We start from the raw sequence: 64,391 nt of genomic DNA on the forward strand, positions 1-64,391 counted from the left end.
AAAAAACAGTTATATTTTGCTCTTGTTCATTCTCACCTGGTGTATTGCAACCTAGTTTGGGGTACATGCAACAAAACTGATTCATACAAATTGCTTTCTCTCCAGAAAAGAGCTCTACGTTTATTAAGTTCAAGTTCATCTGTTGAAGCAATTTTTTTCGAAACATTTCATGTTTGCAATTTCTTTCATTCATACAATTTTAGTTCGGCTCTTCACATTTTTTATAAAGTCAAGCATGACTTTAGCTCTTTTTCTAATACTTATAATTCAAGAAACGTTGCGTATGGTCTGCGTTCCGTTGCCCTATCTACTGCAAGACCCAGAACAAATTATGGTAAACAAACAACCGATTATCAAATTATAACATTGTGTAATGCCTACCAGTCTCTTATTCAGATTGCTTTAGAAAGTTATAGTGTGTCTGTATTCAAGAAAAAACTGACGATTCTTTTCCCCCCGGTTAAATTTAGCTAATTCTGTATACTTAGTTTTTTTTGAGTGTGTGTTTGTGTTGTGCTTTTTTTTTAATGTGCATATTATGAAATGTTTTGTTTATTGTTAATTGATATTTATTATTGTCTATCATTAACTATTTTCTATTGTGATCATGTTTGCTCATTGTTTTTTACCTTTTGTCCATTCGACCCCCCTTTCCATGATGTGTGATCGGGGTGTAGGCCTTGTCAGGAGGCATGCTTGGTCTACCTCCTTTAGCCCCACCTCGAGGGCATATTGTATATAATATGGCCAAATAAACATACTACTACTACATAGTTACTTTATTGAAATTTCTTCCAAGAATTGAAGTTCACGCTGCGACATAGAAGGAATTTCATGTTTACTGCATTAAGTTCCAAAAAGATCTCTGTGTGCACAATAGGGCTTATTTTTCTCTTTGATTTCCATGCAGGCACAGTATATGATCCTCCTGGCATTGGTTGGCCACCACTGCCGCTTCTGTTACATAAACATCGGAAGCCCAGGCAGGTGCCACGACGCCCATGTGTACGGCCATTCCCGATTCCGTAAGGTGGTTGGATGGAAGCAGTTTCTTTCTGCTGTGGTGATGACAGACAGCACACCTGTGAAATAAATTGTGGGATCAGGCCATTCCGCTGACAGCGAACTTGTTTAAGCCTGATGCGAATGCGAAAAAAGGCGCACCTTAACCCATTATCGCCAAGCGTACATTTAAAAGTACAGTTAATTTTTTACGATTTGAACACCAAAGATCAAATTTTCTCTTCAAATAGGTCGTGTTTTTATCACCAGGGGATCGGCCGACGCCCCTTAATAAGAAGGCGCGTTTCAATTCCTCAGTAGGTCTTCTGTCTCTGGCGAAACTTCACGATGTTTGTTCCCACGAACTGCACCGGCAGTCGCCGGGTTCTGATTTTCTCGCGGCCGCTTTTATGTACATATTATGCTAGTTTCAAGTATAGAGCACCACGAAAGACGAAGGTAAACAATGGATTCTTTGAATGTCCACCAGCTTTGGCTTTTTTGCGCTATGAGGAATTATACGCTGCTGTACTTTCTATAGTACGCTGGGTCTTCCTGTGGGCACAACGGCGCCTATCTATTCCAAGTCGTAGATCTTGTGGTTCACTGCAATTTTTCGGAAAAAAAACTTCGTATGCTCAGCGAGGCCCCAGAGAATGCTGTACTTCTCGCTAGTTGTCCCGAAATGACGATGCTGTGACTTTAATTAGTTATAATGAAGGTTTGGTTACAAGAACAGGAGGTTCCGCAGAGCAGACGGTTACTGTTATGCATTTCGCACCTACTGCGGAAAGTACTTGGGTTAAGAAAAGAAACTTTCGGCAGCGCATGTTGTCCTGTCGTTGCTGAGGTGATTTGAGCGCTTAGAGACCTTTTATTTTTTGGCATTTTTTTTACTAGTCAAGACTCTCTGTAACACTCCGCCGGGAGGATTTTCGGGCTACAGTCACCGTTCACCAAAACGCGCTTAGGAAGTGTCTACTCGGCCCTAATAAAGCAATGGAATAGAAGCAGCTAGGAAAATTTGGTTCTTGATTCAATAGTGTAGATTACGTGCTTTTATTGTAGACTAACCACAACAGTGTAGTCAATATGACCTGCAACTACAATATTATTTATCATGCATGTTTTGTAAAGCGGTGGTTGCCTAGAGCGATTGAAAAATAGAACTTTTGTAAGCCAAAACTCCTTTTATTTTACCACAGTGGTATGGCAGGTGTCGACTTTTCGGACCATATCATCAACTGCTCTACATCGGCATCAGGGACAAAAAAAAGAGGGGGGGGGGGGAGGCGGTGGGCTGTCGACATGACAGCTCAACTTTTCAATTATGAACGCCTGAACAATCAACCAAATTGCTAGAAACGAGCCTGCTGACTATTTGTGCTTTGGTAAGAACGTTACTCTTCATTACTCACGCCTTGGCATGCAGCAACTAGCAGTTCGTGCACACACTGGCTCAATCCTGTCTGATGCTTCTTTGAAAACGAGAATGGTTGCCGCGCAAATTAGAATAACTGCGGGGCAGTGCAGTAAGAAAAGATCAATGAGGCCCTGCACGAAGTGTTACAACACCCTGCGTGAAAATCACGGGCATATTAACAAAATTTGCGCTACCAACTAGGAGCGGAGCGATGTATCCCCATGTGCTATAGGAAAGACCGAGCGTACTGTAAAATGTACACCTGCTTAACTTCGAAATGAATAAATAAATCAAGACCAAATTTCATTCATCTATTTTTCTTTATAAGGGAGCCTTATGTGGTCAAAATAAAGAAAAGCTCTCCGTTACATTTTTATTGGTCGTTATTGGTTCAAGTAGCGCTCAACTACAACTTCTCAAAATCTGGGAGAATTGCAGAAAATACTTCTGGACGAGTGAAAGGCCGTTCGCGTTTTGTTTTGAAAAGAATTGACAGTAGACTGCGAAATGCGAAACAAACAGTCCGGGCTGCCTGCTTGCTTCAAAACATTTGTGAAACGTTCAAGTACGGTGTTGCGCAGCAGAGGGGACGGCAAGTGACTGCACTTGATGGTGCCTATGGGCAACAATCTCAGATCCCCACAGTGAGTGATGGGCAAGTTGAAGTAGTGCGAGATACACTGGCGAGCTTTTTTTGAAAGCAAGTGTAGCCCTCATCTTGAAGTGCCACTAGTCAATGGTACCCATGTGCCTGCCGTGCTACTCGCATGCACATCTTTGTCTAAAGGCACTTTCTCATGTTCTTCACTTCTTCGCAGTCTTTTGTCCCTTTTCTGCATTGCGTTAATATATATCCTGGAATTCATCTCTTCGCTCGTTGTTGTACTAATGTGCAGCATTGTTTTCTATCTAGAAATGTTCAGTTGGATACAACACAAGCACAAGGAAGCTTTTTCCTCGTGAAAGAAACCCCCTTTCATCCAATGGAGTCGGCACATTCCCATGACACAGGTAGCATCACAATGGAGGGTGTGGCAGATGAAAGCGTATAGTCCTTCCCCTCCATGGTCGGAGATGTTAAACTTCTGTGCTTTGCCATGGTAGTAGGTTCATCAGATCCGGCCGATGCGATTGTCTGGAAGCGAGTCCTTAGATGGGGAAAAGCCGCTTCGTTCTTCAGCTGTATCCTGCCATAGTGGTGGGAAGCTGCGAGTTAGGTAGTGGAATAAACAGCTCGAAAGCTGTACCCTCTCGAGCTGGCTGGATTCATCTTTTCACAGGTTTTTATAAAACATCCACGAACCCGTCTTCCCGACTGGCAGCACGTTTCTGGAGAGCCAACTGGCATTCTCTGAGCGCACTGTCCTTTGCTCACTCTCGTTCTGTTGCGCAGCGTAGCTGCCGCTGCTCCTCAAGTAGCTGCTCAACAATCGCTGTTGAGGCTGCCAGCCCATTTGTTACAGCTGGACGCTGCCCCTTGGGTGGACTGGGTGAGCTCGCCGCCTCGGGCACTCCACTGCTAAAGGCAACGAAGCCATCGTGTCAGAAAAGGGCTCAGGTGCATCATCTGCTATCACTGCTGTAATAACAGCATCTTCACTTCAGGATGCGCCACGTCTGGTTCCTCGGACCCCTTTCTTTTCCATTCAGCATGCTGAGGAGGATCACAAAAGATACGTATGTTCTGCATTAAAGTTTAGCAGGGGTGACTCTACATGCAGTTTCAGGGTACTGTAGTTTGAAAAAATTCAAGAAAATGTAAAGTGCGGCATAAAGGGATTATTTAAGTACAGCCTACTGTTCCCTGCGGCTTCAAGTATGGGCTGCATTCACTGAAATCAATCTTGTTAGCCATTTTTTTAGCAGTTACCACAAACAAAAACATTCGCGTTGACTACACACCTGCCCAGCAGATTCATTTTCATTGAAGTTTGATTCCTCCATGAAGCTGCATTGATTAACATGCAGGGAGCCCAGGAACCGGTGCAGATCCCCAAAATATCCCCAGGTGATGCACCCAGATCCAATTGTTTTCCCACGGCTGAGAAACCTGCAAGAACAAGAGCATAAACTGATTTACACGGCTTGACCTTATGGCCTCTACTGTTAATTAAGTGTCCCAAAAATACGGGCATGTCGCAAGGTAATGGATGACCTGTCCTTAATTGGCTATTAGATTCTGAAATGAGAAACCGGGCTTAGTGCAACGTAATGGGTAAACAAGGGAAGGAACCTTTGCATGAGACAAAGATGAGCAATGAGTTTCCAGCCGTTCGATGTAGCAAGCAATTTACACATGCGTATACACGTGTATGACTTGACACATGTACAAATCAGATGAGTCGTACATAAATACCAGGCGTGAACCACTTTTAATTTCAGTGTTAGCTCGACACCACATCAATTCAAAGCCGTATTCGATGTTGACTATGCCCGAGGGTGACTATGAGCATAGCAGAATACAGAAAATTAGCTGCGGTTCGACTACTATTTAACCTGGCTGGAGGGCGAAAGCTATGGCGTATCGGGCAACTATAAGTGTCTGTAACGTTGTGTGCGTTCCGTACACTGGATAGGCAGTGCACCAACCTTGCCACCCTTGCAGGTGGCAGTTAATGGTTGATCGCGAGAGTTTGCTCACCCAATGAACTCTGCGGCCTATTGTAGCAATGCCGCGAGTCTCCCACAATGTTGGCAAGCGCTAAAGCATGCAGTCCACACCACCCCACGTACCTACAAGCGCGATTCAGGTGTCCACTGAGCCAGGGAGCCAGTTATACGCACTTCCTTTCCTTAAAATCATTGTATTGGAAAACGTCGTTAACGCCAAAGACAATGACTAGAATGAACGCCGACCGTCTAAGCTTCAGTGTCGCTTGAATGCCACAACGTTATCAATGCCAACGCATGTAGCGCACATCTGTCACTACCGCGCATAGGTTAAAGCACGGCTGTTCCAAGAGGGCAGTTATGCGCCTTTTCTTTATTTTCCAAGCTCGCGCTCAATTGGTTTCGTAGCTTAAAGCGCAACTAAGGAGTCCACTGTCCCAGGGGCTCAGTTATGCGCCTTTCCTTTGCTTTCGAAGCTCAAGGTCATTTGAAGGTGAAAATAGCTGGCAGGGCGAAGGCTGATCTTGGTACCGTAGTGAAGCTTTCGCTTCAAAATAGGCTAGCTGACAGCAGTCTCTTATTTGCATTCGCAACGTGCGAGGTGGCATCATTGAGGACGGGGTAAAACTTGTACAAAATCACGCAAAACTGTACGCGGAAGAGATGCATATCATGCCAGTCTGCGAGAGCATCCGAAACACAGAACACACCTATATTTCTTGCGCATGTCTCTGATTTTTTTTTCGCTCCTTGGGTGCGATTATTGATGCCGGCTACCTGCAACTTTACAGCAATGGCCGTGTACACTTCTACGTTACGCTTCGTGCGCAGAAGGTCGCCCAGACTGTCTCCCCATAGCCTTATGAAGGCATATGTTTCTGACTATGACCAAGACGCCCGTTCTCTTTTTACGGCCGCTGTGCAGGATTCCATATGGTACACCTACATTGCGCTGGCAAACACACCGCCTGGACTAGAGCCACTGCAACGCTTCCGCAACATAGCAGCAACACGGTTTCTAGATGGTTGCTACGGTCGTCATGCTACAGCGACGATAGCCGTGCCGCTGCGGCTGCCTCAACGAATACTGCAGCTGAATGCAAGAATATTTCTTGTAATTTGTGCAATATGCATATTTCATGAATAGCTTAAATTTAGTTTACATAGAAAAAGGAGTAAAAAAATAGCTACGTTCAATAAAACGCTGTTATTTTCGCCCACATTGCATTCCATTTTTGAAACGCTGCTCCCTATTTTATACACTTCGCCCCTCGGGAAAAGCGTGGTGAGTTCGCCAATCTCACTGCGCGCCGAGTGCGTTGAGCAGCAAGTGTCATTAGTGTTCGTCGCGTGACACGATGCAAATTCCACTAAAAGCGAGTTGCCATCGTTGAAAATGACACTACTCTGGTTCGTCTGACAGGGGTAGTGAATATACTGAACTCCACGCCTGCGACTGAAATTGGTTGCAATGGATCTCCTTACGCCCATGAAACAAATCGTGTCGTTTGTTTGTGCTGCAAATTTGTGTGTGTATCCCTATGAAGGACGGGTTACCTTGCTTGGTTGGTTTGATTGGTGGGTTTTTGTGTTATATAAAAAACAGGTCTGCCCGTCCATATTCTACCATGCATAGCGCATTGGCGATTTCGACGACTCTGAAGGGGCACCAGAGTCGATTGAATATTGCGGCTCTACGGAGGATTGCCTTCGGAATCAGCCTTCGGAAAATCGCACCTTTTACAAACTTTCTCGATAAAGTGGTGCTTGCTTGTTCGTCGATGGTGTCGACTTCATGCGAATCAAGCAGCCCTTTCTCCCCGATGTCAAGAAGTAAACGAGCTGAAATGAAGAAATCGCACACCTCTACGCGGACAAATACAATACCATAAAGAATTGAGCCCCTTTGATCTGTTATTACGCCTTGCCACCTCTTCGAGTGAATGTGTCAGCACGAAACGCGCATGCGGACGAGAATCAGCGGCTTATCAGAGTGCTTGCAGAGTGCTACCCAAGAAGTGGGCTGTGCAATGGCGGACGCCGCACATGACGAGACTGTTGTCCTGAAACTGAATTGGGCGGAGGCGAGAGGACGCATCCAGGCACCCTAGGTGACACCCTCGTGTGGCCGGAACTGTCTTTTCTCGACGGTGGAAATAATAAGCAACCTGCAAGGAAGAAAGCGGTGTCTAGCGTCTGAAATCGGCCGGCATGAAAGCAGAGAAGATGGTCGACGCGTGGTTTGAAGAGATCCTAAATGAATGACATCGATGATGAACTCGCATGTAAACCTCTGATTGATAAAACCAGAGGATCAGGTAAGCAGCATCCGTCGATTATCAGTTTTTCAGGGTGCTTCGTAGCAAACGACCTAGAAAAATTTGTCAACCAATGTAGCTTCAATTTTAACCGATAAAGCTGGGCCATTCTGAGCTTTATCCTGCTCATAATTTTTTAAAACCTGTGCTAAATTAAATGTGAGTATATATTTCTAGTGTTGCGTACAGGTCCAAAGTAAGATCAGTGAGATTGCCTTTCATGAGCTATGTTTCCTCGCAGTAATTAACAGGCCTTGTGCTCAGGGCTTGTAGGCTGTGGACGTGAGGCATATAATGAATATAAGATCACTGTGATACAATACTTATCGTTTGATTGTATTGGACTGTAATCATTCGCCGGTGTACCTGACTGATCACTCGAACACCGTGGGAATGGCTAATAACCAAGTGCAAAAATATTCAGAGTGAAATGTAATTCCAATTAAATCCTGATATCCCCATGCCCCTCCTTGCGTTCATAAAAAAGGACCATGTCACCATAGATGCATGCCTCATAGACCTGCCACTAGTGCCACTAGAGAGACAGTCACGCACCGAACTTCTGGTCTCGGCTCACCAACTGTTTCGAAATATATGCCGTGTGCCTAATAAGAAGATCGCTTTTATGGACCTGATGCTGGTCCTCTACAACGGGAAAAGACCCTGTTTCCGTGCTCTGTCAGTGCTACCGCAAGCTGAAAATCATGCAGCGATAATTGGCGGCTTATCCATCTATTTACTACACTCCTAGGTTGAATGTGCCGGTTTAGCAGCCACAAGGAAGCACGCAACGTGGTTTCGCGCGTGCTGATCCTTATTGGACTAGCTCTAGGTGCCCCCGCAGCGTGGCGTCTATTTCGTGAAAATCACAGATAAAGCGACGCCGATGCTCGGTCTGACTGTGAAGACTATTGGCTGGATATTGCCGTTGCCGACACTTCTAACCTTCTTCTTGTACTTCTTCGCATTCTTCTTTCTCCTTTTCCTCTACTCCCTTTTCTTCGTTGACGTCCCGAATCAGTTGATAACACTCACGGGTGTTCGAAATATTATCCCTTAAGCAGCTGCTCGGTGTAAAAAATAAAAGAAGTGTGCTAACAGCTCAGCGATTGCGTGCCCACTAAGAGCACATCAGCCGGCCTCTGCACACCATTCCAGGCTCTCACAACAAAGAGAAAGAAGAAGGGAGCGCCTTTCACCCTCGCGGGTCACGCGGCGTCGAGTCGCGTTCGGCGTTAGTCACACGACGATCGTTTCGTGCAGGCCGCCGACAGTTTTCGAGCCCCAACAGCACGTCATTGCCGCTGCATGGCTCGAAGACACCTCTGAAGTCGTCCCTCGGGGTCCCCAACTCGGGCAACGGGACGTCTTCGAGCGCTCTGCTGAACCTGCACTGGCGGCACCGGCATCGTCCACAGACGGCGACGTTGACCATTGGCAAAGCTGCGGAGCCGTTCTTCAAGCCTGGTGCGGCGCAGTGGCCGGCGGTGACACCCGAAAGCGAGCCGCACCCTTTTGCCTGGGAGCTGCTGTTGTGTGCCCTGCTGGGATGAAGGCGCACCATCCATGCAGGTTCCAGTTCGAAGATCCACAGCCACAGTGGAGCCCCTACTTCGTGATGCAAGCCTGGCTGCCGGGAACTCAGCGCCCTCTTGCGAAGGGAGTAACTACGTGCAGGCTTCGGGCGGTTGTCGCCTGCGTTCATCTAACCGACTCAAGGGAGAACATAGCGCTCTTCGCCAAGTCTTCGAAACGCCGTCGTGATTTTGCTCAGACCTACCCTGTTGCCATTCTCCATCAATGCAAGGTGCCTACAACTGACGACAAATATGATCGCTCCGGTCAACGTGGAAGGCGAGTCGGTCGTAACCGCAGTCTACGCCGCGCACACCACGCTCGGCGTCTCAGTGCGCACGTTCCGCACCGCCAGCACGACGAAGATTACCACCACGTTCGTGTCGTTCACCGCCACGCCGCTTCTCACGACCAACCACTTGCGAGAGACCGCGGCCTCCAGAAGCAGAACACCTCGTCCACGGAGGCCTGCTTCTGTTCCATGCTGGCGCTCGACCACGCCACAACGACACAGACCTTGCTGCCGGTGGGTCTGCTGCGCTGGTGGTAGCTAGCCCCAGTGTCGTCCTACCACACGCTGTGCAGTATGCGGCGGCGCAGTCGAAATGCAGCATGTCGTCGGTCCTGCCTGCGGGGTGGCTGCAGGCCGCCTACCATCACTGGTGCGAGATTATGTACTTGAAGCTGAAGATAGCTCTTCCCAGCAGCAGCTCAAGCACAATCAGTTTCGGACGTGACAGGACGCCTAACATTGCGAACCCCGTCTACATGGCGCCATTCAATATTTCTGAACTTTAATTGTGGATTAGGTTCATCGACTATTTTATTTTTACTATCTGAACATGTAAATATTATCTTCATTTCCTAGATTTCTTGCGCAAATTTCTACACCCTCTCTTATTACCTGGACGTTTTTCTTCATTGTGTTGCCGATATTCTCTGTCATACTGATTGCTAATTAAATGCAGGATTTGTCCAGAGACAAATCTCACTGAATTACAATTAATTCAGGAAGTAAGCCATTCTTGGCAAGGGTGCCATGGCGCACAACTAGTGTTGCATGACGTGAATAGAGTGCAAGAAGGCATCCAGCACAATCCTGCTGTGTGTCCGACGGCTTTCTTGGCTTATTTGACTGCACTACCACCCGCCATGTTGGTTAAACTGCTAAACTCTAGTCTTCTAAAGCACTGATCGCTGTTAGCGTCATTATGTTGATAATTTTGCCCTCAAAACACTCAGAAAAAGAAGAACGCGAAGTAAAAAAACGCCGTATCCACTTCCAACATTTTACCTATCTACTCCCATCTGTAGGCACTAACACTGCTACTGTGCTAGAAATGCCTTCGGGAAATATATTCACACTGAAATTCGTATATAGCTGTAACGGTGAATTGTAATTCAAGTGCGCAGTAATCAATTTTATCACAAAGCAACTGGTAGTAGAATTGCTTTTGAGAGCTAATTTTGCTGTCACGAAATGTAAACAATTTCATAGCGAATTTAACGGTGCATTATTCCTGTACATTCGCGGTGAAATATTGAAGTGAAAGCTGCACTACGATAGGAAAAGCCAAGGTCACCGTGTCTGGAGATGTCGCCTTCACTTGGTCTTCAGATGAAGCAAAGGTAAGAGCAGACGCTTCGAAAGCTAAGGAAAGGCGCATAACTGCTCCCCCCCTCCTCCCCCACTTGGAACAATGGACGCCTTAGACGCATTTTAAGCAATGAAATCGATGAAGAGCGCGAGCTTCGAAATTAAACGAAAAAGCATAACTGGCCTAATTGAACAATGGACACATTAGCCGCGCTTTAAGCAATGAAAGCGATGAAGAGCAGGAGCTTTGAAAGCAGACGAAAAAGCATAACTGGCCCAATTGAATAATCGACACCTTAGCCGCGCTTTAAGCAATGAAAGCGATGAAGAGCAGGAGCTTTGAAAGCAAACGAAAAAGCATAACTGGCCCAATTGAATAATGGACACCTTAGCCGCGCTTTAAGCAATGAAAGCGATGAAGAGCGGGAGCTTCAAAAGCAAAGGAAGAAGCATAACTGGCCCCCTGGAACAGTGGACCCCTCAGTCGTGCTTTAAGCTACGTGGTGGTAGTGACAGATGTGCGCCGCATGCGTTGGCATAGACAACGTTTTGGCATAAACTCGGCACTGAAGCCACAGGCCGTCGGCGTTAATTGTGTTCATTGGCGTTGGTGTTAACCACTTAACAACGTGTTAACAACGTTTTGGACTGCGATGATTTTCAGGAAAGGAAATGCGCTTAACTGGATTCCGGGTTAGTGGACGCGTGAATCGCGCTTTGAGGCACGTTGGGGGGAAGGGGGGATGAGAGAGAGATGTGGGCCGCATGCTTCAGCGCTGACAACGTTGTCGCAGACTCCTGGCACTGCAGCAATCGGCCGCAGCGTTCACTGAGTGAGCAAACTCTCGCTATCAACCATTAAATGTCACCTGCCAGGGTGGCAGGGTGGACGCGCTGCCTATCTACAGTGTAGGGAACGTACACAACTTTACAGACGCGAAGCCGCGCATAGTGGCCCGATACACCAGAGCTTTCACTCTCTCACCAGGTGCAAGAGTAGTTGACCCACAGGCTTTTTTTTTGTTTGAGCAAGACCATCAGAAGAGAACCTCCGGTTGGTAGGGTAAATCTCGAATATTAAAATGAACGCTGGCGTTGCACTTAGTAATTAACCACTCACAATCGCTCCGTCCCTGGAGCATAAACATAAATTTTCCATCCAGCAATCCAACCCCCGGGCAAATATTTTGGAAATTTTGGGGGTCCAGTCTTCCGCTCCGCACTTCCACTCCGCAGCTACGACGTCTTCGCTAGCTAACCGCGGAGGAATTCGTGCTTTATCGTAACAACTGGAGGGATGACAAAGCGTGGTAACTCTTATGCTAGTTAATACGCTTGCAAAATAATACACAGAAAAGACCACGTAGCTGCAAACACCAACGAGGCATTCCTCGGAATTAAAAGGCTATGTAAGAAATGCATTCGACTTTCCGGCTGGGGCAGGGGCGACACTTCGGATGTATTGGCGGCGAACGTTTGTACATACGGGCCGAGAACGGCAGCTGGGTGCTCCCGTGTGTACCGCACCCTTGGGGAAAGCTTTTCCCATGCTATCCGGCCCCCATGACACACGCTGCCAGCTCAAAGCCCAAGCACTGAATGACACATACCTTGCCAATGATCGCGAAATATACGTGGAGGCCTGCGCGCCAAAATACGACCGCATACGTCGCTCGTGCAACCTGGTCACAATCCAAGAATACTGCGCTAGACTCAGCGTGTCAGTAGCACGCAACTGAGCTCGGCGAAGCATCATTGCCGTCAAACCAGCATGCGCAGTGAAGGCTCCAAAATTATCCACATCAAACGCCTTTCTGCGTGCCAGTGGACCTTGCACAGTTTCTTGCCGCTTTTTTGGGGCGGCTATTAGGGACATCGCAACTTTTGGTTCTTTGAGGGGGAAGCAAGACTTGGACTTCGTCTCGTCATTTATACATCCATCCATTGCTGCAGCAGTGGCGCAGCGGTGGCCTAGTGGTTTGAGTATCTGCCTTGCATGCGGAAGAGTCGGGGTGCTTTGCCCAGTGCGGCTGGGTACCCACCGGTGATACAATGCGATCAAGGTTTCATTCGGCCTGGTGCTCGCTCGGCATCTGTAATGTGAAGGGCTTGGGAGTGCTTCTTTGACCCCATCTTGAGAAGACGAAAACATCTTGTGCAATGACGCTGTTTGGCTCCAGGTGACGTTCCGAAATAAAAGTCACGGTCAGCATCATGATTCATTCATTTTAAATTTTCTTTAAATAATAAATTTCATTTCTCTCGTTTATATTTTTCTTATTCTGGGCTCGTCAAATGTGTATTTGTTAATACATATAAAACTTGAATTGAAATGGGCAGGTTTTAAAGATGTGCTAACGAGGAGCGACCGGCTGCATCGGAAAAAATATGCGCATAGTCTATTTAAATTCTGCTAATCATGCTCATCAACAGGAATCAGAGAATTAATGAATTCTGCTGGGACATGTTTGGTTTATATTATTGAATCGAAATGTTTTACGACTGCCTAAGAAGCCAACTCACTCAGCCGCACTATACTTTCAATTGACAACGTCCTATAGCATTGAAGCGTTTCTCAGAAAATTCATCTGAGTGTAAGCAGCTGGCAACTGGTGGAGGGGGTTTGGGGGGGGGGAGGGGGGCGTCACTGCCTCCTCTGGAGAAAGGGCCTGGCGCCTATTCACCGGCTCGGGTGCGGCAGTGGTAAGACACAGCCAATGGTGCGGCTGGGGCAGCACAAGCAAGAAAGCAGTTTATTCACGCGACGCCTCAGAGCATGCGCTAGACGCCCGGCTAGGTAGTTGTAGTTGAAACACTTCCGGTCAGTCGATTCAAAATTCTTACCACCCTACTGTAAAGGACGGGTGTCCATCGTTTTGAAGGAATGGAAGAGTAGCGTAGCCTCTGGGATCCGCGCCAGAAATTCGTCGCGACACACACATTTTGCTTGCGAAACTGACCGAGGTTGGCGACACCTCTGTTTCGTTTTACGTCTTTTAATATTTCAGTTGTTCTTTACAATTGGTGGCGAGGTGCTGGAAGCAAGTTGCGTGTACTCAGGCCAGATAGTGACGCAGATCTGGATAACGTGAGGGAAATAAATAGAAGAATAAGAATGGGGTGGAGTTATATAGCAGGTTCTCTCAGATCATGAATGGCAGTTTACCAGCATCCCACAAGCGAAGATTAGAAAACAGCTATGACACGTGTAATGTTAGCTGATTGGAAGAGGGCGTAGTGGGCCAGGACACAAACGGCAGGTAATAACATCCTAGTTGAAGTTAAGAGGAAGAAATTGGCTTGGGCAGAACATGTAATGCGAAGGCAAGGCAGGCGATGGTACGTAAGGGTAACGGAGTGGATTCCAAGAGTGGAGCGGGGGGCGGCAGAGAGTTATACCCCTGCTACACGGGCGTTTCGAATGTCTTCCAACCGAATGTCATTCGACTCAACTGCCGACCTAACGCTGCTACACGAACTTTTTGAACGGCATTCGGTTCAGATGACATTCGAGTCGACGGAGCTCTGCGGAGACATTCCAGATTTTGGAATGCCTTCGAAACGCGAACAGCCGCCGCGGTGGCTCAGTAGCTATGGTGCTCGGCTGCTGACCCAAAAGACGCGGGTTCGATCCCGGCCGCGGCGGCTAGAATTTCTTTGGAGGAGAAATTCTAGAGGCCCGTGTACTGTGCGATGTCAGTGCACGTTAAAGAACCCCAGGTGGTCGAAATTTCCGGAGCCCTCCACTACGGCGTCTCTCATAGCCTTAGTCGCTTTGGGACGTTAAACCCCACAAAAAAAAAAAACGCGAACACAGCCCGAACCAACCAATAGCCGTCGCCGCCGCCGTCGCTTCGCCCCGCCCACCGCCGCGCGACTGTTTTCGGCTCTGTGGCTGTTCATTTCAATACCCGCTACTCGCTTTCTTCTGCTGTTTGTTTAGCAAATAGTTCGTGTTCCGTCTAAGTGAGTGCTTGCAGATAATAGTACACCAATGAACATTTACCGCGTGTGCGTGAAATTTCCCCAGGAGTGCGCCGATGAGGACGACTGCAGTCATACTGCTGTTTACGAGGTCTGTTAGAAAAGTATCCGACTTTCTTTTTTTTTTTTTGCGAACACCTGATGGATATGAAACAAGTCCGCTTACAGCAGTCAACCTTGAACCCTCGGGCGCATGCACGAATTTTTTCCCGCCTGCCGATAGCGTCAGTCCCTGGCAAGCAGCGTTTGAGTGAGGCAGTGCGCAGTGCTCTCGTCGGTTTTTTGTTGCAAGGAAAATGGCGGAGCGAGAGGAGCAGCGCTACTGCCTCAAATTTTGCCAGAAACTTGGCGATAACCAAGTGGAAACCATTCGAAATGTTCAGACGGCTTTCGGTGATGATGCTATGAGCAGCACACAGATTAAGCAGTGGAGCAACTGGTTTAAAGACGGCCGCACATCCGTGGAGAGAGAGCCACGCTCCGGTCGGCCATCAACATGCCGAAATGACCAGGTAATTGCCGAAGTGAACGCTGTGGTGATGCGGGACTGTTGTGTGACTATCCGAGAAATTGCGGGAGAGGTGGACATCAGCAATTTTTCTGCACATTCCATTATCACCGAAGATTTGGCCATGGAGAGAGTGGCAGCGAAATTCGTGCCGAAGCTGCTGACAGTGGAGAAAAAGCAGCTTCGTGTTGAAGTCTCAAAGGAGATGCTGGATTCCACAAACAGTTAACCTGACTTCACCGACGCCGTAATCACTAGTGACGAGTCTTGGATGTACGGGTACGACCCGGAATTCACATCACAGTCGTCACAGAGGACGCATTCCACGTCATCAAGACCAAAGAAGGCCCGCCAAGTGCGCAGCAATGTCAAAGTGATGCTGACTGCTTTTTTGACTCCCTCTGTGTGGCACACCACGAGTACGCACCCCACAGGGTGAAAGAATGACTAAAGAGTAACAGAGATGTCCTCCATCGCCTACGTGGCGCTGTGCGGCGCAAGAGACTGGAATTGAGGTCAACAAGAAATTGGCGCATCCCTCGCGGCATTGCTCCTGCACATTCCTCGCATTTGATTCAGACTTTTCTGGCGAAAAACCAGACTCCTGTAGTTCAACAGGCTCCTTACTCTCCTGATATGCCCCCTACGACTTCTGGCAGTTTCCTAAAATCAAGAGGCCATTGAATGGAGCGCGATTTCAGAAAAGAAAGGACATTATGGCTGCAAACGACAGCAGAGCTAAATTCCATTCCGAAAAGGGCCTTTTCGGAATACTTCCAACAATGGCAGCACCGCTGGGAGATGTATATGGAGCCCCAAGGAGACTAATTTCAAGGTTATTAGGTTTCGAACGCTCCAGTTATGCCAGTTTTTTTTCTTCGGCCAAAGGTCGGATACTTTTCTAACAGACCTCGTACATTGGTTTCATCGCTTCTTATGAACAGCTTGTGCTCGTTCGCAAGACACAAAACGAAATATGCGCTTTAGTTTAATTAAATAATCTCTTCTCTTCTGTACCGGCTGTACGCGTGCTTGTTTACGCAGTGCGACAATCTGTGGGAAGCGCCGACGCGATCGCTCGCCTGAGAAACACTTGACAGCCGGGTTGTTGGCATCGGACGATCGGCGCTTCTCGCTAATTTTCCCGGCTTCCTCCGACATGCCCAGTACTTTATTTTAAACTACTTTATCCAGAAGTATGTTTGGTGACCGTTCGCGTTAACTGAAATGGCCAAACTTGTTAGTCACAAGCTAGCGACGGCGACGACTGCTGCTGGCCGTAAAGCACTGCTCGGCAGCTCGAGTCACACCGCCGCTTCCCGTTCATCGTATGCGTGTCCTGCGATGTAAGCAATAGTTGACTTAATGTAACTGTTGTCAAAACTACACTCGTTGACCATTTGCATTCGCTAAAACTTGTGAATTCGTTCTTCACAACCACCGCAATCACCGATCCAACCCTGCGGACTCGCTAGGCCTAGTCGTCGCTGAAGGGAACGGAGTCGTCGTCGACTGAAATTAATTTGGCAAGTGGTTATCGCTATTGAGTGTCCAAGTGTGGTCATGTGAAATACAGCCGTTTGTTTCGCTTATTTCCAATACGGATAATGTATAAGCGCGCATGTATTCGCACTGTCCCCTCATCAGCGTGTTTTCGCTCAGCCGCCGAACTCCCGAGGGCATGAAGGCTGACCGTCCGCCGATCGGATTTGTCGGTGTCGTTTAGCCAAAAAACTTGTCCCACTGCAATATTAAAGTGAACTGGATAGTTCACTATAATCACATGACGCTGTTCACCGTGATAGTGCCGTTGTCGGACTAGTGTGACCGTCGTCGTCGTTGTACACTGAAAACGAGCTGAAAATTTCGAATCCGTTTGTAAAGTGCCGTGTAGCACCGCGGGTGTCCGTCGAGTTCGAATGCCATTCCAAGTATCGACTGCCATTCGACTCAGATGTCATTCGAAGTACCCGTGTAGCGCAGGTATTAGGCGGGCGCATGGGAAGTTTGCGAGCGTAGGTTGTCCGCAGCTGACACTGTACAGGATTAATTGGAGAGGTATTTAAGCGGCGTTTTTCCTGTAGTGGGCGTATTCAGCCAAATGATGATGATCGTGATGATCTTTAAAAATTCGCCGTTGCCGCTGAGAGCGGTCTCTTCACGATTAGAACCAGGTACCATATTGATACCGGCTAACTTCTGTTCATCCTGCGTGTTTCTTTAAATAGGTACATACAAACAAATTCACCCTGATTGTTTTTTTTTGCTTTGCAAGATGCACCCAGGGCCTAACAATCATGAAAATTTAGGGGGGCACCTTGTTGACCTAAAGTGCGCTGAGGCGGAAGCCTTACGCGCGATGTTGCTGGTTGTGTCACTGCTGTGTGGCTAAGATTTTAAGCTTCGCCTCTAAGAGTGCAACGCGACAGCGTCTTGCAACGCTGCCACGGAGGTACAGAACGCCATCGCCCGTTTGGCTCTGGGCTTTGCTCGTCGGTAAATTGGTTTTTAACGAAAGAAAATCTGTCTCGCACATCTCGGTGGACACCTGAACCTCGCCATAAGAGAAGGGAGGAAGATGAGAGTGAACGAAACGAATACACCGTATTCACTAGAAGCGCGTTTGTTTATTCCGAACTATCGAGCTGGCATGGCGGAGTGGTAAGCGTGCTCGTCTCGCACTCTGGAGACCCTCTTTCGATTCCCCAACTCGACCATTTTCCTACCCGGTTTTATCTATTTATCTGGTCTGACTGGAAAGGTTACTTAGGCTAATTGGTTAATTAACTAATTAACTAAAATCAGTCCCACTTGGAGCATCACTATACAATCCCTTTAATTGGTTCCATGGTTACTAGCCAAAGTACAATTGGCCCCGTTTGAAATTCGCGCACTACGACGTCGCGCCCATTTCGTCCAATAGAAAAGCGTGACATTTCTTTCGACAACTCCTGCTTACAACGATGAGGCATTAAAGGCTTCCGCCTTAAGAATGAACTCAAAACGGCAGTGCGCGGTGTGAATAATTAATTATCAACGATATTGCACCGGCAGTTTCGTTCTCGGTCGGCGCGAGCTCTGGAGAGCACCTTCAATTCAATTCAATTCGTTTATTTCACCTTATACATGGTAGGAACTCTTGGGCAAAAAGCTGCTCGTGGCAGCTTGACTGGGCCCAAGAGACCACAACAAGGCAGGTCAGCGTGGCGATACAAACACCAAGGGAGAAAAACAAATATAAAATCGAAGCTGACATTTTCATACATGAGGGCACGCAATACAAATCAAGTAGGTAGACAAGCAGTTAGTATTGCAATAGTGCAGTCAGTCATCAATGAGCGTATTACATTAGATGTTCAGTGTACATTCTAGATGCAGGAGAGACAACATTTGAAAGTTCAATATTATACCAATTTCAATACGAAGTCAGACATTTTCTAAGGTGGCACATAAAGGAAAACATACTGCATGTATAAGTGGAAATAATAATGAAAAGAAAAACCAGCTTACACATCTTTAATTTCAAAAGCAACAACTACATTAGACATAACAAAGCCAACATTTTTAAGTGAGAAACATTCAAGACAGTGTTTAAAACTTTGTCATAATGTGTTAAGAAATTGCTACCTCAACTGGTTTATCGTAGGCTTAGTAGGAAATATGTACGTGTTTAGAACCGAAGGGAGATTATGTTTTAGTGACTGATGTTTATAATTAGTTCGAAAGCGCGGAATGTACCAGTTATCAATGCTTCTGGTAGAAAGAATATGTTCGTGGCGCTGTAGTGATGCGGTTGCAATTACGAAGTCATGAAATGGGCCCTTTGAAGAATAAAACGTGCGCAAAATTCTGAAGTCGTACAAAGACGTCACTGGGATTATTTTATAGGTTGCGAACAAGTGACCAGTGTGAGAGAGGTATGGATGATTTCCGATGTATCGCATGATCCTTTTTTGTAGTGTAAGAATTTTATACTTATTGGTACCTGTAGGGGTGCCCCAGACAAAATTGCAACAGCGGATGTGGGATGCAAATAATGCGTGATACAGCTGGATCTTTATCAGCGTAGGCAGGAATGTTCGACACCGTGAGATCGCCCCGGCTACTGTGGAAATTTTTTTGCTTATGTTCTGAATATGCAAGTCCCAGTTGAAGTTACTACTAAACGTGACTCCACGTATTTTGTGGGATTGTACAATTTCATTTTTTTGGGCTTCATAATTTATTGGTTGATTAACCTGAAATCTTTTATTTTCTGCTCTGAAAACAATAATTTCGGTTTTGGATGGACTCAGTTTCACTCTATTGGATTGTGTCCATAAGGATAATTTTAAAAGAAAGTCTTCGCATTGCTTTACCAACATACCTACACCTGGTCCCGGTATAAGTATTGAACAGTCATCGCCGTATATGATAAACTTCACTGACCGCCGCGGTGGCTCAGCGGTTATGGTGCTCGGCTGCTGACCCGAAAGACGCGGGTTCGATCCCGGCCGCGGCGGCTAGAATTTCTTTGGAGGAGAAATTCTAGAGGCCCGTGTACTGTGCGATGTCAGTGCACGTTAAAGAACCCCAGGTGGTCGAAATTTCCGGAGCCCTCCACTACGGCGTCTCTCATAGCCTTAGTCGCTTTGGGACGTTAAACCCCATAAACCAACCATAAACCAACCAAACTTCACTGATCTGTCAGTGAGGACAATGTCGTTAATAAAAACATTAAACAGGAGAGGCCCTAAGAGGCTTCCTTGTGGGACGCCTTTATTAATGGATAGAAAACTTGATCGATGATTTCCCATGCATACCATATGTGTTCTGCTACTTAAGTACGATTTAATCAATTCGAGAAGAATACCACGAACTCCACACCGGGCAGTTTATCTATGAGGATTTTATGACTCAAACAATCGAAAACCTTCGTGAAATACACAAGACCTAAAGTAAAGTAGTTCTGATCGATGTTATGTAGTACATACTCTTTCAGTGTTACGAGAGCAGTTTTGGTTGATCTCCTGGCTCTGAAGCCATGCAAGTCTTCACTGAAGACATTTTTTAGCAAAAAAAAAATTCATAAGACGAAAAAACATGAATTTTTCCAGTCCTTTGGAGAAGATTGGAATAATGCTTATTGGTCTATAATTTGCCACCGTGTTTTTATCACCACCTTTGTAGATGATGGAAACTCTGGAACGCTTCATTTCACTTGGAAATACGCCAGTTTCAAAGATCAGGTTGTACACGTGCACTAGCACGGGAAGAAGAAAATCTAACGCATGTTTTATCGGCTTAATCTGTAAGTTATCGCAGTCCACTGTAGCACTATTCTTTAGGTTATTGAAAGTTCTGTGCACTCTGTTTCCTCTGTTGGTTCCATAAAAAAACTATTTGTGGGGCTAAACTCTACATCTTGTCCTGGTTCTTGGTCTGGGGCACCGTCTGTATCGTTGCAGTAATGGTGACGAAATGCGTGTTGAAATATTCAGCAAGGGACTTGGCGGTGAATTCGTGGCCGTCCACAGTGATCTTATCAAGGTGAAAAGGTGAAAGTCTGAGCGGTTGCGGCCCAAGACCTTGTTTAATATATTCCAGGCTACGTTTGGCTGTTTGCCTGAAGCATTAGCCAATAACTGGTGATAATATGCAAGCTTAGCTCGTTTTAGTTTGGCATTCAGTTTATTCCGGGTCTTTTTAAATTCTTCAAGTGATGCTGGTGTACGCGTACGCAGAAATGAATGGTGTAGATGTTTTTTATGCCTTATCATTTTAGTATGCCACTGCGTTATCCACGGCTTTCTGATTTTCTTCGATGGCTTAGCTGTTTTGAAGGAAAAGTACTTTGTGTAGACACATGCAAAAGTTTTGATAAACGCGCTATACGCTTCATCCGCACTTGTCTTTTGAAATACAGACGACCAGTTTACTGCACTTAGTTCATTTCTGAATGATTCTAAGGCATCTGTTACGCAGTGAAAGGAAAACAGATCGCGGGATATACTCATTGTCTTTTCTGGGTCTCTTGCATAAAACGTAAATACTGGGCAATGATCACTTACATCGGACGTGATTGTACCAGCGGGTCAACAGTCGTTTCAATGTTTGTATTAATTAGATCCAATGTTGATTAAATCGATAACGTGACACGAGTGGGTGTAGAAACTGTGGTTCTGAAACCAGTTCAGGACAATATATATGTAAAGTAACGGTGTAAGGTAACGGCGCGATCGACCTGCCAACCTGGGCAACCCTACTATGGAGACGTAGGCGTCGCCGGCAAGCATTGGTTATTCCTTCGAACAATCGCTGGGTTCGGTGACGTCTCAATAATCGCTGCAGGTGAACCTTGACGTCACTCGATTCGGGTGGGAACGCCAAGCTGCAACCAGGACGAGGTTCAATATCATATTAAAATATTTTCCACTCAACGCCGGCGACTGAATATGCTACAAGGCATTTCTTTACGACCATGAATCAAATGGTATCGTTTGTTTATGTCGAAATTTTGTTGGTTGGTTGGTTTATGGGGTTTAACGTCCCAAAGCGACTAAGGCTATGAGAGACGCCGTAGTGGAGGGCTCCGGAAATTTCGAGCACCTGGGGTTCTTTAACGTGCACTGACATCGCACACTACACGGGCCTCTAGAATTTCTCCTCCAAAGAAATTCCAGCCGCCGCGGCCGGGATCGAACCCGCGTCTTTTGAGTCAGCAGCCGAGCACCATAGCCACTGAGCCACCGCGGCGGCCGAAATTTTGTGTCTTAACCCTTTGAAGGTATAGATTACCTAGCTTGGTTAGTTTGAATGTTGTTTTTTTCGTTATATAAAAGACAGATCGGCAGGTCCATATGCTACCCTCTAGCGCATTGACGATTTTCTCGACTTAGATGGGCGCGACGGGTTGTTCGATATGTCAACTCTACGGAGGACTGCTTCCGGTGTCAGCCTAAGCAGAATCCCGCTTTTTGATAACGTCGCGATAAACTGGCGCTCATTAGTCGATGGTGACACCCTCCTGTGACTCAAGAAGACCTTTCTCTAGGACGCAGGGGAAACGGCTAATTGAGGGAACTTTCATATCTCTATGCGGACAAATACTTCACCATGAAAAATTGAGCCTCATGCAATAGAGGTGGCCGTAGCATACACCGCGGTTGTCCTGAACCTGAATTGAGCGGAGGCGAGATTACACATCCAGGCATCCTAGGTGACCCCCTCGTGTGGCCCAAACAGCCATTTCTCGACGGTGTCAGTAATAAACGAGCTGCAAGGAAGAAAGCGCTGCCTGGTGTTTCAAATCGGTCGCCGTGAATGCGGAGAGGAAGATGGTCGACGCGTGCTGTGAAGGCATCTTAAATCAATGACACCGTTGGTTATGGCGTGCGTCTGTAGACGGGTGAATGATAAAAACCAGAGGTTAGCAAGACCCAGCGATTATCAATTAGTATACTGTTTCGTAGAAAACGCGGTAGAAAATTTTACAAATGAGTGGTGCTTCAGTTCCAAATGATAAAGCTGGGCTTGTCTTCCTTTCTTCTTGCTCATAGATTTTACTAAGCGTGCGCTAGTTCACAATTAGAGGAATATATGTGAATTAAATAAAATATCTGCCTTGCAGATACCTTTCAAAATTCCTTTTTTACAAGAACCGTCCATCAGAGGAACGCTTTGCCTTCTGACATTGTAGAATGCCCGACTGCCGAATTTTTCTTATCAAAATCTAAGTGCACACGTTAACTCAACCTAAGCGTTTTGGTTCGCGCTAGGCTTCAGGTGATATACAGAGTTGCTCTGGGACGCTAAACCCCAATAAACCAAACCAAACGCTTCAGGTTATATTACTTTGTTCATCAAGCGAGCTGTTGATGCCTGCGTTCTTTCTTTATGTGTCAGTCTTGCTTCTATATATGCCTGAACAGCGCAAGCTTGTGCAAAGCATTTTTGTTTCTTCTTTTTTCTTCTTTTTCTTTCTCAGCGTTAATCTGCTCATACAGGCGGATGACACCACTGTTGTCGTTATCATATCTTGTTGCGCTTTTTTGTACCTTCTTGAGAATGTATGCTCACTCCTACCAAAGGCCTTCTGCGAAGGTTGGCAGTGCCCCTGAACAAAATAAATAAATAAATAAATCTGAACACATATCTCTACTGCTGCGTACAGGTGAAAAGTGAGAACTGTAACGAAGCATATCGAGCGCACTGTTTCTTCGCAGACATCAACAACGGCCTTTGCTCTGAACTTGCAGGCAAAGGATAGAATGCATATAAATAATATAGGGTCACTGTGACACAATACTTATCTTTTGATTCTATTCGATTCTAATCATTCACCCGTGTGGCTGACCGATCACAGCAACAGCGAGGGAATGGGGCTATAACGAAGTGCGCAAATATTCAGAGCGAAATGTAATTCGAATTAAATCATCATATTGTCACGTTGTAGTGACGGCAGTCCAGCGCGGTCAGGAAGACACCAACCAGTCTTGGAAACGAAGCTCTATATATGGGCTGACTTGCGCCCGCAAAAGAACTGAATCCCTCGGCGGCGGCGTAAGCAACAAACGTGCTCGTCGGTCTTCGAACTACGAATTCCCGCTGCTCGCGGCATCGTTCAATTTAAAGCCGGTAAGGAAACTTCGAGATAACAGGTCGTGATCATCTAGAGTAATCTGGAAACACGTAGATGCAGCTCGGCATGGCTGTGATCAATCGAGATAAGTCCGGTCGCTTCTCGCGTCACGAACACAAATGATAACAACCCTTTCCTGCGGCCTTGCGCGAACGAACGGACACTACAATGATACGTGGCATTACCCCCCTCCCAAAGAAGCATCGTCTCGATGCTTTAAAATGAAAATAAACACGGAGAATGCAAACTTTGAGTCCTTTAGCGTTCATAATATGGCTTCAGGCGTACGACATGTACGACTTCCGGGCGTGTGCGGCGTCGCTGAGATGCTGTCGTACCGTCGGGAATGACGCCATAGTCGAGGTAACCGATGCGACGGAGAACCCTGTACGGGCCAAAGTAGCATCGTAGCAACTTTTCACTCAATCCACGGCGGCGAACTGGCGTCCATATCCAAACACGATCACCTGGCTTGTAATGCGGGTCTCGTCGGCGCAGATTGTAGTGTCGGGCGTCGGTGTGCTGCTGGTCTTGAATGCGAAGCCGCACAAGTCTTCGGGCTTCCTCGGCGCGATGAAGGTAGGCGGCGACGTCGAGGTTGTCTTCGTCAGAAACGTGCGGGAGCATTGTGTCGAGTGTTGTCGTGGGCTTCCTGCCGTATACCAGCTGGAATGGGGTAAACCTGGTTGTCTCCAGGACGGCAGTATTATAAGCGAAGATCACGTAGGGCAGAATGGAGTCCCACGTCTTGTGTTCGGCGTCGATGTACATGGAGAGCATGTCTGCGATGGTCTCGTTCAGACGCTCTGTGAGTCCATTGGTTTGTGGATGATAGGCAGTTGTCCTCCGATGGCTTGTCTGGCTGTAGTTTAAAATGGCTTGCGTCAGCTCCGCTGTAAACGCCGTTCCTCTGTCTGCGATGAGAACTTCGGGGGCGCCATGTCGCAGGAGAATTTGTTCGACAAAATATTTTGCAACTTCTGTTGTGGTACCACTAGGCAACGCTTTTGCTTCGGTGTAGCGGTTCATGTAGTCGGTGGCCGCGATGATCCACTTGTTATCTGATGATGAAGTCGGAAAGGGGCCGAGGAGGTCCATCCCTATTTGCTGAAAGGGCGTTGTTGGCGGTGAAATGGGGTTCAGGAGTCCGGCTGGTCTAGTCGGAGGCGTTTTGCGTCGCTGACACTCACGGCACGTTTTCACGTAATGGAAAACGTCGGCAGCTAGCCGCGGCCAATAGTACTTCTCCTGGATGCGGTGCAACGTGCGAGCAATCCCGAGATGCCCTGCAGTCGGCTCATCATGACATGCCTGCATAATTTCTTGCCTGAGAATTTTGGGTACGACAAGAAGATGGACAGTCCTGTTGGGCGCGAAGTTCTCCTTCAGGAGGACATTATTGTGAAGGACGAAGGACGACAGTTGGCGCTTGAACCCCCGGGGAGGTGATGCGGTCTTGCCTTTCAAATAAGCAACTGGGCTTTACAACTCAGGATCCGAGCGCTGCTGCTGCGCGAAACTGCTGGCGCTTACCGGTCCTAGGAAAGCGTCTTCGTCTTCCTCTTCCGGTGCTGCGTCTACGGGGGCTCGCGATAAGCAGTCTGCATCGGAATGCTTGCGGCCAGATTTGTAGACTATAGTTATTTCGAATTCTTGAAGACGCAGACTGCGCTTTCTGTGTGTGTATTCGTGCCTTTCTTTTGTCCCGTCGCCTTCGCGCAGTTTTGTTTCGCTCTAACGCAGGCTCCAACGAGCAAGGCGGCCGGAGGGGTCTTTCAAATTCGCCAGCCAGCACAGAGCATGGTAATCGCTCACAACCTTGAATGGTCGTCCGTATAGGTAGGGGCGAAATTTGGACGTGGCCCAAATAATGGCGAGGCATTCTTTCTCTGTCGTTGAATAGTTGGCTTCGGCTCTCAACAGTGAACGGCTAGCGTACGCGATAACTTTCTCCTGTCTGCCATTTTTCTGAACGAGGACCGCTCCTAAGCCCACGCTGCTTGCATCGGTATGAACTTCGGTTTCGGCGTTTTCGTCAAAGTGCCCGAGCACAGGAGGGGACTGTAAGCGGCGCTTCAGCTCGTCGAAAGCTTCCTCTTGCGGCCTCTCCCATTTAAAAGGCACGTCAGCCTTGGTAAGTTGTGTCAAAGGTTCAGCGATGCGCGAAAAGTTCTTGACGAATCGCCGGTAATAAGCGCACAATCCAAGGAATCTGCGTATAGCTTTCTTGTCATTAGGCTGTGGAAACTCTGTGGTCTGGGCGAGCTCCATCCTTGCTTACGACGTGACCAAGGAACAGCAGCTCCTCGTAGGCCAAGTGGCACTTCTCTTGTTTCAGTGTCAGGCCTGAAGACTTGATCGTTTCCAGCACTATCCGAAGCCTTCTGAGGTGGTCTTCAAAGCTAGAGGAGAAGACAACAACGTCATCTAAGTAGACTAGGCAAATCTGCCACTTCAAGCCTGCGAGCACCGTATCCATTACTCGCTGGAACGTCGCTGGGGCAGAGCAGAGGCCGAATGGCATCACCTTGAACTCGAAGAGTCCGTCTGGCGTGATGAACGCAGTCTTCTCGCGATCTCTTTCGTCGACTTCAATTTGCCAGTAGCCGCTCTTCAGGTCCATCGATGAGAAGTAATTAGCGTTGCATAGCCGATCCAGTGCGTCATCGATGCAGGGGAGGGGGTAGATATCCTTGTTCGTAATGCTGTTCAGGCGGCGGTAATCGACGCAGACGCGAAGGTTGCCGTCTTTCGTTTTCAATAGGAAAACTGGTGCTGCCCAGGGGCTCCTCGATGGCTGGATGACGTCGTCACAAAGCATTTCCTCAACTTGCTTGCGAATAGCTTGGCGTTCTAGCGGCGATACGCGGTAGGAGCTCTGTCGCAGTGGTCGGGCGTGTTCGTCTGTGACAATGCGGTGCTTGGCAAGCCGGGTTCGTCGCACATTCGATGCTGATGAGAAGCAATCGCTGTACTTTCGAAGAAGACTGCGTATTTGGTCTTGTCTGCTCCGTGGTAATGCTGGGTTGACATCAAACGTTGGTTGATGGCCTTGGTCACATGGTTCTACGGGTTGGTCGGGTAGGGCAAATATGTCTCTGATGTCTGCCAGCTCGTCGAGGTAAGCGGTCGTCGTACCTTTGTTTAGATGCCGGTATTTTTCGGTGAAGTTGGTTAGCAACAGCTGGGCTTGGCCATTTCGGATTTGGGCGACTCCCCTTGCGACGCCCAGTCCTCGATCCAGGAGTAGCTGGGTGTTCCCCTCGATAACGCCTTCGGCAGTGTCGATGTGTCCAGTACTTAAGCAGGCGAGGACACTCGATCGGCACGGCACGCTCAATGCTTTGTCGAGGACGTTTAAGGCAACGTGATGAGTTGCGCTCGTCGCAGCAGATATGGCTTTGTTCGTAGAAAGCTTGATCGACTTAGATCGAAGGTCGATGATCACCTGATGTTCAATCAGGAAGTCCATTCCCAAAATCACGTCTCGCGAGCATTGCTGTAGGACCAGGAAGGTTGTAGCATAGGTTCTCCCGTTTACAGTGACTCTCGCGGTGCAACGTCCTGACGGCGTAATCAGGTTGCCACCTGCGGTGCGGATCAGCGGGCCATCCCAAGTTGTTGTTACTTTCCTGAGTCGGACAGCGAGTGGCCCACTCATGACGGAGTAGTCAGCTCCGGTGTCCACCAAGGCAGTAACCGCGTGACCGTCGACCATAACTTCAAGGTCACTTGTTCGCGTTTTCTTATTGCACGTTGTCTTCGATGTACAATCTCGGCTTCGTCGAGTAGTGAGGCTGCGGTGGGCGTACTCCGATGTTACTTCACTGGGCAGCGGTAAAAGTTTCAAGCCTGGCCGCGTCGTCGTCGTCGTCATCGTCGTCGGTTTTGTCGTCGTCGGTGTTGTCGTTGTAGTTGAGGCATGGTCTTGAGTACTCGTCGATGGAGGATCTTTATCATTGCGCTTAGAAGCAACCTCACCTCCAGAGGCTGCTTTATTCAGTTTAACCTGCGGGGGCTGGGGGAGCGTCCACACACGGCGTAACCTCGATTAGGAGACACAAAACGTGGTGACAATGGCGACGAGGAACGTGATAGGCGGCTCGGCGATGAGCATTCTTCCCGACGCAAACACTCTTCAAATTCGGCTGGTCGCTGGTCGGGTCGGGGTCGTGGGGCGTCGTAAGAGAACCCTCGGATGCCCGTTCTTCGGTATGGGCAATACCGGAAAATGTGGCTGGCTTCGCCACAGCGGAAGCATAGTGGGGGGCGCTGGTCGGGAGTTCTCCACTCGTCGCATTTCCTCGGCTGTGTGCGACGCTCGTAGGACGGGCGTGTTGGGGCGAGAGGGCGGCGGTCCAACGCAGGTGGCTGAGGGCGATAGGGGCTTGGGTCCCGTCGTCCAGGGGCAGGACGGCGCACAGCTGCGGCGTAAGTCACGGCTGGGGGCTGCAGAGGCTGCGTGGGTGTCGGCGTCACACCCAAGGCCTGTTGAACCTCGTCTCGGATGACGTCAGTGAGCGATGAAAGTTGCGGATGCGTTCCCATTGGCAGCAATCGTCGGAGCTCCTCTCGCACAACTTGACGTATAACCCCGCGCAGGTCATTGTTGTTAGCGGTGTCCAGGCAGCTTGTTGAGAAAACGCGCTGCTGGCGGTCGTACTGGCGGGCTCGGGCATCAAGAGTTTTTTCCATGGTGGCTGCCTCTTCGACGAATTCCGCTACGGTTTTCGGTGGATTCCGTACGAGGCCGGCAAAGAGTTGCTCTTTAACTCCTCGCATAAGCAGCTTTACTTTTTCTTCTTCCTTCATGTTTGCGTCGGCACGCCGGAAGAGACGCTTCATCTCCTCAGTGTACATTCCAACGGTCTCGTTTGGATGTTGTATGCGAGACTGTAGCAGCTGCTGGGCTCTCTCCTTTCGCACGACGTTCGTGAAGGTCTTTAGAAGCTGCTCCTTGAAGGTTTCCTAGTTCGTGAGGCTAGCTTCCTCATTCTCAAACCAAATTATTGCTGGTCCCTCCAAGGCGAAGAAGACGTACCTAAGTTTCGTGGCATCGTCCCAGTTGTTGAAGATAGTCACACGGTCGAACTGCTCCAGCCATTCTTCGGGGTCGGCGCCAGGCGAAGCGTCGAAGGTTGGTGGCACCCGGGTGTGCTGAAGAATGATTGGAGTCATTGTCTGGGGCAAGCTCATGGTAGACGTTGCTGCTGGCTTCCGCTTCTGGGTAGGGTCCGGCAGAATCCCGAACTCTGGTTCGTCCCCTTGCAGGCGTCGGCTTGCGCGGTGGACTGGACTCAGGTCCTGCGGTAGATGACTGAGAGGGCTGGCGTCACGACTTGTAGGGGGTGTCCGGTACATGGAAGGCTACCCAGCACCTCCACCAGATGTCACGTTGTAGTGACGGCAGTCCAGCGGTCAGGAAGACACCAACCAGTCTTGGAAACGAAGCTCTTTATTTTGGCTGACTTGCGCCCGCAAAAGAACTTATTATTTATTTATTTATTTATTTATTTATTTATTTATTTATTTATCTGATACCCACAGCGCCTTTCGGCCTTACAGTGGGGGGGGGGTTACAAACACAAGAGTAAATAGCACAATGCAAAATCCAAAAAACACGTCACATACAAGTGATGAGAATAACACAAAAAGTATGCAGCATAATAACAAAAAAAGCAGACACGGGGCCATACAGACGAAAATGGGAACGTGCGCATGTGCTTACATACCTAGAGGGACAAGGCTGTCGACACATGTAATCGTGACGTATGCCAGAAACGAGAACACACACGCATAGAAGCATAGGAAAATAGTTATCACGTCCAGGTGCAACCAGCAAAACCGTATCTGCAGTGAAATGGATTAAAAAAAAGCAGAAATGAGTCATTCCAGGGCCGCTAAACCATTTAGTGCAGATGAAAATGCGTCACTGGCCGTGTCCGCCACAACAGTCGAGGGCAAGCGGTTCCACTGTCGAATTGTTTGGGGGAAAAAAGAACTGAAAGATTCAATTTTGCATTTGTATTCGCGCACTTTTTTGGCGTGATCCAGACGTAAGGACACATAATGAGGTGAAAAGATGTAACTTTCACGTGTGATACCTGTTCAGGAATGATAAATGTCATGAAAGAGCTTTAAGCGAAGCATGGCTCTGCGATTTTCTAGAGATTCCCAGCCTAATGCTTGATTAGAAAGCGTCGCACTAAATAACATATCTTTGGCTGACTTACCAAGAACGTAACGGGCAAATCAGTTTTGAACTTTCTGAAGCTTATCTTTATCGAGTGCAGTGGGAGGATCCCATACCACGCAGACATATTCTAAAACGGAGCGCAAATTTGACTTAAATAAAATTGTTTTGGTCACTTGGGGAAAATTGCTAGTGTTCCTGCGTAAAAAGCCAAGGGATTTAGAGGCTTTAGCAGCGATGTAGTCCACATGCCGGTGCCAACTTAAAGATGGGGTCAGATAAACTCCTAGGTATTTATACTCGCGAACTACTTTTAACGTTTTTCCGTTAATGGTATAGCGGAAATAATTTGTTTCCTTCTTTCTCGTGAATCTCATACACACAGTTTTTTCTAAGTTTAAGTTCATGTTCCATTTCTTGCACCATGCGTGTATTGAGTCCAGATCGTTTTGAATTGCCTGGCAGTCGCCATCGCAGATAGTTTTTCTGTATAATATGCAGTCATCCGCGAATAGTCTCATGCATGACGTGATGTTGTCTGAAATATCATTTATGTACATTAAAAAGTGTAAGGGTCCTAAGACTGATCCTTGAGGGACGCCTGATGTTACATCAAGAACATTTGATGCCGCTCCATCTACTATAACAAACTGGCGTCGTGCGTGCAGGTATTCAGAAATCCAGGAAGTAATTTTGGAGTTAATGTTATATTGCCACAGTTTTTCTATTATTAGTTCATTAGAGACAACATCAAATGCCTTTCTAAAATCTAGGAAAATGCAGTCCACAGTTGCTTGATTGTCGAGTGGTTTGGATAAGTCGAAAGTAAATTCCAGTAGCTGTGTCACGCAGGAGAGTCCCTTCCGGAAGCCATGTTGGTAAGGTTTGAACAAGCCGTGAATGTCTAGATGTTTTACTATGCACGTGTATAAGATATGCTCTATTATTTTGCACATGGAAGATATCAGCGATATTGGACGGTAGTTGGATACAGCGCTGCGCGAACCAGATTTATGAATAGGTACAACAGACGCAATCTTCCAGTCGTCAGGAAGACAGGAATAAACGTGCTCGTCGGTCGCCGAACTACAAATACCCTCTGCTCGCGGCATTCTTGAATTCAAAGCCGACAAGGAAACTTCGAGATAACAGGTCGTGATCATCTAGAGTAATCTGGAAACACGTAGATGCAGCTCGGCATGGCTGTGATCAATCGAGATAAGTCCGGTCGCTTCTCGCGTCACGAACACAAATGATAACACCCCTTTCCTGCGGCCTTGCGCGAACGAACAGACACTACAATGATACCTGGCAATATGCCCATACCACTGCTCCCGCGCGTGAAAAACATCATATCCCCAAAGGTGTATGCCTAATAGCTCTGCCATACCACAGACAGTCACGCACAGAACTTCGAGTCTAGGCGCATCATTTCTTTTGAAATATAGGACGTGTGCCTGAAAAGAAAATCGATTTTATTGTCTTCATGGTGGTCAATTACAACAGGAAAAGAACCAATTTCCATGCTCAGTCGAGACTAAAACGATGCACTGATAATTAGCTAGTCATCTATCTCGTTAGCATGCAAATATTCATGTAACTGCACTCCTAGGATACATTTTTACAGGGAAACTCTGACCACAACTTGTGTGAACCAGCCTGTTTAGCAGCCGCAACGGACCAAGCAACGTGATTCCGAGCGTGCTCATCCTTATTAGACTAGTGTGAGGCGCCACCACCGGATCGCATCTATTTCATGAAAACCACCGCTAAAGCGACGTAGATGCTCGGTCTGACCGAGAAGCCCTGTATTGCCCTTGGAGACCCTTCTCACCTTCTCCTTCTACTACTTCTCATTTTTCTTTCTCCTTTTCTTCTACTCCTTTTTGTTCGTTTACGAATGAATCGACTAATAATGCTCACGGTTGTTCCAAATAATAGCTGCTCGGTGTAAAAAATAATAGTCGTATGCTTACAACTGAGCAATCGCGTGCCCACTAAGGGCACATCAGCGGGAATCTGCGCACCATTCCACAACAGAGACAAAGATGAAGCCTGCTCCTTTCAATATCGCGCATCACGCGGTTTCGAGCAGCGTTCGGCGCTATTCACGCGACGGACGTTTCGTGCTGGCCGCAGACAGTTTTCGAGCCCCAAGAGCCACGTCATTGCTGCTGCACTGCTCGAAGACATCGGTGAAATTCGTCCCCCGCTGCCCCCAACTCAGCCAACGGGACAAGTTCCAGTGCACAACTAAACCAGCACTGACGGCACCGGCGGCGTCCACAAACAGCAACGTCGACCCTTGGCGCTGCTGCGGATCCGTTCTTCAAGGTGCGGCACAGCAGCCGACGGGGACGCCCGAACCCGAGCCGCACCTGTTCGCCTGGGAGCAGTTCTTGTGCGCTCTGCTGGGATGAAGGCGCACCATCCATGCAGGTTCGAGTTGGAAGATCCACAGCCACAGTGGAACCCCTGCTTCGTAATTCAAGCCTGGGTGTCAGGAACAGAGCGCCCACTTGCCAAGGGAGGTACTACCTGCACTCTTGACGCGGTTGAGGCCGGCGTTCATCTGAACGACTCAACGGAGAAGTTAGCGTTCTACGCTCAGTCTTCGAAGCGCCGTCGCGATTTTGCTCCGACCTACCTTGTTGCCATTCTCCATCAATGCAAGGTGCCTACAACTGACGGCAAATATGATCGTTCCGGTCAACGTGGAAGGCGGGTCGGTTGTAACCGCAGTCTACGCTGCGAGCACCACGGTCGGCGTCTCAGTCCGCACGTTCCGCACCGCCAGCACGGCGAAGATTACGCCAAGCCGCTTCTCACGACCCACCACTTGCGAGAGACCGCGGCCTCCAGCTGCCCGAAGAAGCGGAACACCTCGTCCACCGAGGCCTGCTTCTGTTCCATGCTGGCGCTCGAACACGCCACAACGACACAGACCATGCTGCCGGTGGGTCTGCTGCGCTGGTGGTAGCTAGCCCCGATGTCGTCGTGCAGTATGCTGCCGGCGCAGTCGAAGTGAAGCATGTCGTCGGAGCAGCCTGCGGCGTGGCTGCAGGACACCTACCAGCAGTGGGGGAGAGATTATGTACTTGAAGCTGAAGATAGGTCTTCCCAGCAGCAGCTCAAGCATGATCATTTTCGGACGTGACAGGACACCTACCATTGGCGGACCTCGTGTATATGGCGCCTTTCAGTATTCCTGAACTTTAATTGCGCGTTAGGTTCATGGGGTATTTTATTTTTTACTGTCTCAACGTGTAAGTATCTTAATTTCCCAAATTTTTTGCGTAAATTTCTACACCCTCTCTTATTACCTGGACGTTTTTCTTGACTGTGTTGCCAATGTTCTCTGGCATACTGTTTTTTAATTAAATGCAGCATTTGTCCAACAAGTCTCACTCAATTACAAATAATGCGGGCAGTAAGCCATTATTGGCAAGGGTGGCCTGGAGCATAGTGTTGCAAGGCGTGAATAGAGTGCAAGAAGGCATCGAGCACAATTCTGGTGTGCCCCGCCGCGGTGGCTCAGTAGTTACGGCGCTCGGCTACTGACCCGAAAGACGCGGGTTCGATCCCGTGCGCGGCGGCTGTATTTCTTGTAGGCGAAATTCTACAGTAGATGCCCGTGTGCTGTGCGATGTCAGTGCACGATAAAGAACCCCAGGTGGTCGAAATTTCCGGAGCCCTTCACTACGGCGTCTCTCATAGCCTCAGTTGCTTTGGGACGTTAAACCCTAATAAACCAAACCCAAACCAAACAATTCTGCTGTGTGTCCGACGTCTTTCTGGGCTTAGTTGACAGCACTACCAACACATCGCGTTGATTAAACTGCTAAACTCTAATCTTCTACTGCACTGATGGCTGTTAGCGTTATGACGTTGATAATTTTTCCCTGAAAACAATCGGAAAAACAAGAACGCGAAGTAAAAAACGCCATGTCCACTTCCAACGCTTCACCTATCTACTCCCATCTGTAGGCACTGACACTGCTATTTTGCTAGAAATGCCTTCGGGATATATATTCACGCCGAAATTCGTAAATAGCTGTCACATAAGGCGAATTCTACTGCTAGTGCTCAGTAGCCTTTATCACAGAGCAACTGGTATCAGAATTACTTTTGAGAGCAAATGTTGCTGTCACGAAATTTAAACAATTTCATACCTTATTTAACGGTGCATTATTCCTGCACATTCGCGGTGAAATATTGAAGCGAAAGTTGCACTACGTTAGGTAAAGCCGAGGTCACAGTGTCTGGAGATTTCACCTTCACATGACCTTCAGATAAAGCGAAGGAAAGAGCGGGTTGGTCGAAAGTAAAGGAGAGGCGCATAACTGCCCCCCCCCCCCTTCCTCCCCTGGGACAGGGGACACCTTAGTCACACTTTAAGCAAAGAAAACGATGCAGAGCGGCAGATTCGAAAGCAAAGGAAAGGCACATAACTGGGCCCCTGGTACAATGGACAGCTCGGTCCTGCTTTACGCTACGTGGTGGTTGTGACAGATGTGCGCTGCATGCGTTGTCACAACGTTTTGGCATAAACGTGGCAATGAAGCCGCGGGCCATGGGCGTTAATTGTGTTCATTGTCGTTGGTATTAGCAACGTTTTTGACTGCGATGATTTTCAGGAAAGGCAATGCGCTGAACTGGATCCACGGGTCAGTGGACGCCTGAATCGCGCTTTGAGGTACGTGGGGCGGTGAGAGAGAGATGTAGGCTGCATGCTTCAGCGCTGACAACGTTGTGCAGACTCGTGGCACAGCAGCAATCGGCCGCAGCGTTCATACGGTGAGGAAACTCTCGCGATCAACCATTAAATGTCACCTGCCAAAATAACAGGGCGGACGCGCTGCCTATCCACTGTAGGGAACGTGCACAACGTTACAGACGCGAAGCCACGTGTATAGCTGCCCGATACACCAGAGTTTTCACTATCTAGCCAGGTGTAAGAGTAGCTGAACCAGAGGTTTTTTTGGTTTTTTTTTAGCAAGATGGCGAGAAGAGAACGTCGAGTTCGTAGGGTAAATCTCGAAAAGTGAAACAAACGCTGGCGTCGCACTTAGTAATTAACCACTCACAATCGCTCCATCCCTGGAGCATAATTAGATTTTTTCCATCCTGCAATCCAAGCTCCGCGCAAATATTGCGGAAATTTTGGGGGGCCAGTCTACCGCTCCGCAATTCCACTCCGCGACTGCAGCGTCTTCGCTAGCTAGTCACGCAGGAATTCGCGCTCGATCGTAACAAAGGGAGGGTTGACAAAACGTGGTAACTCTTATGCTCATTACGCTCGCAAAATGATACACAGAAAAAACCAGGTAGCTACAAACACCAACGAGGCATTCCTAGCAATTAAAAGGCTACGTAAGAAACGCATTCGAATTTCCGGCTGGTGCAGGGGCGAAACTTCAGAGGCATCGGCGGCGAACGTTTGTACGGGCCGAGAACGGCGGCTGGGTGCTCCCGTGTGTGCCGCACCCTTGGGGAAAGCCTTGCCCATGCTTTCTGGCCCCCATGACACAAGTTGCCAGCTCAAAGCCGAAGCACTCAACGATACATACCTTCCAAATGATCGCGCAATATGCGTGGACGCGGCGCGCCAAAATGCGACCGCATACGTCGCTCGTGCGGCTACGCCACAATCCAAAAATGCGGCGCTATACTGAGCGCGTCAGTTGCGCGCAACTGAGCTCTGCGAAGCATCGCCGCCGTCACACCAGCATGCGCAGCGCGTGGCTCCAAAATTATCCAAATGGAACGCCTTTCTGTGTGCCAGTCAACTTTCAACAGTTTGTTGCCGCTTTTTTGGGGCGGCTATAAACGACATCGCAACTTTCGGTTCTTTCAGGAAGGAACAAGACTCCGACTTCGTCTCGTCATTGATGCATTGATACATCCATCCATTGCAGCAGCAGTGGCGCAGCGGTGGCCTAGTGGTTTGAGCATCCGCCTTCCATGCGGGAGAGTCGGGATTCTGTGCCCAGTGCATCTGGTTACCCACCGGTGATACAATGCGATCAAGATTCCCCTCAGCCTGGTGCTCGGCTTCTTTAGTGTGCAGGGCTTGGGAGTGCTTCTTTGACCCCATCTTGTGAAGACGAAAACACCTTGTGCAATGGCGCTGTTTGGCTCCCAAATGTCGTTCCGCCATAGAAGTCACGGTCATCATCATGAATCGTTCATTTTAAATTTTCTTTAATATTAAATTTCATATTTCTCGTTTGTGGTTTCCTTACTTTGGGCTCGTCAAATGTGTATTTGTTAATACATATAAAACTTGAATTGAAATGGGCAGGTTTTAAAGATGTACTAACGAAGAGGGACCGGCTGCATCGGAGAAATATGCGCATAGTCTATTTCAATTCTGCTAATCATGCTTATGAACAGGGTTTGGTTTATGGTTTATGGGGTTTAACGTCCAAAAGTGACTGAGGCTATGAGAGACGCCGTAGTGAAGGGCACCGGAAATTTCGACCACCTGGGGTTCTTTAACGTGCACTGACATCGCACAGTACACGGGCCTCGAATTTCTCCTCCAAAGAAATTCAACCGCCGCAGCCGGGATCGAACCCGCGTCTTTCGGGTCAGCAGCCGAGCACCATAGCCACTGAGCCACCACGGCGGCTCTTATGAACAGGGATCAGACAATTAATTACTTCTGCTGGGACATGTTTGGTTTATATTATTGAATCGAAATGTTTTACGATCGCCTAAGAAGCCAACTCACTCAGCCGCACTATACTTTCAATTGACAACGTCCTATAGAACTGAAATGTTTCTCGGAAAATCCATCTTAGTGTAAGCAGCTGGCGACTGGTGGAGGAGGGGGGGGGGGGGGGGGGGGGGAGGGCGAGGGGTGTCGCTGTCTTATCTGGAGAAAGGGCCTGGCGCCTGTTCACTGGCTAGGGTGCGGCAGTGGTAAGACAGAGCTAACTGCGGGGCTGGGGCCAGAACAAGCAAGAAAGCGCGATGCCTCACAGCATGCGCTGGACGCCCGGCTAGGTAATTGAAGTTGAAACACGTCCCGTCAGTCGATTCAAAATTGTGATCTCCCTACTGTAAAGGACGGGTGTCCATCGTTTTGAAGTGACTGGCGGAGTAGCGTTTCCTCTCGGATCCGCGCCAGAAATTCGTCGCGACGCACACATTTTGCTTGCGAAACTGACCGAGGGTGTCGATACCTCTGTTTTGTTTTAGGTCTTTTAATATTCCAGTTCGTCTTTACAATTGGTGGCGAGGTGCTGGAAGCAAGTTGCGTGCACTCAGGCCAGATAGTGACCGCAGAGCTGGATAACGTGTGAGAAATAACTAGAAGAATAAGAATGGGGTGGAGTGCATATAGAAGGTTCTCTCAGCTCATGAATGGCTGTTTACCAACATACCACAAGCGAAGATTAGATAACAGCTGTATCTTTCCGCTGCTTACCTACGGGGCAGAAACGTGGAGGCTAACGAAAAGGGATCAACGTACTGCCTTTGTCAAAAGTTTAGAGCCCAGGGGGTTTGCTTCTAAGCACTATTGTGGCGCTCTTGTAGCGGGGCTGCAGGGCTCCTGTAGCCCTAATGGAAGTCCTACGCATCGGAGGGAGCAAGACCATAAATTTTCTTACCTTCGGAAGATTTGGGACGCTGAGCGCGCATTACGGGCAAAGCAATGTGGCCCAGAAGCAAACCCCCTGGGCTCTAAACTTTTCACAAAGACTGTACATTTTGGTCAACGCAGCGAGCTATCGAAAGAAAAATGATACGTGTAATGTTAACAGATTGGGAAAGGGAGTAGTGGGCCAATGAACAAACGGTAGGTAATGACATCCTAGTCGATGTTAAGGGAAAGAAATGGGCTTGGGCAGGGCATGTAATGCGAAGGCAAGGCAGGCGATGGTCCCTAAGGGTAACGGACTGTATACCAAGAGAAGGTAAGCATACCAGGGGCCGGCAGAAAAGTAGGCGGGCGGATGGGAAGTTTGCGAGCATAGGTACTCCGCAGCTGTCACTGTACAGGATTAATTGGAGAGATATCGGAGTGGCGTTTGTGCTGTAGTGGGATTAGTCAGCCAAATGATGACAGTGAAGATGATGATGATCTGTAAAAATCTCCGTTGTCGCTGAGAGTGGTTTCTTCATGATTCGAATGCGGTACCATATTGATACCGGTAACTGCTATTTGTCCTCTGTGTCCCTGTAAACGGGTACATACACAAAATTTTGTGCTGACTATATTTATTTGCTTTGGAAGATGCACCACGCGCCTAGTAATAATGAAAATGAGCTCAGAACGCTAGTGAACAGTGTGAATAATTAATCAGCAGCGTTATTGCACCGGCAGTTTCCTTCTCGGTCGGCACCAGCTCTGGAGAGCACCTTGACGGTGCGATCGGCCTGCCAACCTGGGCAACCCTATATGAAGACGTCGGCGTCGCCGGAGAGCACTGGTTGTTCCTGTGAACAACCACGGGGTTCGGTGACGTTTCAATAATCGTTGCAGGTGCACCTTGACGTCATTCGATCCTGGTGGAAACGCCAAGCGGCAACCGCAACGAGGTTCAATATCATATTAAAATATGCTCCACTCCACGCCTGCGAGTGAAAATGATACAAGTCATTTCTTTACGACCATGAAACAAAGGGTATCGTTTGTTTATGTCGAAATCTTGTGTCTGCACCCTTAGAAGGTATAGATTATCTAGCTTGGTTAGTTTGAATGTTGTTTTTTTACGTTATATAAATGACAGGTCTGCGAGTCCATATACTACCCTCTAACGCATTAACGATTTTCTAGACTTAGAGGGGGCGCGACAGGTTATTCAACATGTAAACTCTACGGAGGACTACTTTCGGTGTCAGCCTACGCTGAATTGCGCTTTTGAAAACGTCGCGATAAACTGGCGCTCGTTAGTCGATGGTGACACCCTGCTGTGACTCAAGAAGACCTTTCTCTACGACGCCGGGGAAACGGCTAATTGAAGGAACTTTAATATCTCTATGCGGACAAATACTTCACCATGAAAAATTGAGCCTCATGCAATAGAGGCGGCCGTAGCATACACCGCGGTTGTCCTGAACCTGAATTGAGCGGAGGCGAGATTACACATCCAGGCATCCTAGGTGACACCCTCGTGTTGCCCAAACAGCCATTTCTCGACGGTGTCAGTAATAAACGAGCTGCAAGGAAGAAAGCGCTGCCTGGTGTTTCAAAGAAGATGGTCGACGCGTGCGGTGAAGGCATCTTAAATCAATGACACCGTTGGTTATGGCGTCTGTAGACGGGTGAATGATAAAAACCAGAGGTTAGCAAGACCCAGCGATTATCAATTAGTATACTGTTTCGTAGAAAACGCGGTAGAAAATTTTACAAATCAGTGGTGCTTCAGTTCCAACTGATAAAGCTGGGCTTGTCTTCCTTTCTTCTTGCTCATAGATTTTACTAAGCGTGCGCTAGTTCACAATAAGAGGAATATATGTGAATTAAAGAATATATGTGCCGAACAGACACCTTTCAAAATTCATTTTTGTTGGGAAAGCAACACTACGCGAGTCGCCGAGCCATTTCGCAGAGCTGACGCAAGGCCATACTGCGCATGCGCGAGGACGGCGCACAGCTGGCGCGCCGCAGCCGTTGCTGCGCGGGTGACTCAGGGCTCTGTTAAGGCGCGCTCACACTAGCGGCAAACTTCCCGCAGAGACGCAGCGTCAACGGCGCCGCTGCGTCGCAGCTCCTCGGAATCACGGTGTAAGAAATATTTCGAAATATTTCTTACACCGTGCTCGGAATGACGCTCTCACTTCACGCGTTTTCTCCTTGCGGTTGTCTTGTTATGTAGAGAGAGGATGCGTTGAGGGAGAACCCGAACGAGCAGAGAGAGAAGGGGATAGTCACGTGACACCACAGAAGACTGGAAAGCGCGCTTTACCTACGTCGTAGTCTTGATCGTGTGCCAGCTTTCATCCCGTCTCCCTTTTCCCATTTTTCCGGAGGACGGCTGGTTCGAACGATGAGCTGTTGGCTACGGTAAACGTAACGATAATTGTTTGTTCGGTGCTTCTGCGCCGTCGCCGTGCAGCGTGCAGAGTGCACGGAAGCGCCGATTTTGTTTCGCCGATGTTTCGCCGTCGAGATCGAGAAGGGCAGGCGCGCCTATTTCTGCCGCGGCTGCGGGCGCAAGACGAGGCCTACTCTCGCGAGTAAGTAGTTTCTGATGAGACATTCGTAAAGTCTTTGCTCGTCGTACGGTATATAACTGGCATAGTATTTGTCGCCTTTTAGCTACCTTCGGATGCCTCCCAGCACCTTCGACACATTGCTGGGCTTGGTCGAGCACAGCCTCAGCCGTCAGGTGACCCCATTCAGGGATCCGATTTCGGCCCACGATCATCTGGCAATAACAGTACAGTGAGTGTCCATGGCTAATCATATCTAATTAATTGAAATTGTTAACAGCTTACCGCAGATTTATTTGCTGAAGCTGCTCCATGTAATGTGCGCTGTTATGGATAGTGCTTATTAGGATCTGGAGATTAATTACACTGCGCACAGGATAAGGAACTTAATATTCTTCGCTACGTCTCACGTGACTGGAATTTCAACCCATGATCTAGAGCTGATGGAACACAACGCTTCCGGTTTCGAGGCGCCGCCGCGAGCGAGTATTTTTCGAATCATTATTTAAGACCCATCATGCGGTTCACGTTTTTGACAGACGCAACCATTTTATCGGAGCCCCTTTCAGAAATGTGAAGCCGGCTTTCCTGCACGTAGTCCTAAACTGTGGCGTCACTGGCAGTTGGTAAAACAAGTACAAAGTGCTGAAACTGCAAGTTATTTCTAATTAGCTGCATGTTGTGTTTGACTACAAGAATGCATAAAGCACGATGATAATGGTTTTAATGTTCAGTATAAAAAAGTTGCTGTTCTGCCTTCGGCAGTGCATGCAACACCAAGGTGAGGCAGTCTTTTCTTTCATGAAAGGGGAAGAGGAAATGTTGTATGTGGCCTACCGCAATTTTCATATTTGTGGAGCAAAATGTAAATTTTTTATCTTTCAGTGCAGTGCAACGAGACACATTGCTGTTTTAATTTTTAATTAGTTTTTTTTTCTTACAAATTATGCCGGTCAGTTATATCACTGCTCACTTTCTATAACATATGTGATTGTTTTCCAGGCTTCTTGCAAATGAAGAAACATTGCGCAGCTCGTCATACAACTTTCTGATAGGCCGATCTACAGCTTCAGTTCTCACAAGAGAAACCACAGCTGCAATATGGAAGAATCTGTGGGATACATACAGTCCTTTTCTTCAAACTGAGATAGAATGGAGAAAGGTGAAATGAATTGATTTTCTGAAAAAGCAGCACTTGCATAGGAGTCTTAAAACATAAAATCGAGGCCACAGATGATGTGTTGCGACATCCATATCCACCTTGCCACACCATTCCTAGCAATGTAAAGGTGTTCAGAGCTACCTCACTGCATGGACGACTATAATTCTCACGCTACTGTTTAGGCCGCCCTGCGGTGACAATTCAGCATAACCCTTCATCTGAAATTAAGAAGAGAGATATTTTGGGGAAGCAAATATCTCTTTTCTCCAACGAACCGCACAACTTATTAAAGCATTATACATGCTGCCGCGACATGTAGTGCAAGTTTAATGGAATGGTCAGTGCTACACTGAGTGCCTCCTTTACTTTAGTCTTCCTGTGCTTTTTGCACTTTGATAATGCAGTGAAATCTCGCATCTTCAGAGGTCTTTTGATATATTTTTCTATGAATTCTTTTGTTTTGCAAGACCTATGTGTAAATGTTTGAAACTCGTTAAATTATTCATGCTTCTGAAAGAAACTCATTTCAGCTGAACAAACAGGAAGCAGGAATGAAGATTTTTATGTCTGCATAATTTTCGTTGCTTTTTATATGCTCTATTCTCGCTCCCCACTTCCACGAAATTGTTTACTAAGCTGCCAAATTTGTGTTTGTTTCAGATTGTATTTGACATGGAACAGTACTGGAATTTTCCAATTTGCATTGGGAGCCTTGACGGCAAACATGTAAACAGTGAATGCCCAAATAACTCTGGGTCAAGGAATCTTAACTACAAAAAAACTTTCAGTGTCGTTCTTTTGGCCTGCTGTCATGCACATTACAGGTAAAGTTATTATCTGCACTTGGTTTCAACTTAATTCTAGACATGTACACCTCAGTGCTTTGCTGTTTTGGTTGCATCAATGCTAACCATTAATGACAAAGCAGACTGAATGCTGGTAGAAATGCAGCAAGAGACCACGAGCATCTGTAGAGAATGTTTTTGTGACCAAGCGCTATGGAACGAAAACACCAGAGGAAGACGCAAGACAGGATGGGTGCAGCGCCTGTTCTGTCTGTCGCAAAAACAATGAACCAACTAGCCCAGACCAAGATCCTCATTGAATGCAGAGGAAGTGCATGCCAATTTGTTTGTTTGAAAGGGTATGGAAAAAAAGGAAGGGATAAAAGGACAAAATTGGTCGCAGTTGAAGTTATTGCAGCCTCATTAGTCCTTGGATTAAACGTAGCATACGTGAACAGGCTGCCAGAAAATGATATTGATTTCCAAAATCTCTTACTCTATATTGCTTCTGTTTTTTTTCTCAGTGCTGCACCGATGCCAATTTTGGTTAGTGATCAAATTACAGTAAATGTAAATATGCCTTAAATAGGAGCCCTCACTGTCAAAAAAAAGTCGTGTTCCTTTTGGTTTTTTGCGTTGTTTTAGTGCTTGTCAAAGAAACATTCCTTGACTGCAGCCGCAAGTCGGTGGTTTTCCACTTTGCATCTTTTCGGTCTTCATACTTAGCTGCTCATAATTATTGGCAATATATTTTATGATGCCAGGCTCCTGAGGTCTAAGATTTTCAGAACATATAGTTATAATTCACATGTGGCAATGGGTACTTGTCATGATTTTTCTGCGACTGTAAGGTAAGAAATAAGGGCAATTGTGTAAAATATATAAAGTTCCGAAGTGCCTATTAACTGCATAACGTGCTGATAACATGCCCTTATTATTTTTATCAATACCTGCTTGAAATATTGTTCCATAGTGATGTCATTTATTTTGGAGTGGTTTGGCCTAGCCTTTCTCATCGAGCTATTATAGCACTTATTATTAGCTTACTGGTTTCCTTCTCCTATGCCACTTTGTTTCAGATTCACATATGTGGATCTTTGCCACTATGGTGGTGAAGGGGATTCTGGTATATTTTTGCGATGAGATTTCCTCAAAAACCTCAGCCAAAATTTGTGTGGTGTTCCATCCCCCACCTCAATCGGGTCGGCAGGTGTCGTTCTCTATGTGATTGTAGGCGATGAAGCCTTCCCTTTGAAAACATTCCTCATGCGTCCCTATGCCCGTCGTGGTGAGCCTGTTTATGAATAGCATTATGCATTTTACAGCCAGTAATTGCATGATACGCACTGTAGTTGCTCTTGTTGCCCAGGAATTACTTATTTGTTTTCCATTTTAGAGCAAATATCTGGGTGAAATACCATAGTCAAAGAGGACCAAACAGAATTCTGCACATTTAAACAGACAGTTTTGCTTGTGATCCTTGAAGTCCACATTAAAATCTCTATTTTTTGTAACAGCACCAGGCAACATATTTTTAATCAAAAACAGTAGTACTTATAATAACCAAGCTTACCTTATTTTGAAATCAAGTATTCGATACAAGCCATTCTGGGTGACACAATGCGTTTTGTAATGCGCCCTCCTAACCAGAAAGCATTTTGTCAAACACAGCCATCATTCACTTTATTTTTCATTGTTCCTTTACCCTATTGTTGAAATTGTCCTTTCTAGACCTGCAGAAGCACAGATTAAGCCCATCTGGACGCGAGGAGTACCAGCAGAGAGCAACTTTCAACTACCGTTTAAGCCAGGCTCGCCGGGTCATCGAAAATTTGTTAGGCATAATGGCTGCAAGACAGCGAATATTAAGGAGGCCCTTTAGAGCATCAGAGGAAACAACAGAAAATATTTGCAAGGCATGTGTTGTGCTACATAAATATATGATGTCGGAGAGCGCATTAGCACGACCTGCCTACAGCCCACCTGGCTCTGCCGACAGTGAGGACTGGCAAGGAAATGAAACTGCTGGCTTATGGAGGACAGACGGCAATGACCTTCCAGCACTGAGAGGGATAAATAGACAAGGCTGCCACTCTGCAAGGTAAATATGGAAAGCCTACGTATGTATGCTTTCCATATGTATGTATACGTATGTAGTGTATGTTGAGCTGCTCTGACGTTGTATTGCACGTCTGCAATAGATGTGCGCGACAGACTGGCGCAATATTTTGCCACAGATGGCAAAGTTCCATGGCAAGAAAGGATCGTCAACCGTGCAGGGCAGAAGGTAAAACAAGCAGGATAATGCTGTATCTGCTCTAAAAGATGTTCTTTAAAATGAATGCAGGCATCATAATTTTGAGTTCAAACAATTGTAAGCTTTATTTCCCCTCAAAATCAAGCCAGTTACTTTACTGGAGCCTTTATTGTTCAGCTTCGTACTAAATTTTAGATATTTTAAATATAGCTTCCGATTGCTGCCTTGGTGGTAGAGCACGAAGCTTCACGGCGACTAAGCGGCCCGTGGCGTCACTGTCGTCGTCACATCCTTCTTCGTTCCTTTGTCTCCTCGTAATGTTAGCAAGACTGCGTCAAGGGTCGCCTTGACGCAGTCTTCAAAATTTTCCTCTGTACTCTTCCTCCTTCTGCAAAATGACGACAATTGCATTGTTTTACATCATTTTTTCATCTCTCTTATGTTAGGAAGTATGAAACTTTCAAGTACATACCGTGAAGGTGGCCCTCCTGAAGGCGTTTCTTTGGACAGCCTTGAGAAGAAAAAGTACAAAAACAAGTCAAGGAATGACTACATGACAAAGTTTGCTTGTTTGTCTACCTGGCTGGCAGTGCGTATCGCCCAAGTAGCTCAGTCTCAGCTGGTGCAGGGCTCGGAGGCCTCCTGTTTTGAGCAGGTGAAGGGCGGCTATACCCTGGCAACCTAGCTTGAGCAGGTGCTGGGCTGCGTGACAAACAATGCACTTCCGAACTTTCTGATACAGATCACTTACTGCAAAATGCCTGCAAATGTCAGTAAAAACGATGGTAGGTGCTTATCGGCTGTCGTCGTCATCCGAATTGGCAGCTGTGTCGTCGTACCTGGATTGTATAAAACGTGATTTCACTGAACTTGCAGCATGATATAGACTTGCGTATGGAGGTGTATACTTACAATGCGAGAAGTTGTGCTTCTGCAGGGCTCTGGCTGTTTATATCAGCACTGCATCAAATAAATGTATTGAAACATGACATTATTTCTACTCTCCTTGTACCAACACTGTTTGAAGGCATACTGAGAAGCACAAATGCGTGGTTTATCATTCTAAGGTACAAACATTTCCAAATCTGTAGTGTGTAGTGTATACCACAATACAAACTTGCTTATTGAGTGTGTACTCAGAAGAGCAAGTGCTCGGTGGTAATGCATTTAAAGGAAGAAACAGCGCGACGAAACACAGACACACGAAGAAACGACAAACGAAAGCGCTCGTGTGTGTGTCGTTTCTTCGTGTGTCCGTGTTTCGTCGCGCTGTTTCTTCCTTTAATTGAGTGTGTACTCACATTCCCAGAAGCTCCATGCCTGGAGAGCTCTGGCTTATGTCAGTACTGCATGAAACAATTCCACTGAAGAATAAAATGATCTCTCACCTTGCCTCAATGCTGTCTAAAATATACAATCAGAAGCTTGACATAATTGCTTATGCTTGCCAGCCAAACAGAAATGCCTACCTGCTGCAACTTGCCTGACTCGGCCCTGGTGATTGTCTGCATATCAGATGCTAGGCTAGAACAATTTGGTGCTCAAGCATGCATGCAGATCACAGCTGCAGTTCATTACCATACACACCCGGTTTTCATTGATATGTTTGTCGTGATCCTGAAGTGAAAAAAAAGTGTTTACAGCACTGTCAGTAAGGCAACATGCTTAAGGCTTCTAACTCTCCCAGACGTAAATTTTCAGATTACGCGTACTGAGAACATGGGATTTGCAATATTCCGCGGGAGATATCAAAAAAATGTTTCAAAATCGCACCCCGCTTTAAGTTCTGAACCATGGTATATGCATATGTACAGGTTCCCCAAAAGTAATACGGAGCACGCGAGTGGTGGGAGAAATGGAAAAAACTGCATGCCAGCGCGCTCTATCAGCAGATGCGCGGCAAAGAGCGAAGGGGCGTCGGCACATCCGGCTGACCCATCTCGATAACTTGATGCTCGTGTTATTGCCTCAACGAGCGAAGCTGCGCTGCTACCATCCCTGCCCTCCAGGGGCGCTTTCAATACAGCTTTCAATACAATGCTGTTCGTCCGGGCCGTGCAAAATGTTTGCCATTGGCACCGCGCGTCTTTATGCTTCGTCAAGTCCTACATTATCTTTGTCTGTGGAGCAGCCGAAGTCTGTGCTACACATGGCGGCGAGTTTGTGCGCTGAGGAGTATAAGCACTCGAGCAACGTTTTGGCAAATGCGGTGACAACTTTGCTTCGCTCTGGGGAACGCATGACAATAAAAAAACAAAAACAGTAGCATGCATGTGCTGTCTGATAAAAATAGGTGCTCAGCGGCATAGCAAGTGGTCTAATAAGACCATTTTCTTCCACACAAATTCACTTTCTTACACTTGATAACTTTCGAGAGCAACCCGGATACGTCGACTCATCATACGAGTCCCTTCATCGATTCATGGTCGATGTCATTAACGAGAGCGGGAGCTTCACCCGTCATTAAACTTTGAGTTTGCATGAAAAGTGCCTTTGGAAGTCGTTTTTTTTTTAATCGCCTCCACCCTGTTGCCCTTTTCTCCTTTGCATGTTTGGAAAATATAGCCGATAGGAGACGACTAAATGAGAGACAAGCTCGTTTTTTGTTTGTCTTTTTCCCTTCATTCTAAGAAAGCAAATTTGTGCCAAGGGAAGTGATCCTTAATTAGTTCAGATGCGCACAATCTCGACGAACCCATCATGAGCTTGTTCATCACGATAAAAGCAGCGCGAACTTCATGACGAACGCAGAAAGGGAAGACGATCAGAGACGTTCCATGGTTATATCAGCGTCTGTGTCTCGTCTTCCCTTCTTGTGTCCTTCGTGAAGTTTGCTCAGTTTTCACTGTCACAAACTCGCCGCGAAGCGAAGAGCGAACCACGGCGGTATCGCAGGCTGAAAATGTTGGCATTCCTGAAAAACCAAAAATAGCAACCTGCCGAACGCCACTTTCTACACGGCGCGGACAAACAAGAAACCCTTGCTTGATGTATTGAAAGTGCCCCTGGCGAGCACTGATGGTAGCAGCGCAGCTTCGAACGTGGCGGCGATAACGCGAGCATCAAGTTATCGAGATGGGTCAGCCGGATGTGCCGACGCCCCTTAGTTCTTTGCCGCGCATCTGCTGATAGAGCGCGCTGGCATGCAGTTTTTTCCATTTCGGCCACCGCTCGCGTGCTCCGTATTACTTTTGGGGCACCTGTACTGCCGTGCGCGGCCGCGTATCGAAGCAAAGTGCCGCAAGCACAAAGGGACCCGGAGGCGGTTCCCAATCGCGACCAATTCTACCTAGCTTTTCTATGATATTGGGGCTAAGCTTGCGTTGCGAAAGTGCAGACGAAAAGGTGTGCATGGAAAGTACCGGTACGGGTTGTTGAGAAAGAATTATAGCACTGGAAAAGTTCGAGTAGGGCAAGCAAAGAAGGAAACTGCACCACTGCTACTGCTTTCCATTGCGAAAAGGGTAGCGGAGACACTTTTGGAGCACTGTGGCTGTGCACCAAGTCAGGAAAAGATTCACACTGAAAGGGTAAAACATGCCGGCAAAGTTGTGAGTATACTAACCTGCTGGCGTAGTGCGGCGTTCTTCGCAGCATGCCGTCGATCAGGGGGAAGAGCGCCCACTTTTTCGCGGCGTTGCCGCTGTTCCCGGGTGCCCCACTCCGACATGTGGCGTCAATGCCGCTGACAATCTTAAGCCAACCGTCCATGGCATTCCTAAATTTTGCTGATGCCTCGGAAGCTCAGACACGTGGATCGACACCGGATATTAGACACTCCACAACTAAATAAACTAACCAGTCAGGCCAAACTTCAGCCCGATTAATTCCCATCGGTTGATCTTGACATCCGTGTCCTTATAATCACAATGCGTCTTGTCATAGAGAAAAGGGTACGGCCGAATACATTCCAGGAAGCGCTCAAAATCCTCAAGTCGCGTGTTCATGCTGGCAAAGCAACCGCCGAGTGCCTCACTGGACGCGAGCAGCCTTCGCCTGCGCCGACGGGGTCACCGAACTGGGACGACGTCACGGTTCACGGTCAGCCCCCATTGGCTGTTCTCGTCAGCGGCCCGGGAAAAATAGCTCCCGGACCTATGCTCTGCGGGACGGCACAGCAGCAGGTCTGCGGTAGAAAAACCGGCTTGTGCAGGAAGCGGCGCGCGGAAAACGTTCTGCGTTGAGCGTTTTCCTGCCAGTGCCAGCGCGCCTTTATACTCCGACGTAACGCGCGCGGCACTGCCACGTCACGCTGGCCAAAGCGAGACCCTCTATACTCCGACGCCGCTTGACCACCGACGTCTTCGGCGGCTTCGGTGCGCTCTGACGGTCCTGGCGTCGTGTGCCTATCCTGCCCCGGGCGAGTCGAAGCCGTGAACCCAGAATGCACCGCGCGCGTTGGCTACAGAGCGCGCATCCTCTATTCGGAGGCAGCAGGCCGGACGAATGGATTTCTGCGCATGCGCGCCGCTGGTCGCTCAGCGCTGTATCGCGTCGCCGCGGCTGAAGTATGCCGCCGCCACGCTGGCCAGTGGCGCATGCGCAGTAGCGGCGCATAGTTAGCGTGCCGGGGCCGCCGCCGCCGCTGCAGCGCGCTCTCCATTGCCTCTCTCCCTCTTCTCGTTGCTTTCGCAATCCTCCAGGTTCAACCAGAGCTAAACCACTGCCATTTTTTTTTTTCCAGGAACAGTCCGTCAGTGGAACGCTCTACGCTGTGGAATGCCCGACTCCCGAATCTTTCTTATCAAAAATTGAAGTGCATACGTTAACTCAACCTAAGCGTTTTGGTTCGCACTAGGCTTCAGGTGATATTACTTGATTCATCAGTCTTTGTGGTTGGCATTTTGTGCTTGCTGACGGAACAGCGTGTCCCTTCCGTTAGTCTTTATCTGCCAAAGCGAGCTGTTCATGCCCCCGTTCTTTTGTTATATGTCAGTCTTGCTTCGATATACCCGAACAGCGCAAGCTTGTTGAAAGCATTTTTCTTTCTGCTTTTTTTTCTTCTCTTTCTTTGTGAGTGTTAATCTGCTCAAGCAGGCGGAAGACACCAATGTTGCCATTATCTTGTCTTATTGCGCTTTTTTATACTTTCTTCACAATGTAAGCTCATTCCTGCCAAAGGCCTTCTGCGAAGGCTTGCAGTACCTCTGAAATAAGCAAAAAAAAAAAACAACTGAACACATATCTCTGCTTGTACACACAGGTCGAAAGCAAGAGCTGTGAGGTCGCATTTTCACCGCACTGTTTCTTCACAGAAAATAAAGGCTTAAGCGCTGAACTTCCAGGCAAAGGATAGAATACATATGAATATAGGGTCATTGCGATACAATACTTATAGTTTGATTGTATTCGATTCTAATCATTCGCCCGTGTGACTGACCTATCACAGCAACAGCGAGAGAATGAGCTATAACGAAGTGCACAAATATTAAGCGGGAAATGTAATTCGGATTAAATTATCATAGCCCCATACCCCTATTTACGCGCGCAAAAGACACCACATTCCAAAAGCTGCGTGCCTAATGGCTCTTCCATTACAGAGACCGTCACGCACAGAACTTCTGGTCTAGGCGCGACATCTGTTTAGAAATATAGGACGTGTGCCTGGAATGAAAATCGCATTTATTGTATTGATGTTGGTCTACTGCAACGGGAAAAAACCTAATTTCCATGCTCTTTCGAGATTACTGGCAGGGCAAAACGATACGGTGGTAATTAGCGACTCGTCTCCCTCGTCAGCATGCAAAATTTCCTGTCACTGTACAACTAGCATACATTTTCATAGGAAAACTGACCACAACTTGTGCGCAAGATAGCAAACAACGTGGTTCCGCGCGTACTGATCCTTATTGGACTAGCGCGAGGCGCCACCGCAGCGTGGCGTCTATTTCGTGAAAATCACTGATAAAGCGACGCCGATGCTCGGTCTGACCGTAAAGCCCTGTATTGCCATTGGAGACGCTCCTCACCTTCTCCTTAAACTACTGCTCATTTTTGTTTCTCCTTTTCTTCTACACCCTTTTGTTCGTTTACGAATGAAGCGACTAATAATGCTCACGGTTATTCCATATAATGTCCATTGAACCGCTGCTCGGTGTAAAAAATAATAGTCGTGTGCTTACAACTGAGCGATCGCTTGCCCACTAAGGGCACATCAGCGGGAATATGCGCACATTCCACGACAGAGAGAAACACGAAGCCTGCTCCTTTCAACCTCGCGCATGACGCGATTTCTAGTCTCGTTTGGCGCTAGTCACGCGACGAATGTTTCGAGCTTTCCGCAGACAGTTTTCGAGCCCCAAGACCGATATCATTCCTGCTGCCCTTCTCGAAGACATCTGTGAAGTCGACCTTCGTTGCCCCCAGCTCGGCCAACGGGACGTGTTCCAGTGCTCAGCTAAACCAGCACTGGCGGCACCGGTATCGTCCACCGAGTACAACAACGACCTTTGGCAAAGCTTGCGGTGCCGTTCTTAAAGCCTGGTGCGGCGCAGCAGCTGGCAGTGACACCGAACGCGAGCCGCACCTCTTCGAATGGGACCTGCTGTTGTGTGCCCTGCTGGGATGAAGGCGCACCATCCATAGACGTTCGAGTACAGATTTCCGCGCTTCAGAATACAGATTTCCGTATATCAAAAAAGGGAAAAAAATAGAAACAACAAACTTTTATTTATTTCATTTACACAAAACATTCTGTGCGCTTTGTTGTTGAAAAATAAATGGCGAACGGTATAGATGTTATACCATTACTCAACCTTTGATTGTTAACATTTACGCGAGCAATATTCATTTCGATACCATGGGAAACAAGCCGACGGCTGAGATATCTCGCCACGGCATGTCCACGAAGGTCAAATCACCTGCCCGGCCATTTCACCAGTGGGATTAGTGGCCTTCATTACTCAGTTCTGGGAAGTGGCTTTGTTCCGCCGTCAGTATCCTCCTTCAAGGCGGCTGGTCGGCGCTCCTTGTCAAGGCAAAAGGGTAGGATCCCCTCTGGCATCGCTGTGTCTCATGGCGGGATAAAGACATGAATAGGTGGTTCTCTTCCGCCCCGACGAGGCTGCTGGCCGTCGTCGCCGCGCCGGCGGCATGCCAAGACAAAGGTGGGGGCACGGCAGGACCATGATACCTCGACAATAACTACAAATTGTACTCTCATAAATAACAACGTGTAGAACGTGGATTTGTGTGAAATACGGCAGCCGCTAACAGGGTGAACGTACAAAGTAGGGGACTACTTGACACATCACGCAGAAAAAAGCGTTCCAGTTCTACGTCAAAAACCACATCTCGCCCAGTGAGAGCCCGAAAACAGATGTTCGGGAAAATGTGCTAAGGCTTTTAGGGGGGGGGGGGGGGGGGGGCGACTGCCCCCTCCGCTCCCCCTTAGGACCGCCAGTGAACTGAAGAGCGTAATAATCTCTTATATCTCAAAGGAGTTGGCAGTAAAATTGCTTTTGAGAGCTGATTTTTCTGTGTTGTAGTGTAAATAATGCAATGTTGCACTTGACTGCGCATTATTCCTGCACACCCGCCCTGCCTTAATTTTCAGAAAAGTCTCGAGAAGGGAACCTCAGGTTGGTTGGGGAAAGCTGGAAGACTGCGAACGTTGGTGTTGCAATTTTTAATTAACCACTCGCAATCGCTCCAGCTATGGAGCATAGAAATATTTGTTTCCCATCCAGCAATAAAATGTGGGCGCTCAGTCCAAGACTCCGGGTTGTGCCGACCTTCTGGCGATGAAAGGGAGCGCTGCCTGGTCGTCGAGGCGTGCGGTGGCGAGATTCACCTCCGACATCTCCAGTGCCGCATTACGCAGCATTAGATGGTGTGGTTTTTTGGGACATGTCCATGTGACATCGCTGCCTTCACATCAGCGAGCACAGCTCGTGGCTCCTAATTTATCGAAATCAAAGGCGAATCTGTGCGCCACACCTTCGCACAGTTTCTTGGCGCTTTTTTGGGGCGCCTATTTACCAGATCGGGCATGGAAATGGGAAGAGATCACAGTACGCGGCCGGAGCCACCACAAGCAAGATAGCAATTTATTCACGCGACGCCTCGAAACACACGAAGCACCCACCCCAAAGCAAATTGAAAAAAGGTGTGGGAGGGGAGTCGCACTCCGTTAGAAGACAGACCTTGTGTTGAACGCAATTTCAAGGCAATTTCATCAGTAAGTCCGAAGTTAACAAAGTATTCTCCATGATATGTAATCTCGAACATTTCCCAATTCGGCTCTGCGAATACCTTCTCTAAACACGCGGTGAAGAGTGCTGACGAGGTCGTGTCTGCCTACCCGACGGTTTCCAGATTGGTATTTTAAAACTTTCCCTGTGGAGGACTTTGTACTGCCAGTATGCATACTTTTCATTGTCTTTACATGCGCATCTTCTACACCTTGGTTACACAGTGCGTGCATACCTGCTCAGGTTTCGACTGTCAAATAGATTCTTGTAGTGTTAGGAGGCTATATATAGATGTTGAGTATAACTCGAGTATAACTCTATCCCCTGAACTGGTGACATGAATACCACCTATTGCCGAGTAGCCTTTCCGAAAGCCAGCCTGCTCCCTTGGTTGATTGAACTCTAATGATGTCATGGTTTTATTAGTGATGATGTTTGTGAGCACCTCGTTGGTAACGGACAGTAAGCTGATCGTTCTCTGATTTTTTATATCCTGCATATCCCTTTGCCTAAGGATTACGATAATAATACCGTTTTTTGAGGTATCTTACTTACTCGAGATCGTGAGGTGTTGGGCATGCTAGTCAGAAGATTCTTCTATATTAAGCACAATGACTCCACCCACCGTCCTTCAAATGATCTGCAGTCACTTGATCCTCACCTGGTGCTCTTCCCGTTTGCATTGCTTTTATAATGCTTTCATTACTTCTTCTTTCTTTAGCGACGGGATGGCAATTCATTCACACCACTCAGTTCATCATTACCATCCTAAATATTTCGGGTGCCCTAAAGACCTGTGTAGAATTCCTCGAGTAATTTGTCATGTACGTATTGGTAATGAAATGTCCCTCTTCGTGAGTGCGTCTGACTTGCTCTTTCCTAATTTCTTCCTAACCGCTTTTAAGCAAACCCTGGTTCATACAGCATGCTTCTTCATATCCATATTTAACACACTTCTGTCGTTTACCTTGCCCCTATTCATTTACCCTCTCTTTCTTACTTAGCGCCGTGATTCAGGACGACGTCGAACCCTGCACCGCTGCAGCGACAGAGCATTCCCATTTTAGATCGGCCTTCGATGACGAGGATGACGATCCCGATATTTACATTCGGCATGTAGTTTTTCATGACAGGCCAATGAGCAAAGTAACTAACGGGCTAATGACGTACATACTTTGAGGAGTCCCAACCCGTCTACGTTAATCTGGAGTGTTCCACTACAGCTTTCCTGATAGACTCCGCGTCACCTTGAAATGTTAAACACCAGATAATAATACTGTAATTACAAAATAAAGGAAGTATGAATTGGTGTTTTTTCTAAGAATATGAACATTCTTTGCTGCACGCGACGGAAAAAAAGCATGGAAAGGCGCGCTTATAGCAGCGGTAGAGATACTTTGAAAAAAAATAATGAATTGCGATTAGATAAACAGGCAACGCGGAAATACATGAGCTCGATGGCATGCGACAACGATTGCGCCCAGAAAGATGCTACATCAATGAAGTGTAGCTGCGATGCGATGCAATAATTTTATGTTACACCCATGCGCTGAAAATTTTCCCCTTAAAAAAAGAACGCCAATCGCTAGCGGCAGCTTCGTCACGCTATACTCGGACTGCTGGATCGTGAATTCTCTGACCAGCGGCTTATATCTGCCTCTCACTGCCGCACACAACAGAGGCCAACAGTCCCCGAAATCAAGGAGCATGGGGGATGTATTTCTTTTTGTTGCGAAAGCAACACTACGCGAGTCACCGAGCCATTTCGCGGAGCTGACGAAAGGCCATATTGCGCATGCGCGAGGAGCAGCGACGCCACACGGCGCACAGCTGGCGCGATGCCGCCGTCGCCGCGGGGTGTCTCAGAGGTGCCGCCGCATGGAGGAAGGAAAAAGAGAGGAGAGGCCCTTTCCACACAACACCATGGGAGAAAAATGTGGAGGAAATCACGTGGTTTTTTTCGCGATCGGGATGCCACCTAGTCCGGGCAGCTTAGCAACGGCGTCGTACTTGCTGCTTGCAAGCCGGGCGGTAGCAGACGACCGCGGCGTAGCAGTTGCGGTGCGGCGTACTTTTCTCAACTGCTCGAGTTTGTTTTTGATCGTGCTCACAAGCTTACGTTGGCGCCGTTCACTCATATCTCAGGCGGAATTCGCTGCAAAACTCTCGTTGTTGCGTGCATTGATTTCAACGTGCTCGACCACGATCGCACGGGCATTTCGTCAACTGCGTCACTGCTCGGAGCCGTCGGGAGACCGCCGCTGCTTACTGAGGAGCACTCGCGCTGTTCGTTTACCAGTGATTCAATACGCCGTGCGCTAGAGAGGTCGTCGGCGTATTGCGCGGACGTTTCGCGTCCTGTGCGTGCAGTGTGCGTGTGCCATTCGCGCTCCCGTTTCCATCGGCAGTGAAACCTCGTTGCTATTAGGCGTGCTCTTGCAACGCTCTAGTGATCGTCACTGGTGTTAGTGTAACTATTTTCGTTTTTCGCGATTGCGCTTGTGTGAGCAGCGGGGGCCATGACATCGGTGGAGGGCGATATTTTAAAGGAAGCCGCTGCGCTCGCTTTGCATGCTTGCACGCCCCTGTTATACGCCGCCGGTAAAAATGAAAAGAAAGAGACCCTGCGCTTAAACAATACCTTAGAGATTTTTTTTCTTTAATAAAGGCGAAGGGTTAGTTTTGTTCACTGCAATATCTACATAAAGATACGAATGCACACAGGATGCCGAGAACTTCATTTGTAAAAAACATTTATTTTCTCACAAAAAACAACTCGCACGAAAAAACGTGGCTATTTACAATATCTTCACATCATATACAACAACACAAAAGCTTCTGCTCTATAACAAAGTCATCAACTGCAAACAAGTGACATTTGTCAAAACTTCAACCCCATACGCAAACCTGCGCTCGGCTGCAGGTCCTTTAAAAAAAAGCACTTTTTATTTTCGCGATACCTTCATTTGAGGAGAATGCAAAGGATTAAAAAGTAAACTGACGTAAAAAGGTCTGTTAATAATGGGGTGAACTGTGCCTAGAATTAAAAGGAGTGCCATACGCCGTGCGACGGTGAAGAATAAATGGGCACTCTTATTTTCGTTTCCACATTTCGTTTCCACATTTATTTTCGTTTCCATTATTTTCGTTTCCAATAAATAAATAAAACATGTGCCCCCCTCGAACAAAATTTCTGGCTACACCACTGCTCGTGTGGAATTCGCGCGGCTAGGGGCCCGCGTTTCTCGCGTGTGCTTAGTTGTCCTTCGCCCACCGCAGTAACTGAAAGCGACGGTCACTTACCGTGCTTACAAGAGTTGAGGAACAGGGAGGAGATTTTCGATACCGGACGAATGCCCTTCCCGGGCATCGGTGGCCGTCGTGTGGTTTCGCGCGACGAGGGGCCCACGTTTCTCGCGTGTCCTTCACCTCACCCGGTGAAGGCTAATTTCGAGCGCTGAGCTAAACAAGCAAGTATACTAGTTTCATCGAATGCAGCCTTCAACTTCAGAGTCCCATGGACGGGCGTTGCCAAAGGGGGGCCACCGCAGATAACCACCGCAAGATGGGCCACCGCAGTAATTGAAAGCGAAGGTCACTTCCCGCGCCTGCAAGAGCTGAGATAAGTATTTTTCTCGGCTGCTACTAATTGTGACCAGGGCCGAGCAGTTGGAGACGGCGCGGAGACGACGCAGTACGAAGCAGTAACTGAAAGTAGCCGCCTGTCTCACACGGGTATTTCCGCTTTATTAACTTTTCCGCTGACGAACACCGGCATAGGGCGCCCTAAACCGGCCGGTAAGCAGCCAAGCGCCACCAGCGCGGGGATCTGTGCCCCTGCGGTAGCACGCTCCTTCGTTGGCTTTGAAACGCGCGCGCAGTAGTCGAGGGCGGGACTTATGCGATGACGTCAGCCCGGACAAGATGGCGCCGAGCTGGTTTCCGGCTTCACAAAATGTCACGTGACGGCCTCTCCTCTCTTTTTCCTTCCTCCATGTGCCGCCGCTATGCTCGCCAGTTGTGCATGCGCAGTAGCGGCGCATAGCTAGCGTGCCGCCGCCGCTGCCGCGCTCTCCATCGCTTCTCTGTCTCTCCTCGTTGCTTTCGCAATCCTCCAGGTTTAACCAGAGCTAAACCAGTGCCGATTTTTAAACATTTCATTGTGTTTATCAATGGGGGCCAATACGGTAATTTTTTTTAAAGATATTTGATTAGAAAGGGAAAAAACAACTACATGCCACTGATGGGATTTGAACCCACGACCTGCGAGTTTCGCGTCCGATCCTGAGCTACGGCGACGAATCTGCAATCTTTTGCTTTCGGGGTACTTGAGTATTGTGTACCGAAACTCGAGAATGTGCATCAGCGCCACCCTCGTTAACAGCTGCGGACGTAGTACGTCCTCTTTTGCTGCGAGTTCCAATGTAGGAAGGTGGTCGAACAGTCAGGGCAGGAGCTGTGCGAGAACCCTAATTTCGTGCTGCTTGTGTCTGATAAAAGAGGCTTATGCTTTCTGGCGTTCTTTCGTAGAACGCTTTGGCGACGGCCTACGTGGAGCATTCGCAGCAATCCGCCTCGGCTACATCGGCTGCAGGTGGATGGGTGGAGGGGAGGGCAAGGTGGGTGAACATGCTTTTTGGAGCGCAGATGTTACTCGCCCGCTCTTACGTTCCGCGTCGTAGTTGGGGTTGTCGGCGTAACCGGTTGTCCAAGTAGCAGGGCGAATTAAACGCCGCCTGGAAGGCGACTGCCAGGGGACGATCGCGGAAGGTGGCTAGCACAGTAACAATCGCAACTATCTCTCAATTTTTTTACCAGTAATTTTCGTATAGTTTTATGAGGGTTTAACGTCCCAAAGCGACTCAGGCTATGAGGGACCCCGTACTAAAGGGCTCCGGAAATTTTGACAGCCTGGGGTCTTTAACGTGCATTAACATCGCACAGTACACAGACCACTAGAATTTCGCCTCTGCCGAAATTTGACCTCTGCGGCCGGGATCAAACCCGCTTCTTACTGGTCAGAAGCCGAGCGCCATAACCACTAAACTACCTCGATGGGGCGTTTATAAGTCAGTGCCAAGATGTGCGCTCATCAGATGTGTGCGTTCGCGCACGCACGCACACACACACCACGGTTATTTTTTAATTTTCGAAAAAAGAGGCTATGCTGCTAACACAGTAAAGAAAACATCTAACCCATCCTCTAACTCCGAGTAAGATTCCAGCCAGTGGCGGCGCTAAGGAGAGGCTCCGTTTACTGATGCCTTAGGCTACTCGGCCACCTTCGAATATTCTTCTTCATGTTGTCGCATGGAATATCAGGAACCTCCTTGACCTCCTCGTGTCGCACTTGACTGGTTCGAACTCAGCGATCTCAGCATATGGCCTCATGCCACAATAACTCCCTTTCTCCGCCCGCACATGAAAATTCCAGACGGTGCTCACGTCAAGAAAGGGGAACCAGTCCGGAGGTTGAACTTGCGCAGTGTGTATACGTTCTGAGCTGAAATGCACTGTTTTCTTAACACTGAACTCACTGAACGGAGCCATTATGCATGGTTATAAATCATGCGCATTTCCTACACGCAAAACAGTTTTATTAACAGGAAAAGTTCGCGCGGAATTCCGGGGTCTTTCATCACAGGCAGAAATCTTTTAGCGTAAGGCTTGATCTCAGTGTCCTTTTTAAGAGATGCTGAACTTGGCTATGTCACAAACGAACATAGCATCAAAACACAACGCAAATAATCATGTTGTTGGCATGCGTAACATTTCACTGACCACGGCACAAACGTCCCCTTGGCTCGAAGGCACGTCCTAACGCTTAAGCTCCACGTTTGAAGTCTAAGAAAGGTTTTTGAGGCCTATTGAATATACATCCGCTATCAAGGAAGTCTAGGTAAAGCTGCAGGTATATAGGTATAGGAAGTAATGACCGACTAGAAACTTTGTCAGCTGCCTTTTGGACAGGTATTCTAAGAAAAAGCGAAGATGGAGGAAATCGAAAGTATCAGCCTAAAATTCTCTCACGACTGTGCAAAGAAAAGACAGATTAACATTCAGTTGCCTAATGACCACAGATGCCAAGAAGCGGGGGTTCATGATTTGTAAAAAAAAAAAATCCGGAAACAAATTCGGGGACAAAGAGTGCACGACAGATTCACCAGTATCAAAGTTTCAAGAAATTGTGCGTAAGCGTCCTTTGACCGCCCCCCAGAAACTCATAAGAATTATACTTAGCACAATTACGTTCTTCCTCACACAATGGAGCACTTACGACAGTGTCACAACGCAACGTTGCAACGAATATGCCAAAAATTTCTGTCCTTAATTGACAAAGACTATATATCATATATCATGCGATAAATTCTAGCGTATGGATAGCTGTTGTACACTAATTTTGAGTTCAGTTGATTTTGCTGCTCTTGCCGTAAATTTATCATTTTTCAGCGGACATAAAAAAAATTTGACACCACTACAGCGACGACTGATCTCTACTAGGTGGCTGGATGCCGCATTCCCGCTTTCCGAGACGAACGTGACTGAAGCCACCGGAAGTTGGACGGCTTGTTCCGGAAGTCGGGTGGCTGCTGTGTATTTCAGTGCAAAAAGTGGTGTCTTTCGCACATTCGTTCTCAGTTTTTTGCGTTGTTCTCGCATAATTTCTGCTGTTGTGTGAAAGTAACAAGCAAGCTGAACGCGAGAAATATGAGCATTTTGTGCAGAACCCTGTAATTTCTGAGAAACCGAACAAAACAGGCATGCAGGTCTCACCCTGCCGCGGTAAAGCAGTACGTGCATGAAAAACTATATTCTTCTCTGGTTCTTGTCTTCCGAGCGTAAATGAGAAGTAGTGGAATGACGATGCGGCTAGGTCATCTTAGAGCCGAATTTTCGTGTAGCAAAGAGAAAAGCCAACCTTGGCGCGGAAATCCATTCTCTCCAAGAGCCACTCGTTGTGCAGCTGCCGCAGTTTCAGTTTAGAATAAGCTAACTGAAAAGCACAGCGACGTTTCAGCTGCACACAGCGATAGAAATTACTGACAAGAAAGACGAATGCTGCAGTGCGCGTGAGAAGTGCTGTTAGAAGTCAACTGCGCCAAGCATCACAAATAAAATCTCATTCAGGCTTAACCTGATACAGTACGAAATACTACATGACACGCTCTGTTGAAAAAACAGTAGCAAACCTTTTAGAGGCGCTATTGCGAACCAACTGAACACGTCGACACCTCACCAGATAGTAGCCTAGCCGTCGCTCCGGTGTGATCTAAACATAATTCGGTAATATTGTCACTGCAAAGTCGGCTGCCTGGTAAAGGTATCCACCTATTCTTTCTTAAATTTATCCCCCTTTGACGGCGTAATTTTGGTTTGAGCGCGGGTACAAGCATCACAATAAAGAGCAGAGTTGGCGACGCTATCGCAACGGGACGACACAGAGCTGATCCGACGAGGCTCCATACTTGCCGCGTGTAGCGACGTCCTGTCGTCTGCTGGTGTCGTCCCATTGCGATGCAATGGACCCTTATTTTGGAAACGTCTTTCCCGAGGACTTTGCTGGTCTCCTCATGAAGTTGACTGCGCAACAGGTAGGCACTGTCGTGGAAAAAGAAGAGAACGGCGAAAAGACGAAATGCTAAGTGCAGAACCAAAACTGAAACTGAAAAAACGTGTTGCGGTCTGATTTCGTGCACTGATAAAGGCTGACTTCCGAGATAAGGCCGCTTACTTCCGGTTGCTGCACTTTGAGGCGCTCGATGCGCCATCCAGCCCCCTAATGCAGATCATTGGCGGCGACCCGCATTGGGAGAACGCGAAAGCATTGACGCCTCCTCGGTACTCGTCGCCTCTCTTTGCCTCTCTTTATCATTTTCTTTTTGTTTCCTAACTTAACTATTGTAATTATTTACTGTAATTATACTTTCTTTTATCTCAACCATTTTGGTTTTTCAAACTTGGCGCTGTGGTTGCTTTCACTTACGCTTACTATATCTCGTCCAGGCTATTCAGCCGTCCGATGGTTTTTGTTGATAATTAATTAAGTATTCAATCTATGTCAATGAAACTTTTCGTTCGATTAATTATGACTCACCAAATATATTTCAATTCATTTCAAACTTTATTTTCGCTCCTTCGCCTATTTTTGCGCAATCTTGCTGTCCACCGCTGTTTCCCGTCCACTCGCTGGAGGTACTGGGATCGATACCCAGCACCTCCACCAGATGTCACGTAGTAGTGACGGCAGTCCAGCGGTCAGGAAGACACCAGAAATACTTGCAAACGAAGCTCTTTATTTGGGCTGACTTGCGCCCGCAAAAGAACTGGATCACTCGGTGGCGGCGTAGAAAGAGAAGTTTATTTTGTTCTGTGTTGACATAGCAAATACAAAACAAATCGGATGAACTTAATGCTCTGATGAGTCAAGCACATGCGCAGTGACGCAGCACTGAGCACGTCAGTAAGGCAGTAAGAAAGCCGACACTCGACCGCCGCGCAGGACGATGAAGTATGTCGACCATTTGCGCAAGAACTCAGCCTCACTCATTGACAGAGCGTCCACGCATGCTTGTTCAAAGAGGCGCGTGCGGAGGCGCTACAACATTGGGAACATTGTTCTTTACGGACGCCCATTTAAGGATGCCACTCCACGCTGCCGCCACAAAACGAACATGCCAACACACAAGAGCATATTTTGAAACACTTCGGGAGAACTAGTGCGCGCTTCCAGGCGGGTTAAAAACATGCGTGACACTAATGTCCAAAAGGTGCGCGCAACTACACACTCAAACATTGCGTGCTGCAAAGTTTCAAGGAGACCGCACTGCGGGCATCGGGCGGAGGGCGCCACGCTCCACGCCGCAAGGCGGTCTCTTGTGGGCAGGACCCGCCAGCCTCGCAGCCAGCCGAAGTCCCTGACATCTGCAGGAAGCGCAGCTGAGGTCAGTTGGCGCCAGCGTGCCCGTCTCGTTTTCTGGAGTTGTTCGCGGGTCAGCGCAGCGACCGTTAGTGCTTCACACATCCTGGAGGGCGGGGTTTCATCAACATCCAGATCGGGCACGCTGGCAGTCAACGACGCAAGTGTGCGACGCACATTAACGAAAAATTCCGGCGGCTGCTCGGCTGTAGGGCCAACCACGTGTTGTGTAAAAAACACGTTACGCGCTGTACCCAGAAAGTATGTGAGGAGTGTTCTCCCGGGATAGTCTGGGTTGCGTACAAGATCTCGTACTCCTCGCAAGGCGAGCACATTGCACATGGTGCGGATACAAGGTATACCAAACCCACCCATGTACGATGGAATGCGCATGAACATTCGTGACACAAGTTCGGTTTTGCCCGCCCAAACGAAAGAGCCACAGGCCGAGGTTAGCCTGCGAGCAAACGTGCGCGGTGGGTTTGCGACGCGGGCGACAAAAAAACATGCGGCTAGGATTGTGGACTTAACTATATAGCAGCGCTCTGCCATTGAAAGGCGGAAAGTTGACGCCACCGAGAGGCGTTTCTCAGCGTTCGTGCGGAGGTTAGTCCAGGTTTCGCGGGCTACTTCTCGGCTGGCGAGGAATACTACTCCCAGGCCTTTAACTCCCTGCACCCACTCCACCTCGCCCGCAAGGTTCGGTGTGAAGGTGCCAAACCTTAGTGCCTTGCTTTTTCCCCTGTTCAATAGGGCCCCCGATATCTCGCTGTACTCGAGAAACAGCCGCGAAAAAGCGGCGTAGCTATCCTCGTCCTTGAGGAAAAGCGACACGTCATCGGCGTAGGCCGATACCTTGATTTGGCCCTGGCCAGGCAGAGGGAAGCCGCGTATGGATGGGCTGTCGTTAATGCGCCGGATGAGTAGCGGCGTAAGCAACAAGCGTGTTCGTCAATCGTCGGTCTACGAATAGCCGCCGCTCGCGGCATCGCTCAATTTAAAGCCGGCAAAGAAACTTCCAGATAGCAGGTCAAGATCATCTACAGTAATCTGGAAAAGCCTAGATGCAGTCTTTCATGGCTGCGATCAATCGAGATTAGACTGGTCGCTTCTCGCGTCACGAACAAAAATGATAACAGCCCTTTCCTGCAGCCTTGAGCGTGAACGCAATGATAAGTGGCAATATTAGCGTCCGCGCAGTTTCGAGGTTGTTTGGACATTTTCGGCACTAATCAATTAACTAATCATCCTATCAGCATCCTTTTCTTCGCAGCATTCTCTTTCGATCGCAATCATTCGTGTGATTCTACCTCTTTTTAGAATGTCACAACTGCTGCGGATGCGCTTTGCGGATAGGTTTTGGTGACACGACACCGCTGACATAGCCTAGAAATGCTTTCGAATTATAAAGTGGGTAACTGAAAACATCTTGAATTGAGCAAATTTTGCAGTTTTTAATTTATGTACTGTTATCACACCGACATTCGTTCTAATGAATCATCTAGACATCGCCATAGCATGTATATTCCGCCTCCAGTAACTCGTAACGATGCATTTAAATATAGTTTCTTTCCCAGAGCAATAAAAGAATGGAACATGCTTCCCGATTCCGTAGTTCAATCTTCTTCGCTCAGTGCATTTTTGGTTAATTTAGAATCTTTTATTTATTCCGGGAGCGCGGTGTGCTAATATGACTGAGTTAAGTCCGTGTATTGTGTTTCGTGTCTTTATATAGTGTTTTACTGTGTAGATGCTCTTGAGTGTGCGTGATTATGTTTTTTGTTGATCTCTTCTACAATGTAATAGGGCACTGTGTATACTTCTCTCGTCCTCTTTAATGACTTGTTACGTGTACAATGCGCTTGATGACAGATTTGTTGGTATTTTTGCTGTCTTTTTTTTTTCCTACCACTCCTGTAATGACCCTTCAAAGGGTTAACAGTATCAATAAACAAACAAACAAACAAACAAACAAAAGTAAACAGGATACCTGAGAAAGAAAACAATAACACGTACAAAGAAAAACACAGAGTAAGAACGACGCAGGAGAAGTGTCGTTCCTCTGCTTGCTTGACTTCGCAGGCGTTATTGTTTCCTTTCTCAAGTACTACACTGTAAACAAAAATATACCCAAAAGGGAGTAAAAATGGTGGCGGCCACCCTTTTTTACTCCATTTGCGAAAACATTTACTCCATGAGTGGGTAGTAAAAAGGTGGACTGTCCTCCATTTTACTCCCATGAGGAAATAATGGAGTAAAAATGAGGATTTACCAGCATTTACTCCAGTCTAGATAGGGAGTTAATTGTGCAAAATACTCCACCAGTGCCGAAATAGAGTAAAAAAATACCATTTTGTGCAATCCGCCCCGCCGCCTAGCATCTCGTCTGCTTCTGGTCAGTTGTCGGATAATGGCGGTGAGTGACGACCGCTTGGTCACCATCGTCGCTGGATCTCTGCTGACTTCTGCTCCTTCACTATAACTATATATAACTATATATACACTATATATACAAATTGCAAGTACACAGCACTGCAGTCGCTGAAAGATACATAGGTTGAGCGTATAAGACGTAATGCTTCGACAATACTGAAAATATCACGGTGAATTTTGTAGGCCAAGGTGCGATGAAAGTTTTGTTTGAAAATGTGATAACTCAGTTTCAGAAACTATGTCAGCCGGTAACGAGTTCCACTCTGCCATAGATAATAGTAAGGGGGATGTTTGATATTTCAGTGTTCGTGGGAAGATGGGTTGCACTTTGTGGGAATGATCAGACCGGGATGAAACATGATGGGCAGGGGCGATGCGATCAGCTGTGAACGGGAAGCCATCGTAGTACAAGGAATGAAAAAAACGATAAACGAGAGAACTTGCGTCGAGTGATAAGGTCGGGAATATTGATAGTTTGCTTCAATAATGACACACGTTCATACGGTGAGTATGAAGAAAGCATGAACCTCACAGCTTTATTTTGCGCAGACTCAAGACGGTTAATTAATGAAACGCTACTTGGACTCCATATTAAAGATGCGTATTCTAAAGCTGACCTTATGAGTGTAGTATACGCGCGAAGCTTTG

General features: G+C 47.6%; 2 protein-coding genes across 2 annotated transcripts; one reads left to right on the forward strand and one right to left on the reverse strand.

Annotated features, from left to right (window-relative positions):
* Positions 1-32,861: 32,861 nt before the first annotated feature.
* Positions 32,862-43,059, forward strand: LOC149357150 (uncharacterized). The gene is made up of 5 exons (XM_089576519.1): positions 32,862-32,908; positions 39,815-40,021; positions 40,104-40,229; positions 41,000-41,159; positions 43,024-43,059. The coding sequence occupies exons 1-5, from the start codon at positions 32,862-32,864 to the stop codon at positions 43,057-43,059; spliced, it is 576 nt and encodes a 191-aa protein (XP_089432645.1).
* A 2,050-nt stretch (positions 43,060-45,109) lies between these two features.
* LOC149357151 (uncharacterized) lies at positions 45,110-50,784 on the reverse strand. The gene is made up of 7 exons (XM_089576520.1): positions 50,728-50,784; positions 48,275-48,296; positions 47,767-47,944; positions 45,789-45,818; positions 45,671-45,706; positions 45,503-45,565; positions 45,110-45,161 (listed from the first exon to the last, which is right to left on the reverse strand). Exons 1-7 carry the CDS (start codon positions 50,782-50,784, stop codon positions 45,110-45,112), a joined length of 438 nt encoding a protein of 145 aa, XP_089432646.1.
* Positions 50,785-64,391: the final 13,607 nt, after the last annotated feature.

Source organism: Amblyomma mixtum, chromosome 3 (assembly GCF_055824585.1).
Source record: "Amblyomma mixtum isolate Tamu chromosome 3, ASM5582458v1, whole genome shotgun sequence".
Lineage (NCBI taxonomy): Eukaryota > Metazoa > Arthropoda > Arachnida > Ixodida > Ixodidae > Amblyomma > Amblyomma mixtum.

Bases quoted from the DNA above. Each gene is read 5' to 3' on its own strand.
- LOC149357151 (XM_089576520.1), bottom strand. From the start codon at position 50,784: ATGGATGGTGCGCCTTCATCCCAGCAGGGCACACAACAGCAGGTCCCA. The intron at 48,297-50,727 runs GTGCGGCTCGCG...CGCAGAGCATAG, and splicing joins AGCAGGTCCCATTCGAAGAG to GTCCGGGAGCTATTTTTCCC. The intron at 45,162-45,502 runs GTGAGTACACAC...TATTTGATGCAG, and splicing joins GGCATGGAGCTTCTGGGAAT to TGCTGATATAAACAGCCAGA.
- LOC149357150 (XM_089576519.1), top strand. From the start codon at position 32,862: ATGTCGTCGGAGCAGCCTGCGGCGTGGCTGCAGGACACCTACCAGCA. The intron at 32,909-39,814 runs GTGGGGGAGAGA...ATTTTTCCGGAG, and splicing joins CTGCAGGACACCTACCAGCA to GACGGCTGGTTCGAACGATG. The intron at 40,230-40,999 runs GTGAGTGTCCAT...ATTGTTTTCCAG, and splicing joins CATCTGGCAATAACAGTACA to GCTTCTTGCAAATGAAGAAA.